Genomic DNA, 59,542 nt, shown 5'->3' on the forward strand with positions numbered 1-59,542 from the left:
ACACACACACATACACATACACACACACATACACGCACACACATACGCACAAACACACATACACAAACACACACACACGCACACACACACGCACACACACACATACACGCACACACATACACACACACATAGACAAACACACACACACATGCACACACATATGCACACACACATGCACACACACACACACATATGCACGCACACACATGTGCGCACACACACATACACACACACACGCGCACACACACGCATACACATACGCACACACACATACGCATACACACACACACATACATGCACACACATATGCGCGCACACACACACACACACACATACACATACACACACACACATACACACATTTTGCAGTATGTTTCTTTATCTAGGATTCAGCCACAGAGTGTTTCCTGCAGCACAAGAGAGCATGAAAGTGATAGTGATGGAACTGATGATGTTATTCTGTCAGCAGCAGGGCAGAGCGGTACAGAATACAGCAGACACAGCAGTTTCTGAGATACAGGACTGCATCTGTGTTGCATGCAAAAGAACAGAGACATCAGGTCAGCACATTTTTGTCCAGTATTGAGCCGAGAGCAGATGATGTCTTCATTAGATTTTGTGAAGAAAGTACTTTCAAAAAAGACCTTGAAGCATTAATCAAGGTGTTTGACACATACCATAAAGCAAGGCAAGATCTGGTGATAGAAAAAGCAAGGTTTAATTAACAGTGTTGCAGCAAGAGTTTTACAGAGTGGTAGGTTGTTTTAGGTATGTGGCCTTGAGGGAGGAATTAATATGTGTTTGCATTATTGTAGGAGTCAGGGATGAGAACTGGTCTGATTTTCTTCAATCAAAAGAGGAGATCACATGAGAACAAGTGATTTACTTAAACAGAGATCAGGCTCAGAACTGGTAGATTCTTCAATAAAATGCTAGGGATCCTTAAAGTACAGCCAGATGTGTAGGCCCAATATGGTGTTGTCTGTCTCCCTAAAACCTGTCAAAATGCCAGAAGAGCAAGAAACAATGTCATGATCCAAGTTAAACTCTCAGGAACAAAAACAAAGTTGCTGGAAAAGCTCAGCAGGTCTGGCAGCATCTGTGAAGGAAAAAAACAGAGTTAACGTTTCGGGCCCGGTGATTTTTATTTTCTTCACAGATGCTGCCAGATCTACTGAGCTTTTCCAGCAACTTTGTTTGCGTTCCTGATTCACAGCGTACTCAGTTCTTTTGGGTTTTTATTAAATTCTCACGACTTGTTTCTTGACAACACTGCAAGTGCAAGGAGTGTCCAGGAGGGGGAGCTGAGTGCCATCAATGTTGGAGAAGAGGACAGATCCAATGAATGTTGCAAAGTAGCTAAAGCATATACACCACCAGATATACAGGGGAGAGGTCTGACCGAGAGGAAATCTCCTCACAAAGGGAAATCATCTGGTAAAGAAAAAGTCCAAGAAACAAGTAAGCCAACAATCCTCGGTGAGGTTAAAGAGGACTCGCAGAAATTCTGTAGCATCACCTTAAAAGTGCAGGGTTCAAAGCAGACTTTAAACTCAATAAAGAGGTGGCTGGTTCAATATGGGCCAATTGCTTGCCACAGTTCAAATTAAGGAATGTTTACTCTGTGAGTGTCAAACTGCAAGGTTTAGGGGTCACAGATCTTAGGTGTGTGGGTAATTTGCTACCAAGCAGTCATAATGGATGGGAAGTCAGTGGAATTCTCTACATAGACATGCAAAACCCAGAGAGACATATGAATACAGACCAACAGCATATGAGACCACAGTGAAAATGCATGAAAGCACAACAACAGTGAGGCCGACATTAAAACTTTCAAATTCCAGTCGATTAACAGAGCAGGGGAAAGACCCTGAAAAACAGAAAAAGTGATACTTAGAAGCCTTCAAAGCCAACACACCATGGTGGGAAAATTTCATAGAACAACCAGTTAACTGGAGGAGTTTGAGCAACGAAAAACAATTTGAGCTCCTACCCCAGGTCAGGGTGGTGCTGTGAGAAGGTCGGGATGACGTCTCCAGTTCAGACATTGCCATTGCCTCATCAATTTGAAAAGGTTGAGGGCCCACACAATGAAGCCTAAACTGAGGGCGTCTGCAAGCAGCTGCTCCAGAGCTATGGGACTGCATCAGCATTGCATGCAAAGGAACATGAGGTGAACGTAAATTTACCAATGTCCCAGGGGATAGGGCTGCTCTCCAGCATCTTCATTTCGGAAACTCCTGGACGAAGCTTGTGGAGTTCAGCCACTGTCTAGTAGGGACCATTGCTCAGGACAATCACTTTTGCTCCCCATAACAATATGCTGTCCTTTACCATGATCTGGTCTCTCTGGGTCGGAAAATGTTTCAATTCTAGCTGTGATGGCCCTTTGGCTTCCCCCATCACCACCAGCTGGTTCAGTTTTGCCAGGACCGGATCTTTCTGCGTCCAAAGTCTGATATTGTCATCTGTGTCTGGAAGTGTGTCCAGAAAATTGAAAACCATTACAGACTTTTCCAGTGGTGGTACTACCTGGTGGTGTATCTGCCAGTGAGAGGCAGCTCAATGCATCCTCACTTGCTACTCAGCATCCCAGGCGGTGTTCCAACTTGTGATGATATGCACTTAGTATTAGAGCCCACCAAGGAATTTGGCCCAAGTTCTGGTCAGCACTGCCTTGTCCTCTTTAAGCAGACCTGGCAGGGATTTGTGGGCCATTATTATTACAAATTCACATCCGTAAAGGTATTGTTGGAACTTCCTGACTCCAAATATGACTGCCAATCCTTTTTTCTTTATCTGGGCATATTTACACTCTGCATTAACCAGAGTCCTGGATACATGCGCTACTGGGCCTCCTCTCCATTAGGTTATCTATGAATTAATGCCACCCCGATATGGTATCGTATGTCAATACCAGATCCCACTTGGGAGCATAGTGTGCCAGCACCTTAGAGGATGATAGCTGTTTCTTCACTTCCCTGAAAGTCTTGGCTTGGATACACAACCATTTCTTAGACTGACTCTGTTTGAAGAGTTGATGCAAAGGTGCCAGAATGGAGGCCAGGTTATGTATAAACTTTCCATACGAGTTCACCAGCCCAAGGAAAGACCTAAGCTCCGGTACAGACATTGGAGCTGGGACACCTTCGAACACCCTCACTTCATCTTCCAATGGGTGTAATCTGGTCTTGTCGATTCTGTAACCCAAGTAGGTCACTCGGGGGGCCTGGAATCAAGATGTTTTCCTTCTTAGGTGTAAACCCACCTTTAAAAAAATCTGAGGACTATGACCAAGTTCTCTATGTGCTCCTTACTGGTCTTCCCTGTTATTAGCATGTCATCTAGAAAAATGATGACCCAGGAGCGACCTTGTAAAATGTTCTCCATTGTCACCTGAAAAATTGCAGAGGCTGACAATAACCCCAAATGTCAGTCTTGTATATTGGTACACACCCTTATGGGTATTAGTTGTAGCATACCTCTGGGAATCCTCCTCTGAGTCCAATTGCAAGTACACATGGCTCATGTCCAGCTCTGTGAAGGACAGCCCCCCTGCCAGCTTTGTGTATAAATCCTCTATGTGAGGGATTGGGTATTTATTGCGCGAAGCAGTTTACCGTTTATTTAAAACACCCACAAGGGCAAACCGACCCGTCAGGCTTCACAATTGGTATGACCGATGCTGCCCATTCCGCAAATTGGACCGGTTTGATCATTCCCTCACTTTCTAGCCTTCTGATTTTTATCTCTACTTTAAGACAAATGGCACAGGGTGGTCCTTGCAGAATCGTGCAATTGCTTCCTGGTCAACATGCAAGGTGTCCTAGGCTCCTCTGGTAGTCCTTAGACCTTCCTGGAAGACTTCTGAGTATTTAGTTAGGATTTCACTCAAGCAGAAAAACGTTCAGCCTGCCTAGAACAAGAACAAAAGAACAAAGAAAATTACAGCACAGGAACAGGCCCTTCAGCCCTCCAAGCCTGCGCTGATCCAGATCCTCTATCTAAATCTGTCGCCTATTTTCCAAGGATCTATATCCCTCTGCTCCCTGCCCATTCATGTATCTGTCTAGATACATCTTAAATGATGCTATCGTGCCCGCTTCTACCACCTCCGCTGGCAATGCGTTCCAGGAACCCACCACCCTCTGTGTAAAGAACTTTCCACGCATATCTCCCTTCAACTTTTCCCCTCTCACCTTGAAATCGTGACCCCTAGTAATTGAGTCCCCCACTCTGGGAAAAAGCTTCTTGATATCCACCCTGTCTATACTTCTCATGATTTTGTAGACCTCAATCAGATCTCCCCTCAACCTCCGTCTTTCTAATGTAAATAATCCTAATCTACTCAACTCTCTTCATAGCTAGCGCCTTCCGTACCAGGCAACATCCTGGTGAACCTCCTCTGCACCCTCTCCAAAGCATCTGCATCCTTTTGGTAATGTGACGACCAGAACTGTACGCAGTATTCCAAATGTGGTCGAACCAAAGTCCTATACAACTGTAACATGACCTGCCAACTCTTGTACTCAATACCCCGTCCGATGAATGAAAGCATGCCGTATGCCTTCTTGACCACTCTATCCACCTGCGTTGCCACCTTCAGGGTACAATGGACCTGAACACCCAGATCTCTCTATGCATCAATTTTCCCCAGGGCTTTTCCATTTACCATATAGTTCGCTCTTGAATTGGATCTTCCAAAATGCATCACCTCGCATTTGCCTGGATTGAACTCCATCTGCCCTTTCTCCGCCCAACTCTCCAATCTATCTATATTCTGCTGCATTCTCCGACAGTCCCCTTCACTATCTGCTACTCCACCAATCTTAGTGTCATCTGCAAACTTTCTAATCAGACCATCTATACCTTCCTCCAGACCATTTATGTATATCACAAACAACAGTGGTCCCAACACGGATCCCTGTGGAACACCACTGGTCACAGTTCTCCATTTTGAGAAACTCCCTTCCACTACAACTCTGTCTCCTGTTGCCCAGCCAGTTCTCTATCCATCGAGCTAGTACACCCTGGACCCCATGCAACTTCACTTTCTCCATCAGCCTACCATGGGGAACGTTATCAAATGCCTTACTGAAGTCCATGTATATGACATCCACAGCTCTTCCCTCATCTATCAACTTTGTCACTTCCTCAAAGAATTCTATCAAGTTGGTAAGACATGACCTTCCCTGCACAAAACCATGCTGCCTATCACTAATAAGCCCATTTTCTTCCAAATGTAAATAGATCCTATCCCTCAGTATCTTCCCCAGCAGCTTCCCCACCACTGACGTCAGGCTCACCTGTCTATAATTACCTGGATTATCCTTGCTACCCTTCTTAAACAAGGGGACAACATTAGCAATTCTCCAGTCCTCCGGGACCTCACCCGTGCTCAAGGATGCTGCAAAGATATCTGTTAAGGCCCCAACTATTTCCTCTCTCGCTTCCCTCACAAACCTGGGATAGATCCATCCGGACCTGGGGACTTGTCCACCCTAATGCCTTTTAGAATACCCAACACTTCCCCCCTCCTTATGCCAACTTGACCTAGAGTAATCAAACATCTATCCCTAACCTCAACATCCGTCATGTCCCTCCCTTCGGTGAATACCGACGCAAAGTACTCATTAAGAATCTCACTCATTTTCTCTGTCTCCTCGCATAACTTCCCTCCTTTGTCCTTGAGTGGGCCAACTCTTTCTCTAGTTACCCTCTTGCTCCTTATGTATGAGTAAAAGGCTTTGGGATTTTCCTTAACCCTGTTTGCTAAAGATATTTCGTGACCCCTTTTAGCCCTCTTAATTCCTTGTTTCAGATTGGTCCTACTTTCCCGATATTCTTCCAAAGCTTTGTCGTTTTCAGTCGCCTAGACCTTATGTATGCTTCCTTTTTCCTCTTTGCTAGTCTCACAATTTCACCTGTCATCCATGGTTCCCTAATCTTGCCGTTTCTATCCCTCATTTTCACAGGGACATGTCTGTCCTGCACTCGAATCAACCTCTCTTTAAAAGGCTCCCACATATCAAATGTGGATTTACCCTCAAACTGCTGCTCCCAATCCACATTCCCCAGCTCCTGTCGAACTCTGCTATAGTTGGCCTTCACCCAGTTCAGCACTCTTCCTTTAGGACCGCTCTCGTCTTTGTCCATCAGTATTCTAAGTTGAATCTCACTCAGCCAATTTCGCCCAATCAAGCTTGGGCCCAAGACTTGTACTACAAGCAGTGGTAACTGAACCAGCTGTTTTTCATAAGGGACTGGAACTGAAGTTGTATCCTTAATCTGTAAAAGGCTCCCCAGTACAGGTTCACAGCCTAGCCAAGGTCTTACGCAAATGTAAGGGTTGGAGTCCAGAGCGAATTTTGTTTGATCACTGACACAGCTGTGCTGGAATTGACCACCATTAGAACCAGATGACCACTTAACCAAATGTTTATTTTGATTGGTTCTGACTTGGATGTTGCGAAGCAACTTAGCTGTTCCAAACTAGATGTAAGTGGACTTTCCAGAGTGTGCATTCTCCTGGTTAGCAGCCTCTTTTACTCAATTCAAGCCTAGTGAGACTCCTTCACTGTCTCAAATCCTCATACCAGCAGCAACTCTAATGGCTTGCCAGCCTGGAACCTGAAGAAATTTTAATGGTTTGGCTGAGGCTTGGCTTTGTTTTGGGCTTTTGCTGTGGGCTGACCTAGAGTCCTTCTGTTTAGGATATGTCCTATGTGAAGCGATGCAATTACCTTCACTCAAGTGGTGTTCCCCCAAGCTCAGTCTGACTGGCAAAAGTGTCTACTTCCATCGGAATACCGTGTAACTCAAATGGTCCACTTGCTGCATTTTCCAATGATAAAGCTAGTTGTAGTGCCTGTTTGACGTCCAGTTGGGCTTCAGCTAGTAGGTGCTTTTGCATGGTTACATCATCATTACTCCAACTCACGTCACCACTGAAATAACTTCACAGAGGCTGGTATCCCATCATGAAGTCACCATTTACTTACAGGTGGAAAGTCCTTGGCTCTGGCTCAGCCTCGTCAGAGTCAGCACCCAGATTAACAGCCCCAATCAGGGAACTCCTATTCTGTGATGTCCACCTAGCTGACCTCGTTACAGTCACTACAGATATCATTGGAGACAGAACAGACAGAATGGTCCTCAGGACTGATAGCAGTTTCTAATTTCAATTGAGAACTAAGATTGTGTATGAATCTTAGCCAGTTAAACAAAAGGGCTCAAGGAAAAGTTTTCCCAATTTCATGAATTAGTGACAGTTTGGCCAAACTAGCCAGAAGCAAGTTCTTTACTGAATTGGATGAAAATAGCAGATTTTGGCAGATCTACAGATAGTGAGTTAAGATTGCTGACTACATTCATGGTGCAATTTTCTGTTTTAATCTTCCACTTATTGGAATTTCACCCAAACCAGAATTCTTTCAGAGAGTAGCGTCAAAGGTTCTTGAAGGTAAATGATTGATTGATTGATTTATTGTCAGGTGTACCAAAATACAGTGAAAACCTTTGTTTACAAGCGGTACAGGCAGACCATAACAAGCCAAGGAATGTACAAACCAAAAAAACTTAGAGGCATACAGGTTACATTGCAAGTTACATTATTTGAGGCTAGAGTCCATTCAAGTCTGATAACGGCTGGAAAGAGACTATTCCTGAACCTGTTCATGCATGTGTTCAGGCTTCTGTATCTTCTGCCTGACTGAAGAGGTTGTAGGAGGTCATTACTAGGGTGTGATGGGTCTTCAATGATGTTGGCTGCCTTTACATGGCAGCAAGCCGTGTAAATGGAGTCCATGGATGGAAGGTTGGCTTCCGTGATGGTCTGGGCTATGCACATCACCTTCTGTAGTTTCTTAGGGTCCTGGGAAGAGCAGTTGCCGTACCAGGCCATTATGCACCTGGACAGTATGCTTTCAATGGTGCGTCTGTAGAAGTTGGTGAGGGTCCTTATGGACATGCCAAATTTCCTGAGCTGCCTGAGGAAGAAGAGGCGTTGTTGTGCCTTCTTTACCATCGCATCTACGTGGGAAGTCCACGACAGGTTGTCAGTTATTGTCACTCCAAGGAACTTGATGCTCTTCACTCTCTCAACCTCAGTTCCGTTGCTGTAGGTGACAGTATGTTCTCCTCCTTTCTTTTTGAAGTCGATGATCAGTTACTTAGTTTTGCCGACGTTGAGGGACAGATTGTTTTCATTGCACCATGTTACCAAGCCCTCTATCTCCCTTCTGTATTTGGACTCGTCATTGTTAGATACCCATCCCACTGCGGTGGTGTCATCAGCGAACTTGTAGATGACGTTCGTTTGGAATTTGGCAACACAGTCGCAGGTGTACAGGGAGTACAGTCGGGGCTGAAGACGTATCCTTGGGGAGCTCCAGTGTTGAGGTTATTGTGGAGGAGGTGCAGTTACCTATCTTCACTGATTGCGGCCCGTGGGTCAGAAAGCTGAGGATCCAGTTGCAGGGGGTTGGAGCTGAGACCAAGGTCTCACAGTTTTGAGATCAGTCTGGAGGGGATAATGGTGTTGAAGGCTGAGCTGTAGTCAATGAGCAGGAGTCTGATGTAGGTGTGTTTGTTTTCCAGATGCTCCAGGGATGAGTGCGGGGCTAGGGATGTGGCATCCGCTGTGGACCTGTTATGTCGGTAAGCAAACTGTAGGGGATCGAGGCAGGTTGGGAGACTGGAGTTGATGTGGGCCATGACCAAACTCTCAAAGCACTTCATGGTTATTGAAGTCAGAATTATCGAGGAACTGTTTGTCAAATTGAACATGTGCTAGTCTGTGGTCAGACAAGCAAGGAGCATGACCACAGAGTCAGAGGAACTTTAATGTGGAACTACAAAGTGCAGGCTTTACACACGATGAGAAATGCTAATTGTCAAAGACAACAGTCCTGTTTTTGGGACAAACAATACTGACCAAGATATCACTGTAGACCCTAGAAACAAAGGCCATAGGTGAATTTCCCAAGCTAAGCACATGAATGGCAGACAGTGCTTCATAGGCATGTCAAATCAAATGACAACATTTATTCTTTATTTAAACAGAGAGTCCTACTCAACCTGTAACAGAGCTATTGAGGAAAGGCCAAGGACAATACTGGAGACAAGAACAGGCAGCAGCTTTTCAGAGCAATAATGAGAAGCTTTTCTCCGCAGAAGTATTAGCTGGCTACAACCCAGGCTTATTTATCATATTGGCCATAAATGCATTGTCCACACGACTAAGTACATATTTCATTCAAGTGCAGAATGACAGAACAATGAACCCTATATACTTCACATCAACAACATTGACAGAGACTGAACAGACAAATGTTACAATTGAAAAAGGAGCATGAGTTGTTACATGCGGATAGGAATGATTTTCCAATTATGTCACTGGTTTCAGATTCAAAGTCAAAACAGATCATGAGCTATTAGTTACATTGCTAGGAAATTGCAAAAATGCTGTTGTGGATACAGAGATTCAGGCTCAAACTATTGTCATGTTGGAAATTGGGGTTCCCTTAATAACTGAATGTTTCTAGTATTTACTGTATAGCTTGAGATCTCATTAATCATTGTTACACCATTAACTGGCTTTTCAAATTTCTAGACAATAAAAACAAAAGAAAGGTATGAAAGAAAGGTAACAAGAATGACCAAGATCACTGAGGTCTTGAGGTTCCAGTAAGCTGATGTCAAAGATGTATATGGTTCATATGTTCTCTACTATGTACATACGTATTCTGTAGGACCCCAGGCCCTCTGCTTCTCCATTCTACAAAATGGCTTCAGGATCCTTAATGCGTTCTCATCTGTCATTGGTCATTTTCCCTTTTTTTGACTAATTAAAAGATGGATCATACCTAAACAGCTGCTTCTTAACAACTTAATAAACTATCTCAAAGTACAAACGGTCACCTACCTATATTAAGTTAACTGTGGTCACAAACCCTCAAAATCTAACATAATATGATTGTTTTCATCCCAGGCAGGACACAGATAATGGATGATACACTGTGCAGGGAAACAGGGGTTCAGATTGATAATGAAGACTTGAAGTGGTGGAATCATATTTACTGCTGTTCTTCATAGGCTACCAGCTACTGAAGGCAAAACAATCAGGAAAATTTGTACAGGTCAGAAAACAGTCAAAATAAAAGCATAAAGGTAAGACAACTTTGTCTTAAAGGGTGTCCAGGCAGATCAAGTTTTGAAGAAGTAACATGAACAGAGGCAACACTTAACTATTGGCAATGACCTATTTGTGTGACCCCACATATTGGTTATACCAAACTCTACAATGCAAGAAATCCTAACAAGACCTCATGGTGCACAGTTAGGAATCACAAAGTTCAGGGCTCAGCAGTGATATGGTGACCATGTGTTTTGAAGGAAATAGAAGATTTCATTTTGTCGTGTCTCACATTTGCTAAGAACAAACAGGCTGCAAAAGAGCCACTGATGTCCTCAAAACTTTCCAGAAAAGCCTTGGAAGATGCTAACAATAGATTTATTTGACTTCAAAGGGAAGACATATTTAGTCTTGGTAGATGACTTATTATTCCAAGATGGATCAGTCAGTCATTAAAGCATTGAAACAGGAATTTGCAGCATGATTTCCTGGAGGAAATTGTTTCAGATAAAGGGCATGAATTTGTGAAGAGAGAACTCATGACATTCACTTCAGAGGCAGGTGTCCACCAGGCAATGAGTTGTCCACTTCATCGTCAGCAGAGATAGGATGGTAAAAACTGTAAATTTGCTACCGTACAAGAACGCAGAGTGGGAATTAGCATTACTCAGCTACAGATTAATGCCACTAAATAATAAATATTCACTAGCACAATTATTCATGGAAAGAAGATTAAAAACAGAAATACCACTGTTGAAGATCAATCTCAAGCTTAAGGTAACATCTCAGAAACGTGAGCAGGTCAAGGAGATAAAAAAAATCACACAAGAAAGCAGCAGAAGTGGTCATTCAAGACAGTCCAAAAACATGGCTAACTTTGACAGAACATCTGGATAAGGGACAGGGAGAGGAGTGGGTCAATTAAGATAATTTTTCATCAGTATGCATGAAGGACCATTCAGAAGAAATAGGAAGGCATTCATTTCCTCAAGCTAAGGTGTGAGACTGAGGATTGAGAATGCTGATCACAGTATGTGGGACAGAGATACCAACATTACATTGAGTACCATACAAAATGGTACAGCACTTCGAGTATCGTTGGAGAACCATTGTCCTTATGTGGACATCAAGCAAATCAGATCAGAGAGTACACTCAGAGTTCCAGATAACCAAGATGTATGAAATTCACACTTTGGGTGAGGGAGAGAAGAGATGTTGATAATGATGTTAAATAAATTAGAATTAGAATTAGGTTTATTGTCACATGTACTCAAGTTACAATACAACAGGGGTTCAGTGAAAGTGTACAATGTCTCCAACACACTGCACCATCTTAGGTACAAATCACACATACAATAAATATAGAAAGTAAAGAATAAAGTTACACTACATTACAGATATACTTAGTATAAGTTTGGAAAATAGGAAATGAAGCTAAAAAGATAGTTACCACTTACTGGCGCTGAAGTTGACCTCACCCTAAAACAAACTCACCTGAATGAATCATAGAACTTGTCCAAACCCCAGGCAAGGTTCCCCAATCTGTTACTATTCTCCATAACAGATGTAAAAGTTAAACAGTATATGGACCAGCCTCTATATGTTGCTTGTGAAGAGTAGACAGTGGAACGTTGATAGTTGAGCAGCTGATTTTTGGGATTCTTGGCTTTGCGGGTTAGTTAAAATCCTTTGGGTCATGATAATAATGGCAACTAAAAAAAAATTAAAAACAAATTGCTGGAATTATATAAACCAAGGCAGCGACTTGGGGCAGGGAGATTGGGGAGAGATGACAGACTATATGATAAAGGAGCTATAACTGATGATGTTGTCCTGACATTGGCCAGGCAAGGTAGAACAGAAGAGAGACCAGAGAGAAACCTGTATAGAGAAAGGTTTAGTCACTGCACTACAAAGCTGTAATCAGTAACTTGTAAATATATAACAGTAAAAAAAACGTGTCAGAGTACTGAAGAAAGCAAGAGCCTTATTCTAGGATAAATCCAAACCAGGGATTCAGAGTGGTAACCTAGTAAGAGCGTATATGTAGACAGCTAAAATCCTGACAGATATATGAGTACGTATCTATCTATGGCACCAGCATATCAGGCCATGGAGAAATCAAATTAATGCAATTCCCTTCCCTAGACATAACAACCAGTTAAACTGTAGCACTCATCAACCACAAATAACTCAGTACAAACCAATGACTAAACCTGAAACCATTCTGATCCTTCACCTGAGTGCCACATTTGGCAATATATTTACAACTCATTAATTTGGAGCAAAATTTTATTTCTTTTTTCTGCCAGAGCATTGTATTATATACAGCAACACATTAACTCATTTCATCTCTTTTGCCAATTAATAGAGTTAGTGATGTAGGTGAGTGACCAGTAAGGTGAATTCAGATGGAGGTGACCTCCAATAGCTTCAAATAATATTTAGAAAAATGTATGTGTGGCTATAGCTGCCAGGCCATCACTGTGAAAAGGGCTCTCTGTCCTCCACAGTATGGTGTGCAATTGTAGCTGTGGCCGGCTGGGAATCTGCTCCACTCTTGGGTAGGGATTTAAAGCAGACCTCAGTGAGGTTCTGTCTGCTGCTGGGAAAATTCTACTGCCGTGGCTTTTTGTTCACATATGGGCACTTGATTGATCGTCACTAACTGTGCACTGCTGGGTTGTAGATATCTAGTGTCAGTCAGATACTACATACAGGTAGATCACTCAAAGGCAGGAATATGTCCAATAGAGGATACAACTTTCCAAAATTCAAAGCTCTCCTATCTCTAAAGCAACTTCTGTGTAACTTTTCCCCATGGTAGGGAATTCTAAAACAAGAGGGCATAGGTTTAAGGTGAGAGAGGAGAGATACGAAAGGGTCCGGAAGGACAATTTTTTCACACAGACTGTGGTGAGTGTCTGGAACAGGCTGTCAGAGATAGTGATGGAGACGAGTACAATTTTGTCATTTAAGAAACATTTGGACAGGTACATGAATGGGATAGGTATGGAGGGATATGGACCAAACACAGGCAAGTGTGACTAGCTTAAATTGTGAAAACTGGGCGGCATGATCAAGTTGGGCTGAAGGGCCTGTTTCCACACTGTAGACCTCTGTGACTCTCTGGTAAAATTACATGGATTGATATTCTACAAAAAAAATTAAACATTCTGATACTTATTTCACAAATAAATGTTAATCAGTATGGAACAAATAATGCATACATACTAGAAGCATTTAAGTTTTCACTGACTTTTTAATTGAATTTTCATATAATAACCCGAATTAGTTAATCAATATCAGGAATGTTTTCTGCTTTACATCCACATGGGCTGCGTCTTTAGTTAGCATTCATTTAACAGCCCTTCATGCGTAACACTCAGCTGTCTGTAAAAAGAAAAGGAGTCACTCATTGTATACTCAGTGCACCCTATTGCTCAGATAAATGCAACAATATAAAATGCAGTTTCAATCCATAGTATAGAAATGGGAAAATGGCAATTTTAAACAGATTTTTGCACACTAGTGTCTGGAATGTGCACTTCAGCTATCAATGATACTTCCTCTTTTCCCTGGCATTTTTGTACTTTCACTTAACTCCTAATTTAAGGATGTAAGTAGCAATGTCAAGAGTTAACATACAAATGAGATGCCCTGTCTTACAGTGTAGCAGGACAGCAAAGGAATCATGTGGCGAGACCAGCAACAAAGAATACGAGAAGCCTATGAGCGTGTCAATTAACATCCTAATATTTAGAAAGGAACTAAAACTTAACATAATGATGTCCCATATAGTAACAATATTCAAACCAAGTAGAAAAGTCATCAACATTAAACGGTGAGAGCAATTTTAATCTCAGTCTGTTGGCAAACTGATTGTATTTGACTGCAATATTATTTTTTATTTTCATATGCACTGTCCCTAAAAGGGCTTTCTGCGGTATTATTGAAAACTGTTCATATTTGAACATATATCTCCGAATGCATCATTAGTAAAATCCCACTACTCCCAATATCAGTGAGAAATTTTACCAGTGGTCCGATCTCTACTCCATTACCTTATCCACAATTATTTTCTTATCTTTAACTGTGTATTATTGTTGCCTTACAAAATCTGGCTGCCAAATCTGCAAAATGTGAAATGAAAGTATGTTCTTTTCTTTATCTCATATTTTAAACCCTTAGTGCAACTTCATTGAAATCTCTTGCTAAGGGAAGATTTATTATAGGCCATGACAGTGTCCTTCAATATTTCTTTCAAATCTTTCATCTATCATTTATCTCACCTTGGAACTTGTCATACACCCATCACCTATTCCTGTATCCTTTATTAAAATTTTTAACCTTTAGGGATGGATGGGCAAATTGCCTATGTAATACAAGTGAAATTGATTTTTTTGTCTTCTGGATTTCAACCCTGATGTCTACGAATTAATTAATTTCTTTAGTGCAGAGATTATATTCCATTAAAGTATATGTAGTTCCACGATTGGGTACATAGCAAATTCACAAATATTTTGTTGTTTTCCTATCAGACTTTATCTGTGCTTTCTTCATCGATAGCTGCTTAATAACGACGTTATTTCACTGGACAATACATCCCTGGTGATGAATTATTGATTTTGGCTATTTCACAAGGAATGGCCTCTCATTTTAAAGGTTTTAGTATGTTTTGCTGCAAGGACTTCTTTAGTATCTGAGGAGTCGTGAATGGTGCTGAACTTTGTGCAGTCACCGGTGAACATCCCCACTTCTGACTTCATGATGGAGGGAAGGTCATTGATGAAACAGCTAAAGATAGTTGGGCCTAGGACACTACCCTGAGGAACTGCTGCAGAGATGTCCTGGAGCTGAGATGACTGACCTCCAACAACCACAACCACCTTCCTGAGCCATGTATGACTCCAACCAGTAGAACATTTTCCCACTTATTTCCCTGGGCTTCAATTTTACAAGGTTTCCTTTATGCCACACTTGGTCAAATGCAGCTTTGATGTCAAGGGCTGATGTGATCGATCCAGTTTTATTTTTATTCGATTATCCCAGAGCAGAGATTTTTCTACATAATATTAGTGAGCTAAATGGGACTTTATAATAACCCAGTAATTTCATTTATTCACTAGCCCCTGGACATAGTGGATCATTTCCATACCTCCTTTTGGTTCAGACATTCATTAGCGATGAAAACCAACGTTGATTCCAATGTGCCAGTGCAGCATTCAGACACTCGAGGAACAGAGTGTTAGGAATCCCAGATCGTATATCCAGCACCAAACTCATGGTCTACAGACCAACTGTGGTCCCCACCCTTCTGTATGCATCAGAAACATGGACCATCTACAACAGGCACCTCACATCCCTGGAGAGTTATCATCAGCTGTATCTTTGCAAAGTCCTGCAAATCCATTGGCAGGATGGGCATACTAAAGTGGGAGTGCCCACTCTCAGGCCATTACCAACATGGGAGTGCCCACTCTCAGGCCATTATCAACGTGGGAGTGCCCACTCTCAGGTCATTACCAACGTGGGAGTGCCCACTCTCAGGCCATTATCACCAGTATTGAGGCTACAGTGGGAGGGTCACATTGACCGCATGCCTGACACAAGACACCCTAAAGAGTACAATGATAAGCAAGCACTTGGAGGGCAGAAGAATTGCCGTAAGGAGACCCTGAAAGTTTCGTTAACAGACGTAACATCCCATCAACATGTGGAAATCACTTCCCCTCGAACGTGCAAACTGGAAACGAAGCATCCGCAAAAAACACCAACCACTTTAAGTGGAGCATGTGGATGCCAAGCACAAACAGCAGAAAGAGCAGGTAGAACCCAGAGAGTCCCATGTACCTCGCCAGTGGCAGAGTCTGCAGCTCTGGGATTGAACTACTCAGGCACACCCCCTGACCCCCTCCACCAAACACCCCCCCACCACACACACACACAGACACACACACACACTCACACACACACACAGACACACACACACACTCAAACGCGCGCACACACACACACACAAAGTGTAAGCAAGTTATCTACTAAATAAAAGCCGAAAGAACTGCAGATGCTGTAAATCAGAAACAAAAACAGAAGTTGCTGGAAAAGCTCAGCAGGTCTGGCAGCATCTGTAAAGAAAAAAATCAGAGTTAACGTTTCTGAGGATGGGCAACCGGACCTGAAACGTTAATGCTGACTTTTTTTCTTCACAGATACTGCCAGATCTGCTGAGCTTTTCCAGCAACTTCTGTTTTTTTCGTTTTGGAAGCAAGTTATCCTCAATCTTGAGGGACTGCCAAAGAAGAAAAAGAAGTTTCATGATCATCATTATTGGGACTAGCTTTTCATTTTGACTTTCTTTTATTCATTAACATTAAGTTCCCCCAGCTGCCATAAAAACCATTAAATTTTTGTCTACATAATGTTAGCTAGCTCAAGAAATTATCACAATGCTGTTGTTCCTTTCGTTCTGATCATGTATCTGTGCCAACACCAAGCCTGGCAATCTCCATCTGTAACATAACATCAGCAGTAAACACTCCCAGACAGAAACTATCCAAAAATGACCAACAAGTGAAGTTAATAGTAATATCAGGTTAAAGGAAGAAGTTTCCAATGTTACCAGAGACAGGTGTTTAGAAGAATATTAAAATACATCATAAGTATCACCAAGAAATTGATAAGGAAAATAGGATACTGGTATAAACAAGCCAATGGCATGGAATTAAATGTTCATACTTTCTTTAAAGGATGTAAAAAGGCAGAGATTTGCCAGAGTTAATGTAAGTCCCTAAGAAGCAGAAATAGGAGAATTTTCAACATGGAAGAAGGAAATCTCAAGACTCTTGTCAAAAAGGATATAGTATGGAAATATTATGATACTCTAAGCCCAGGTGACTTTTGAAACTTCAACCTGGACTGTTGAGCTTCCAGAATGTTCTGAATTGAATCATGACAGGTGGCAGTTTCCCCCCTGAAGAGATATGCCTAAACAACACGCACAGCTGCCAGTGTTCAGTGCAAATAATCAAGGCACCCCTGGACTTGGGGAATCCCCATCAGCCTCGAACCCGTTTTCCTTAATGCAGATTTTAGGGTGAACCTCGAGTCCAGGAAAAGGCACAGCCTTTTCCCAAATAGGTCCCAAAGTCACATTGATAGTTATTGAGAGAGAGTAAATGGGTGTGTGTGCGTGTGTGTGTGTGCATGTGTATGCGTGTGTGTGTGCGCGTGTGTATGTGTGTGTGTGTGTGCGCGCGCGCGCATGTGTATGCGTGTGTGTGTATGTGCGTGTGTGTCTGTCTGCGTGTGTGATTATGTATTTATGTGTGCGCATACATGTGTGTATGTGTGTGTATGTATGCGTGTGTGCGTATGTATATGTGCACGTGTGTGTGTACGTGTGTATGTCTATGTATGTGTGTGCATATACATGTGTACATGTGTGCATGTATGTTTGCATGTGTGCATATGTGTATGTGTGTGTGTGTGGGTGTGTGTCTATGTATGTGTGTGTGCATATACATGTGTGTATGTGTGCGTGTGTGCGTATGTGTATGTGTGTGTATGTATATATGTGTATGTGTGTGTATATATATGTAAATGTGTGTGTGTATTTGTGTGTATGTATGTGTGTGTGCATATATATATGTGTATGTGTGCGTGTGTGCATATGTGTATGTGTGTGTATGTATATATGTGTATTTGTGTGTATGTGTGCGCGTGTGTATGTGTGGGTGTGTGTCTATGTATGTATGTGTGTGAATACATGTGTGTACGTGTGTGTGTCTATGTGTGTGTGTTTTTGTATGTGTGTGTGCATATACATGTGTGTATGTGTGCGTTTGTGTATGTGCGTGTATGTATATATGTGTATGTGTGTGTGTATTTGTGTGTGTGTGTGTGTGTGTATGTGTGTGTGTGTATGTGTATGTATGTGTGTATGTATGTGTATTTGTGTGTATGTGTGTGTGTGTATGTGTGTTTGGGGAATAGGTGATGATGTGGGCTACAAAGTGGATAACAGTTAAGGTTAGGGTGGATAAAGATGGCAGTTGGCTGAAGGGGTGAGAGATAGGTCCCAGGTGGCTAGAGAGGTTAGGGTGACGGTTGTATGATGCGTACAGGTGGCAGTTGAGTTAGGGGTTAGTGTTGAAGTGTTGAAGATGGATGAGGTGTAGGCTATCTGGTGGGTCAGGTGTTAGTGTGTTGAATGAAGGGGATTGGGTGCCAGTTGGATGAATGGGAGCTGGGTGGGTGGGGAGTAAAAGTGGCATATGGGTGAAGGGGGGTAAGGTTCCAGGTTGGTAGGGGATACAAAGTCTGTTGAATGAGCTTACAGGTTCCAAGTGGTGGGTACATAGGGTGGAAAGTAAGTGAGTGAGGACCTAAGATAGATGAGGGGTTGTGGGGAGTGTGTTTGGCGAATGATTTGTGGGTGGGGGAGCCACTGAGAGTCAGGGAGGATTTGGCTGCAGGTACCAGGTCCGTTGGTATCAAGTCGGCTGGGGGAGTGGATGTCTCGGTTGCCGGGTAACGGAAGCAGTGTTGTGGGTCGAGGGGGGAAGCTGACTCCAGGGTTTCAGGGTAAGTTGTTGTCAGTTCCAAAGGCTCTGAGGGGAGCTGGTGCCTGGATCAGGATGGTGGTAAGCTGGTGAAAATGACTGCCTTCCAAGCATTAGATTCCCGGTCATTTCTAGTCATGGAGATGTTTTAAATTGTTCACCTGAAATCCCAAACTTGAAATTCATATGATTGATTGTGGTAAGATTTTCAAAGGGTCTCATGGCACTGTGGTAACGTCCATACCTCTAGGCCAGGATGGCCATAGGTAATGTGATAGCAAAGGTCTTTTCCATATGGTAGGGAAGTTCAAACCTACAGGGCAGGGCAACTTTTTCACATCGAGGGTGGTTCGGTATGGGGAATGAACTGCCAGAGGAAGTGGTAGGTGCAGGTACAGTTACAACATTTAAAAGATATTTGGACAGGTACAAGAGTAGGAAATATTTAGAGGGATATGGGCCAAACGCAGGCAAATGGAACTAGTTTAGTTTGGGAAACCTGGTCAGCACGGACAAGTTGGACCGAAGGGTCTGTTTCCATTCTGTATGACTCCATGACTCATGTAAAGCAGCAGTTGGAGAGCTTCAGTTACTCAATAGGAGGAGTGTCAGGCACCATTCACACTCCTGGCAGTATTTCTGTGACACTCAGTACTCCCTATAAACTGCACAGTTACAAAAATGAAAGCCCTCACAGAGGCCACGTTTGAGTCAGTCCCATGCATGTGTAGCTGTACAAAAACATTTAAAGGGGCTGTACTTCTTCAAAATCACCCCTGACTCCCAAGAAAGGAGAAAGACAATGGTGACACATGCTAGAAAGTGGGTGTTGTTGGAAGGTACGTCTGGAGCTGGCATTTGGTTGTGCTAGGATTTTCTTTGGGTAGTTCTTCTATCACTGATTCTTCTTGTAATACTAGTCTAAGGGGCTTACTAGCATTAAGTGGTGAAGAATTAACCAATATTGTGTTTATCAGAAGAGGCATGCACTTGAGTAACAATTACTTAAATAAATATATCAAATTTACCACCATCCCTTCTCCCCTTATTCCTACAAAAGTCTCTGACTGCACATTCTTAACTTAGTGAATTTGTTGTCATTTGTTTGAGTTTGATCTATTCAAATGTTGCTCTTTATCGTTCCACACCACTGGTGGGTCTCTTATTTTTTGAACTGAAGATATTTCTTGGTGTCAGTGTTGTCCTGTCTAAGGGATCCTTATTTCCTTGAAGCATCTAATGGAAATCAATTGAATTGGCGAAAGAAATAAACATTTTCTTTTCACTTTGTTGTGAGGTGGTGTTGTGATCATAGCTGATGGCAATACTGGACAAGTCAGATCCCAGACTGGAACATGATTTGGTGGCAACAAGTTTTATTTTTCTACTTGTTTACCATGGAGAAACATATATATAAGAGCTATCAATGTCCACTTAACAAAAGAACATAAGATTTTCTTATACAAAAAGCAAACACAAACAATAATACACCATACAAGAACTTTGAATGACTTCATTGCAAATATCAGAAAGGAAGATTCATTCCTTCAGCCCTAACAATTCCCTTACAGAGACTTAAACTTCAGTGAAGAGTCAAAACTGTTTCTATTTGAAAGTCTCTTGCGCAGTTGGCATGACTGTTACCAGGTTCCTTTTGGCAATTTTATGTGTATTCAGTGGGTGCTTTTTAATAGTTAAGGTCTCTCCAAGAGACCTCTAATTAATCTGCTAACTCCATTCATTTATTTTGAACATGGGTTTCTTAAGATCATGTCTTCAGCAGCCTTGTAGAATGCCTTCCTGTCTAACAGCTCCACAGCCTTCATGGTGCAAATTCCTCATACTGACTTCTAAGCTTCTCAGGACTTATCCTCATCCCTAACTATTTGCAATCTGCTACTAACAGCATCTTTGCTGTTATGGACCCCTTCTCTCTGCATGAAATTACTTCGGGCTCCTTTCTCTCTCTGGGTTGTAAAAGTCAAATCAGCAAACACCTTGGCGATTATTCCCCCAGGTGGATGGCTGGTGATTTAGTTACAATCATGTGACCCCTGTAAGTTGCTATTTTAACTTTCTGTTCAAAATTATTTTTAAATACATATATATATCATTAAAGATCTGAGAGCTAATCCTTTTGTCTCCACTTCCAAATAAGAATAACACTTTATGAAACTTCCTTACATTAGATTTAGGTGAAGATCTTCCCACTACATCAACAGTTTCTTCTATAGTGTCATAAAATCACACAGCACAGCATAGGCCCTTCATCCTATTGTGTCTGTACTGGCCTTCCAAATCAAACCCACTAATACACAAGTCCATGTTGGCAACATGGAAGAGTTGTTTGATACCAATGTACGTTTCTTTCTGCATTCAGCCAGCATTCTTTTGAGATCAGAGATAACACAGTGTGGAGTTGGAGGAACACAGGAGGCCAGGCAGCATGAGAGGAGCAGGAAAGTTGATGTTTCAGGTCAGGACCCTTCTTCAGAAATCTCTTCTTTTGAGATCAATAGTCTTCTTGTTGCTCGACGAGTTGGTCGATGGTTGATGTGTTCTTGAATGGTTGGAATCCTTCCTCAAATTTCAAGATTTTTAGGGCAAAACACGCTTTCTTACTCGGAAGTGAAATGTTTTAGTTCTGGATGACCTAAACTTGTTCTGTGAACAGGTTCATCTTTTTGTTTTAAAGAAACATGTAACACTTAGAAGCATTTAGTCTTAGAGGTTGACATCTGCCTTATATAACATCAGATCAGTATATTGTAACTTTATGTTATTCAGCCAGAAGGTTTTGTTGAATATTACAGTGACACGTGTCCTGGTATCAGTCATGAAGTGAGCTTGATGTTCATTGACATAGATGAGCTCTGTCACAGCTGGTTCGAATAGACTACTTATTTTACCTAGGATTGGCTATGGAATTTATTTTAAGGAAAATATATTTTCGTCTACAAATACATGTTCTAATTGAAGTATATCTTTGAATCAGAATATTTTTCTAATGGTGTTTTGTATACAGTACTGACTTCTTGGTGGATGTAACCAACATATTCTCTGTTTTTAAGGATTGTTTCCTGTTTTTGCACATTGTTATTAAAATGTCCCACTTACCTGATAGAGCTGAACATTGCTTTTGTTTCTGTGGGTTTTTTGCTCTATATCTTGGACAGTGACTAGTTACGACCAGTCCCCGGCAAGATTTCCTCAATTTGTTACGGTTCAGGATCGGATACCTCAAACCAGTAAGCTCCTGGCTGCAGAAGTAAGATCGGTCTTCCTGACAGTCAACCCAAGGTAAGCAACAGGTCCAGATGGAGTACCCAGTCATGCACTTAGATCCTGTGTGGACCAGCTGGCGGAGGTATTCACTGACATCTTCGTCCTCTCCCTCCTACAATCTGAAGACCCCACCTGCTTCAAGAAGACCACCATAATCCCAGTACCCAAGAAAGCTCATGCAACATAATGACTACCACCCAATAGCTCTGACCTCAATAATCATGAAGTGCTTTGAGAGGTTGGTCATGGCCCACATCAACTCCAGTCTCCCAGTCTGCCTCGTTCCCTTACAATTTGCCTATCAATGTAGAAGGTCCACAGCGGACGCCATTTCCCGCACCCTGCACTCATCCCTGGAACATCTGGATAACAAGGACACCTACATCAGGCTCCTACTCAGCAACTACAGCTCTGCCTTCAACACCATAATCACTTCCAGACTGATCTCAAAATTCCGAGACTTAGGTTTCAGCTCCACTGTCTGCAACTGGATCCTCAGCTTCCTGACCCACAGGCCGCAATCAGTGAAGATAGACAACTGCACCTCCTCCACAATAACCTCACCACTGGAGCCCAATAAGGATGCATCCTCAGCCCCCTACTGTACTCCCTGTATGCCCACGACTATGTTCAGGAGCGTCACGTTCCTAGGAGTGACGATAACCAACAACCTCTCCTGGACTTCCCACATAGATGTGACAGTCAAGAACGCCCAACAATGCCTCTTCTTCCTTATGCAGTTTAAGAAATTCAGCAAGTCCATAAGGACCCTCACCCACTCTTACAGATGCAAAATAGAAAGTATACTATCTGGATGTATAATGGCCTGGTATGGCAACTGCTCTACCCAAGACCGTAAGAAACTACAGAAGGTTGTGGGTACAGCCCAGACCATCACAGAGCCAGATCATCACGGAAGCCAACCTCCTATCCATGGACTCCATTTACACTTCTCGTTGCTGTGGAAAGACTGCCAACATCATTGAAGACCCTTCCCATCCCGGTAATGATCTCCTACAACCTCTTCTGTCAAGCAGAAGATACAGAAGCATGAACACATGCACCAGCAGGTTCAGGAACAGCTTCTTCCCTGCCATTATTCGACTAATGAATGGACTCTGTAACTTCAAATAATGTTGATCTTGCTAATGTTGATCTTGCTTTGTGCACCTCTTGTGCAGTGTAACCCGTATGCCTTGCTCTGTCTAAGCACCCTATGATCTGTATGTCCTTGTTTGCTATGATTTGCCTGTACTGCTCACAAAACAAAGCTTTTCATTTCACTTAGGTATGCGTGACTACAATAAACCAAATCAAATCAAATCAAAAAGGAGAGAACTGGCTTCTCTTCTTTACTCACTGCCTCCTCAGTTGGTCACAACAATTTAGAAAGTATCCCTTCCCGCCCAGACTCAAATGAACTTATGTTTTAAAATGAGGTGAAACAGTCAAGGTGAAAATTAGTGGCTTTGTAGGTTGATTGAAACTCTTTTGTCCCAATTCCTTTTGGCAATGGCTGACTGGCAGCACTCAGAGTAATAGAGTCTTTTTGCTTTTTAGCTGCAGTGAAATGATGTTTAAGTGGCTGTTATCAGAGCCATGACCCTCACAGCACATCAATCAATACACCAGGGCATCAGGCCACAAACACACACAGACTAGTGCTGAAGCAGTGGTTAGTTTTTATCGCTCCTTTTTTGTATACGCCTGGAAAGCCAAAACACAAAAATTCTGCATCTGAGATGGGGATGACAGTCAGCTCTTTCATTATCGCTTCCTCTTGTGTTTCTTTGACCTTTCAAAGTTTCCCTAACACTCCGGCAACAATGCTTTCTCTAAATACATCTGGTTGTAATAGTTCATGTTCACAAGATTCAGACAATGTATTAGAATAGCGAAATTGACAACAGGTTCTGCTGGAAACTATATAATTATATTGACTAAAAGCAAACTACTCCAAATGCTGGAGATCTGAATTAAGAACAGAAAATGCTGGAGAAACTCAGAAGGTCTGGCAGCATCCATGGAGAGAAATCAGAATTAACGATTCAAGTCTAATACGTCACTTGGACACAAAATGCTAACTCTGTTCCTCTCTACATAAATGCTGCCAGACCTCCTGAGTTTCTCCAGCACTTTATGTTTTTATTTATTTTATTGAATATTGCTCATTTCATAATACAATTCATTCTTACAGTAAAATAGTTGTCAAATACTTTAAGACATCTGTTACTAACTAATTTTTACTAATTTGTTACTAATATTTTTCTAATTTATTCCTTAATGCTGGACGTTTTATTTGTTTTGCCATTTTATTTCCCTTAAGAATTTGTACTTAAGAATCCGTACCTAGGTACCTTTGTACCTAAGATGGCAACATAAGTGGCAACTTGTAAACTTTTCACTGTACTTACTTGAGTACATGTGACAATAAAGCTAATTCTAATATGGTCTGCTATTGGTCATACAGGGGAACAAAAAGGTTAAGTCGTTCTGCTTGTGAGTTGGTGTGTGGACTTGAAGCAACACTATAATCTCATGAATTGTTACTTCCATGCTGACTAATTTGATTCTGTTTGAAGTTTCTGTAACTTCAAATATGACTAGGCTCTTAAAACCTTTTAAAATCATTCACATGCACCTGTTTCTTAATTTTTCTTTTAAGCTTGAATTGTGGTTTCTATTCAATTGCTATAAAGCTTGTTGGAGAATTTCCAGCTTTACAACATTTTTTGAAATTGTAAATACGTTTTCAATTCTGACAAAGCAAGTTAAGATCATCTAATGGAGTTTTAAATTATAATTGGTTGCTGCTTTGTATTGTTTAAAAGATTATTTATTCCATTCATCTTATTTGGAATATGTTCTGTATTTTAAATCGTTAAAGCTTTTTTCAACTCTTTAAATTGTAAAGTTAATATTTTAATAAAGGTTTTTCAACATTTTTGAAGATTTTTAAGAAATCATTTTCAATATTTTAGCAAATGGAACTTTAACTTCCTGATATAAAAACTAAGGCGGTAGTTTTGTGACATTTTGGGCTTTCTCATTGGGAGGTTTTGCATTTTTTGCCAGTTTGATTTGTGCATTTTATTTTTGCCCGTTTGATCAATTTTGGGCAAACGACTCCCAGAAGTTGGTGATCCGCTTTTCATTGTTTCTGACACATACAGAACTGTGAGGATCACTGCTGATCACTACCAGACCATGAGCTTGGTGCCAGGTTTGAGGTTGTTGTCATCAAATACTCAACTGTAGGCTCAAATAGGCTGTACTGGTACAGTGGAGGCAAGGGTGAATTTTATTGTTGATGTCTGCCTTCAATGAAAGGAGAGTCCCAGATTTTGAGGATTGCCCCACATTATTCAGTGGCTTGCCATGAATCTTGATCGTTAGGGGACAGTGTTGTGCACTGGGAGAGGGCTGGTAGAGAAATTTTGTCTTCTGTATGTTTAGCCCAAGGCCCATTCTCTCACAGGCTTCCATGAATGCATCAGCAATGGTTTGGAACTCTGCCTCTGAGTGTGTGGACTTACAAGTATCACCGAGCAGCTCAATCACAGAGGCTGGGGCAGTCTTGATTCTGGATTTGAAGCATCACAGATTGAATCGCTTTCTGCTAATTCTGGAGAGAAGCTGTACTCCAGTGGGAAACTTCATGGATGTGGGGCAGAAGGTGGTAGCAAGGAAGATAGATAGGTGTGAGGAGGTGTGGACAGTAGCTCCACTTTTCCATACTTCCCTACTGTTTTTTCAATCTTATTGTTTTCTGGCCAATGACTTGCTTTAAACCTGCTGCTAGCTCTATTACCTACTGACCCACATTGGCATCTCCTGAAGTTTATTTACCTCATTGCTAATGAACACTATGAGGTAAGAATATGAGTCCATTCTAAAACCAAATCTTGTAGGAAGAGAAGGAAAGAATCTATTAAGTAAATCAAGAAAACGTTCTCAGAGGGGCATAGTTAAGTATGTTTGCAAGATCAACATCAAGTACTCTTAGTCTTGTTGTGGTAATAGTGGAGAATAATGAGCCAGACCTTTCTCTGCCAGTACCAATATTAAGAAAACTAAGAAATTGCAAAAAAGGATGTTTTCAAATGGAGACACAAATATGGGGGAAACCATCCAATTATCTTCTTAAAGATGGCAACAATCAGAAATCTATTCTATTTGAAACCACATAAATTGAGTGTTGACAGAACAGACCATTAGTGAACAAACAAGATTGTTTTATAGTATAAACATCTTTTATTTATTACTTTAGATAAAAATGTATAACTTTTAGTCAGTAACAAAACAAGTTAAAAAGATGAGTATATTTACAAGTAGAAGCTCTTATTTAGGTCTTCCATTTTCTTTATAAAGTACATGAATGCAGATTTCCATATTAATTCATCATTATTTCCTTGAAAAAGATTAAGGAGACCTGAAATAATCCATTTTAAACTTTAGCAGCATCTACGTGGTCACAACAAAGCATGGCATATAACAACCTATCATTTTTTGGTCTGTCAATGTAAGAAAATACATTAGTTTCATTCTGTACCTCGATGTGATTGTGTTGTAATATTAAATAGCACAGTTATGGCACTGGTGTAGAGGAAGGTAGCATAATTTAGTACAGTATGTTACCAGATGCAATATTGCTTCTGTATTTTAATGCATAACAGGAGGGATAGTGCCGTGCATTTGTAGCTTTATGCAACCTAAAACTTTACAGTATAAGTTGCAACTGCCATTCCCTAATTTCAGATGCAACACTGGGAGAAGCTGGATGAGAGCAGGAAATCTGAATATAAACCTATGAACTTCTGGTCAGAGGAAACCACCCACATGTAATTCTCAGCAGCAAGTAACAGAGTGATACTGGGGGAATGTCATTTGAGTATGTTGCGAACCATGGTAAAGTCTAGCAGGGGAATAACTATTAAAATATCTTGAGAAGCAGAAATAAATGAAGCCTGAAAACTACACGAGAAAACTTTGCAGATTCAGAGCTTGCAATCCTACTGTTTTATCTATTATAGCAATTTTAAGGAGCCAAAAATGAAACAAATTTGTTTCAAAAAATTTTTAAGTTAACCAAGATTTCATTCATCACCAAGCATTCTATTCCAATCATTTTTAAAGTGGACATATAAAAATACACATACAGAATTAATTCTAAATGGACTTTAGCGCATTAGTTAAAATTATGCTTACTATAAATCCAATTAATGTTTATTTCCATTCAAAATTAAATTACTAGTTACAAATCCTAAAGCAACTCATGATTCATAATGAAATAAGTATTTGCATCATATGCTTTATAAATAATGATTTCTGAAAAGCAAAATATACTTTATCACCAAATATGGCTGATAATTTCAAAAACTTGGAAAAATAATATTTTAAGTGCAAGAATGCTGTTCCTGAAATAATGTTTATATCAAAGCAGCTTATCAGCTTAATGATGGAGGCCATTGTTTCAACTGACATTATTGTGGATAATTTATACAGCAGAGAGAAAGGAACTAACTAAAACTGCAACACCTTGAAATATCATCACAAATTTATAGGACAGACCCATAAATGATACAAAGTAGCCTCAGGTAGTAGATACTTAATGGTTACGTTTCTACAAAAGAAATGCAGTTATGTACCCATCAAGTGAAAACATTTCTAATTTCTCAAGTTTTTGATCATGACCTCTGACCCCTTTTCCCTGATAGCAGCCTAGGAAATCCATGCTACATCTTTTCCAATATTATACCCATAATGGGCAAACTGAGCTCATCTCCAGCTGAACCTTACCAAATCTTAGAGATGTTTAATTTGCCACTCTATGTCTCTGAATACGGACCTAAAGATTCTATCCACGGACACACATAGCAAGGGGCTGTAGGTTTAAATGTGAAATTTAAATCTTGTCACCACTCATTTGCATCTACCTCAATTTTCTGACACTGATACTCGAAGCTCCGATTTAGGATGTATTTACCAGTGATGAAACAGTATTAGGTAATCCCTTCCTCAAACTGCACAAAGTACAAAGAGATCAAACCAGTGAATAAGAAATAGAACTGAGACGCTTGAATTTTATGGGCAGACTGACCGTCCTGATCGCTACATTACAACAGTGACGAAACTTCAAAAATATTTCACCAAATGTGAAGTACTTTGGGATATCCTTTGATCATGAAAGATGCTAGATAAATGCAAAACTTTCTTTTCTTTTAAAATAAATGGTTTGTTCATATCATCAAAGATTGGAATGCCAACAAGTTTGTATCTGACAGTAGATGTACGACAATATATTTAAAAGTATTTCCTTCTATTCTAAATGCAAGATTGGAATGTGCTATTCTGTCAACATGTATCTAACTTTCCAATTCACCATTTGTAATTTGTCAGAACTGGATGTTAGTCATTATTAATACTTTGCAGCTTTTAATGGTCAGGCAATTGCAATAACTGAAGTTTAGATTGGAAAGTGGGCTGTGTTGAGCAGATTTTAAATGTTAAAGATTAACTAAAATTTGATGTATACTTGGTTCAGAGATTGAGCCAACGCACACAAAAAGTGCTCCTTTTTTTAAAAGGTATGTTATCCTGCATGCTGTGCGGTAACTGCTCAGTGATGGTAGGTTGAGACTTTAACAGAGCCAAATCCAATCACTGAGCTCCCTGGTTACAAAACGAAGTTAATTCACTATCTTATTCAGACTTTTATTCCAAGGATAAGACAGAGGGGGCAATGCTGGGAACAATTTTAATTGTATTCACTTGGTGATAACAGTTAACATTTCCACCATCAACAATAAAAACAAAGTTGCTGGAAAAGTTCAGCAGGTCTGGCAGAATCTGTTAAGGAAAAAACACAGTTAACGTTTCAGGTCCGGTGACCCTTCCCCAGTTCCGAGGAAGGGTCATCAGACCCGAAATGTTAACTCTGTTTTTTCCTTCACAGATGCTGCCAGACCTGCTGAGTTTTTCCAGCAACTTTGTTTTTGTTCCTGATTTACAGCATCCGCAGTTCTTTTGGTTTTTATTTAACATCTCCACCATGCTTTTAAACTCTTAAATCAGCTTTGAACAGGTGTATCAAAGCCCCGATCTTATTTTTATTCAAATAAAAGACACTGCAGCTCTGTATTCTGAAGGTGAAAGAAAAATATACCCCAAATGCTAAGCTTCTTCTGTAGCATATGTGATATTTGTACAATCTATTATTTTATACAGCATATTGTAAATTTTAAATACAAACATTAACTAGTCAGGACATTAATTCTTTAGAAGTAGTAAAGTCTTCACATTACATTGTAAATTTTGGCATTCTTTCATGGATGACGATTTTAGGAAGGTTGTACTCATTAGTTGTAGACTTGTTGGTGGCGAGTAAGGCCTATTTGAGACCAACAATGTCTCCAAGTAAGTGCAAGTGAAGGCGCAGTCACTACTGGGACAATTGGATCTATGCCTCTCCTCCTTTTGCTTATTATATTGGCTCATCATTCAATCTCAAAAGCATCTGTAGCTCTACTGATGTAGCATCTCCAGACATCGTGACCTGTGGCGTGTGCATCCCAAAAAAGCAATGGTCAATGTGAGGAACTTCTCCAGGGAGTGCTTCAAATTATTACATGGGACACCACCCACCATTCGATTCAGCTTTTCGTACAACATGGTCTTTGGCAGGTGACTATCATCCACTAGCCAGCATCAATCATCCAACCCAACTGGGCTTGGTGGGAGCATGTCCTTGATGCTGGTGATGTTGGCTGGTCCCAGGACCTCAATGTTTGTGATGGGATCCTGCCAGTGATTCATGAGGATGCTATTGTGGAAGGAACACTGGTGGAATCTTTCCAGAAGGCGTAGATATCAATGGCAAAGGTCCAGGACTCAGTGCCATACAGAGGAAGGTGAGGACTATGGCTTTGGACACTGACTTTGGTGTAAATAGGTTTCAAACAATATTTAAAAAATCATCTTCCTCCTTAAAAATTGTTAAGGGACCATCAAAAGATTACCTCCTGATGTCAACTGTGGCAGCAAATTGCTTTTTTATTTTCTCAAAACACACATTAAATTTCATTAAATAATCCTTTTGGGAGGTGGATTTTTCTTCAAGTTTTCACAGTATGCACAGATTTCCATCCATTTTTTTTTAGAAATGAAGTTTTGAGGGCTGCACTAAAAAAGTAAATACAGAAATCAATTGAACTTTCAGATATTTCATTCACAGTGTTTTCTGAAATGTTTTCTTTAAAAATAGAGGCGTAACTCTGCTACAATTTCCACTTCGTTGTAGAAGCACTTTCACCCTCTCATAAACAGTTTGTTTCGACCTGTTTAAAGTATGGTCCCCTGAGAAGGTGTTAGTTTCATGAGCAGAATGATAAATTTGATCTAAGGTGCAAAGTACACAACCTGAGAGACATGCAGTCTGACACAATAGAGTTTTCCATAGCCTTGCATTCAAAATAACGTGCTGCCGAATCTGTCACTGATTCCCTTAGGTCACTTTTAGCTGAGACTTGTTTTCTGCGAAAAGGAATGAAACGTACGGAACACCAATGAAGGCCCACTTCTCGCTAGGCCAAAACTTGATGACTGGGCCTTGTTCCGGGATTTCTGAGACAGCATCAAAGTAAGCAAAACAGACACAACCCAGATAAGCAGCCAAACAGATCAGGATATGCCTTGAACAAAAAACAGAAGGAAAAGAAATCATGAGAATGCAATAATATTTTCAAAATACTGTCCCTAAAACAACTGAACAACGGGTTTTTTTTCAGGAATCAGTCTCCGTTTTACACAATCCGACAATCCAACGTTTGTCCATTCCCTATTGATTTGTGAAGCGTTTTTTTTTCCCACATAGTTGTCACTCTGCTTTGACTAAATGTAACGAGAACAATCCTGATCTATCTACAGATTTTCTGAAAAATAATCTCACTTCCAATTTTTTTGTTTACTTCAGTTACAGATGCCTAATGCTTCACAATATTGTTAACAATAACAAAGTTTGCAGGGTATAATGCAGTTCAGGGTTGAGATAACATCAACAGAACATTGAGTTTCTTTCCTGAAGTTTACAATGTTATTCCAGTCTTGAAATGAGTCATTGCCTTTGACACAAAGGCACGGTATTTGATGTGGCACATAAAACACATCCTTAGTTACTGTTGCATACAGATGTTAATTAGTTGTGCTGTGGTTAACCATAATGAACAAGTTTCTTGGTTTGAATTACTTGATTAGAACAGTAACAATACTGTAAATAACTGAGGTAACTTCTACTGATACTGGATATTGCTAACATAAGAGTATTGAATCTGTAGGTCTGTCAATTCAAATTTTCATTCCAACAATTTTCAAATATCAATCTTGATAACATTTTCAATTGTTACAGAATCCATATTCTTTTGGAGAATTGGATTCTATAGAGTTAATGCTCATTGTGTGGAGAAAAAAAGTTCCTGATTTCAATCCCAGTTTGAGGATTTGTCCTCTTGGTCTGGATTTCTCAGGAAATAGTTTCTGTTTATCTACTCTATTACTAGAAAATAATAGCAGGGTATTTAGAAAAGCTAAACATAATCAAACAGGATCAACATGATTTTGTGAAAGGGAAATCATGTTTGACAAACTTGCTCCAGTTCTTTGAGGATAGACAAACAGAGTTAATAAAGGGAGACCAGCAGAAGTAGTGCATTTGGATTTTCAGATGGCATTTGATAAGGTGCTACATAAAAGCCTATTGCATAAAATAGCAGCTCACATTACCAGGGGTAATGTATTAAAATGGATTGAGGATTGGTTAACACACAGAAATCAGGGAATTGTGATTAATGGGTCTTTTTCAGGTTGGAAAGACTTAACTAGTGGAATGCCACAAGAATCAGCCTAAGGCCTCAATTACTTACTATCTATGTTCATGAATGGGGGATGTGGTAAAGTGTAATGTATCCAAGTTTGCTAATGATACAAAAATAGATGGTAAAACCATACTGTCAATGGAAGAGATCCTTTCATTTTACTTTTTAAGACTTCAGGGTATAAGTGTTTCTGAATCATAATGGTATTGTCATCCTAGCTTGATGGAAACTTGGCAACATTTATTTATTTTCTTTTAGAGATCTTGGAGCTTTTTCATCCTCCAAACCATATTAATGTTTAATGCCTCAGTTGACAAGACCAGGATAACTTTCAGGCTTGGGCTGGATCAATAACAGGAAATTCCACACAATGACTATATTCAAGAGACAGATGACTTGCATCTCTTTGGCAATTAACGATATTACCATAACTGAATTCCCACCATCAACATCATCGAATGGAAGGAGGTTGAGAATTTTGGTACTGATTGATTCCCTAAAACATTTCCACCATCTTCAAGGCACAAGTCAGGAGTATGTGGTAGAATACTCTCTGCTTGAGGGGAGGGTTGATTAGCTCAGTTGGCTGGATGGCTGGTTTGCAATACAGTGATACCAACAGCTTGAGTTCAATTCTTGCACTGGCAGAGGTTACCATGAAGGACTCTCCATTTCAACCTCTCCCTTTGCCTGAGGTGTGTTGATTTTTCAGGTTAAACCACCACCAATCTTCTCTCTCTAATGAGAGAGCAGCCCTCTGGGTCTATGGCAAATTAACTATACTCCCCACATGGTTGGATGAGTGCCATTAGAACAAAACTCAAGGCACCATTCAGGATAAAACAATCTGTTTGATTGGCAATCCATCCCTATCTTAACATTCACTCCTCCACTACAGGTGCAAAGGAGCAGTGCTGTGTATCTTCTGCAGGATGCACTGCAACAACTTAGTAAGATTTCTTAAAAAAAACAGCGACTTGATCAAAGGCAATATTGGTTAGCAATAAATGCTGACTTTGCCTTGTATGTCCATATGACATAAATAAATAAATATAAACTCTGTTTTACCAGACTAGCTCCCAAGAACTGAACCATTAGTTCTAATGTTGCAGCAAACGCAAGAACAGAAAGAAGACCGGGAGTTCCACAGAAAAGTCTTACAGAACTCAATCCCATAACTGTGTTCCTCTCCCCACAGATGCTGCCAGATCTGCTGAGTTATTCCAGAACTTTGTGTTTCAGTGCTAATGTGCTGCTTGAAGCAAATGAACAAGATCAAAGTCAGAAGTTTCTATTTCAGGGGACTGGTCGAATGTTGGCAAATGGAAATTCTGTCAGTAAATTTGAGAGCAATTTTCTTCACCTGAAGAATTCCTCATAAGGATTCCATGTTCCCTGCTCTAAAATACTCACCAACATGAGCAACAGATTATAAGTTTAGTAGGTCCAGAATGTTAATCTAGAGGCAACAGCTAGGTGGGTGTCATTTCCTGTAGGGGAACATTAGCAAGATTCTGCTGCCCATTTTGTGTAATAAAGTACTGAAGGTCACTCTGTATTTGCCTCACTTTACAATGAGGAGGTTTACAGAGTCATTGAGGTTGCCACAAAGAAGATAAAGGTTATCATTACTTGTTAACGTGTAACTCACCAGGCACAATGTAGGTACGGAAAGTTGAATGCAGACCAGAGTTCACAGAAAAGGTTGTCACTAATCCAGCACAGTATAGCGAGAGCCCACCAAAAACCTGCCAAGAGACCCAGCTTGTAAACACGGATATTTTCACACCTGAAACAGCAGAAAACACTCAGTTCAGTATTTGAAGAAAAGTTTAAGGTTGTGGGTCCATGCGGTAGAACCATTGGCAGAATTTTCAGCTGGTGATCCTTGTTAAAACGATTGGGAGCGGAGTGAGTCAGGTATCTGTTGACAGCTTCAGTGGGCTTTATCAAGGTTCTTTCCCAGAGTTGTTACGTTCCTTGGTCAATCCAGCAGAGCTGACGGCATGTCACACTCAATCTGGCAAAGGAAGGATTTCAAATTGAAGAGACCCAAATATGGGTCACATGGGTCAACTGGCATGGATTTCTAAGGCTGTGGGAAACACAGGAATGGGGATCTGATTTGGGAAGGCTGATGCTCAGATCATTCACTCTGGTGTGGAGGTCCAGCTGCAGGATCTGAAGGATTGCATTGAGGTGAAACCCCCCCAAAAATAGGACCAATACAACAATATCTCAAACAAATGGACACGGATGAAAGTGGCCACAAAAATTGGCAATGGAGGCACCTCTAACCATGAGGCATTTCATCAATGTGGTTCAGGGACTCAGAAGGGCAGCAGGTGACAGACATGTCACTTCCAGGTACCAAACCCCATGCTCTCACGTTCCCAGTATTCCCCAGGATAGCTGTACCTTTCTCTGCAGGTGCCTCACGTCCCCGCCTCAGGAGTCAACATTCACACCGATACTCATTCTGTGAACTTATCACGCATGCACGCTTCATTGTCACCCTCGACACAAGCCACACAGGTCATGACAAACGTTTACAATTCTCTGCCCACTCCCCTTGCAGGAGAACAAAGCACACACCTCAATGGAAAGGTTGGCCCCAGGGAGGATGGCTTTGACAGCCATTGACAATGCATGTCCACCAGGCACACTGGGAAAAGTGTCAAGTTCAAGGAGGCACTGATCTCAGCAACAGCCTGCTGTAAAAACTTGAGCTTCCTGAGGTACAGATGCTCACTGGTGCCTATCGACCCTTTTTTGCGAGTCTTGTCTCTTTGGAGCTAGATTTCTGCATCCATCCCCTCTGGTTGGTGGAGTGGTCTGTACTTAAGGACAATGCTGGGGTTGCTTCTGCTATTGGTATCAGTTGCTGTTCCCGTTCCTCTTCATTACAAGTGTGAGGTGGATAAGCTGCTCCCGTGCTGTTCTAAAGGCTGACATTAGGGAAGTGTAGACTAGTGAATCACTTCCAAGAAGTTGGCAATGACCCGTCAAACAGTCAGAGTCCTCTCTGAGAAGGAGTGCAGAGAGCAGCCGCTTCTCCCCTGCTCTCTGTTACAACTGTTCAGTTTCACTCCAAAAGGCTACCCAGCCTGTCAGTTTCACTGAGCAAATACTCCTTACTGTGTACTTGCCTCAGTGAGCCTGGTGAGTTGCTCACATCTTGAGGAATAGGCTGACTGACTGTTAAATAAAAAGCGAAAGAACTGCGGATGCTGTAAATCAGGAGCAAAAGCAAAGTTGCTGGAAAGGCTCAGCAGGTCTGGCAGCATCTGTGAAGAAAAATACAGAGTTAACTTTTCGGGTCTGAGGAAGGGTCACCGGACCCAAAACATTAACTCTGTTTCTTTCTTCACAGATGCTGCCAGACCTGCTGAGCTTTTCCAGCAACTTTGTTTTTGTTTCTGACTGTCAAAGTCTGAATCTTTGGTGAGCCAAATCAGATATGAATCCCAACCCAACTTTCATATTTCAGGGATTTAAAACCCCACGCACATCAAAACCTGTCCCTCCTCTTACATGAAAACTACCCCCCCCCCCCCACACACTACCCCAACCTTTTCTCCAGGGTGGGTAGATTTGCAAGGATGACAATTCAATAAAACATTATAGTCACATTTGTACTTTGACACTGGCAATGAGTTGCACATTTCTTCTAACCTGATTCTCCCTCCCTTCTGTTAGCATAGCTTCCTCTGCATGATGGCTCAGTGGTTAGCACTACTGCTTCACAGCACTAGGGACCTGGGTTCAATTCCACCCTTGGAAGACTGTCTGTGTGGAGTTTGCACGTTCTCCCTGTGTCTGCATGGGTTTCTGCCAAATGCTCCGGTTTCCTCACACAGTCCAAAGATGTGCAGGTTAGGTGGATTGGCCACGCTAAATTGCCCTGTAGTGTCTACGTATGTGCAGTGTTACAGATAGGGTGGGGTGCTGGGTCTGGGTGGGATGCTCTTCAGAGAGTCAGTGCAGACTCAATGGGCCAAATAGCCTCTTTCCTCACTGCAGGGATTCTATGAAGCTATCAAAAAATAATCCAGAGCACAACTGTGCTGACTGGAACGTGGGTATTGCTAGTTAACCTTGAGAGGTAGATGATGAGCTACCCTCATGGTAAACAAGTGGTTTGCTGGGCCATTACTAGGGTCAGTTCAGAGTTAAATTCTTCAGAGTCTGGAGTCACATACAGGTCAGCTTGGACAAGGGTGGTAGATATCGTTCCCTTCAAGATATTAGTGAACCAGGTCAGATAACAATCAGCAGGCTTGCTGTCACCATTGCTGATTTGTTATTCCAGATCTATTCAGTTAACTGAGTTTTAATTTTCCAGCCTGTGGGTTGATGTGATCTCATGTTCTGATTGTTTCAGAACTGCTATTCCAGTAACATAGGCACTATGCCACTGTGCCCTAGCAGACACTTTACTCTGCGTAATATTCATTAACATTAGCAATTGGGAAAAAACAGTCGAAGGGTGGTTTTCAGAATGGAGATTGGTAACTAGTGGTGTTCCATAGGGATCAGTCTTGGGTCCTCTGTTGTTTGTAGTATATATAAATCAGCTGGAGGCAAATGTAGGTGGTCTGATTAGTAAGTTTGCAGATGACACGAAGATTGTGGAGTTGCTGATAGTGCCAACGATTGTGAAAAGATACAACAGGATATAGATAGATTGGTGACTTGGGCACAGAAACAGCAGTTGGAGTTTAATGCAAGGTGATACATTTTCGAGAATCAAATGTAGGTGTGCATTATACTGTTAATGGCAGAAGCCTTAGGAACATTAACGTACAGATAGATCTGGGTGTGCAGGTCCACAGTTCCCCAAAAGTGGCTACACAGGTGGCCAAAGTGATAAAGAAGGCATATGGCATGCTTGCCTTCATTGGCCGGGGCATGGAGTACAAGAGTTGGCAAATCATGTTGCAGCTATATAAAACCCTTGTTAGGTCGCATTTGGAGTATTGTGCGCAGTTCTGGTCACCACATTACCAGGAGGACGTGGAAGCTTTGGACAGAGTGCAGAGAAAGTTCACCAGGATGTTGCCTGGTTTCGAGGGAATTGGCAACGAGGAAAGGTTAAAAAGACCAGGATTGTTTTCACTGGAAAGACAGCAGCTGAGAGGAGGCCTGATAGAGGACTACAAAATTATGAGAGGCATAGAAAGGATGGATAGTCAGAAGCTTTTTCTCAGAGTTGAAGTTTCAAGCACAAGAGGGCACAGGTTCAAGGTGAGAGGGGGAAAGTTTAACGGAAATGTGGAGGGAAGATTTTCACGCAGAGAGTAGTAGGAGCCTGGAACACACTGCCAGAAGAGGTGGTGGAAACAGGCATTTAATTGGTGACATTTAAGAGGCACCTGGATGTTACATGAATAGGGAGGGAATAGAGGGATACAGACTGAATAAGGGCAAAAGGTTTGTTTTTTAGTTTAGTCAGGGCATGATGATCAGCGCAGGCACGGACAGCTGAAGGGCCTGTTCCTGTGCCATAGTTCCCTTTTGTTCTTTTGTTCTTTGTTCAATTCGTATAACTACTAGCTGCAAAGAAAAAAGCCTACAGAAATCTGTCGCATTAAGCTGAGGAGCAACTGGGTGAAGCAGTGTGATAAAGGAAGTATGGCTGACTCCATGCTAACCCATGCATCTCACACAATGGCTTGCTTGTTCTCTGCCTATTAACTCCAACTGCTATGGTTGAATTGCAGTAACATACATACTCAAAGGCAATCAATGACAACTACATACGTGTCGCGCATTCCCATTTATTTGCTAAAAAACAGCTGTTCGCTATTGGATGCCACACAGTTCCAAACATGGCTGAAACGCCCTATTCCCTGCAGGTACGTTTTCAAGCTAGGCTAGTGCCACAAGCTGCCTACGACAATTTTGAGACAAGCTGTTATCATTGCTCTCTTTTCCTACATAAATTGTACTCCTAACCAGAGCCTCGAGTTAGAAAAGCAGCTATTTTTATTAGCAAATGCCAGTTGCATTGATTACAGTCCTTTAACCGTAGACTTACCTATTGTCACTTACGCATTAAAGATTAATTTCTATGTCTAACATGCGAAAAGATACTAAGCTGATTCTGTGCAGGACATCCTGAGCCTTATTATTGCTGCTGAGGGAAATGACCTTTCCATTCCTGCAATTTCCTCTTGTAGAGGTCATTCAATGCTAGCTAAAACTCTGACAAAACTTTGCAAAAATTACAAAAATAACTGGTTGAAAACAAAGGTAGAGCAAGTGGGTTCAAACATCACAATTATGATCCAAATTCCCTCTTCTATTCCCACCAATATCTGTATTAAATCCTGTGAAACTGCTGCACTTTACAGTTGGGAAGCACTAACATGAGATTACAGATATTAGAAGGGATTACACACTTGCTTCTCACTTTGACTGAAAGCTGCTTTAATTAAAGGCAGAGTTAACTATATGTGAAGAATTAGCTATAAATATGCCAAATCAAGATATAAAGCTTTTGCAGACCTACTGATAAACAAGTCTTCTCCCTCACTTTACACAAAAGCATTTAATCCTAAAATCATTAGTAAAAACACAATTCATTCAAGGTCATATTTATACAAACCATATTCGAATTTCAAGTGTAACATTTTGTGCAAGGTTAATTAAATCGTAGTAAAACACCACGATCTAGGCATGGAGTAACTGGGAAAATTATGTTAAAAATAGAAAGTAAATTTTGTACAGGATACTTAGGTCTGTTCATTCTGTAACAGATATAAGTGTAAAATCTTTCATTTCAATATTGTGTGTAAAATTGGTCAAAACCAAAATACATATATATGATGATGCAATGTTTAACACGTACTCCAATGAGGCTTTTTAAAATGCATTTATTATTAATTGAAAAGTGTATGTGTTTGCTACAGTTGAATTATATTGGACTTACTTTGTGCACTACTTTGTAGAGGCATGTATCTACATTTGGTTCTTCAGATACTTCTGCATACTTAGATATCACACAATGAAGGGCAGTCTTGCCATCATTTGCCATGAGGCTTCAATCATGGAAATAATACTATGCAAGTGATGGCTATTTTCATATCAGCATAGAAGGGCATTATTATGTGGGTCACTGCTGTCGTGGGCGTTTGAGATTTCGTGCAAGGTTACATTTGCTGATCTGGTAACGTGGCATCAGCCAGCACCAAGGAAAGCCCATTACAGCTCAAAGCATTTCTTGTCTTGAGAGGGTGAAGGAAACAGAAGTGGCTTGTTAGTGAAAATAAAGCAGAGCTTGCTACTGCAGCTATAAACTGTGGCAAAGTTTATGAATGTTTAAGTCAGTCTTGAAAGTTAATGGGAATTCAAATGATAACTAAAGAAACAGAGAATGGAGCACATTGTTAAAATCAGGCCCCAAATTATAAAGACCTAGGCTCTCATAATAATCCAATGATAGGCTCTCCAAGCAGGAGAGTGTCACAGGTTGTTTACAATCACAGAACTCGGAAGCAAAATTCACAGGCCAAATTCACTGACTTTAACTTCATTACATCAGTTTCTTTTTTCTTGCCAGCTTTCACATTGCCAGGCTATGCAAAGGAATCAGGGCTATGAAACTGACTAGCTGCTCCTGCTAGCTATTGTCTGAGGATGTTGGTATAAATCGGTATCCTGACAATGCAATTCATCAGTGATGATCTGCTTTATGTGTAACTGACAGTGAGACCCTTGGGATGTCACTGGGGGCACACTGGAAGGATCACAGGATAATATATTGATTTGAAAACAGTGGACAATGCACGGCCACCAGATCCAGGAGGGAGCTGTTCCTGAAAGAGGCTGCAGATGTGTTTGCAAGCATCTGCCCTGTTGGTTTAAACGCTCTCTTCAAATAGATCGAGAAAGCTAAGCTTCTTTTGGTAGGACGTCACAGGTGGATATTTCCTCCTGGTACCACAGGTCCTCTGTGGCCCCCCTCCCTGCTATTTTCACCCTCTCTCCTGTGCATCTGCTGAACCTATCAAAGAATGTTGTCGTTGTTGCAATGGCTGGAAAACATCCACGTTTCTTCCATTCCACTAGTACGAGCTTGAAAGACTCCAACCCGTCTCCAAATCCTACACGCCAACAACACATCCTCCGACACTTCCGCCATCTGCAATCCGACCCCACCACCAAAGACATCTTTCCCTCCCCACCCTTATCTGCTTTCCGGAGGGACAACTCTCTCCGTGACTCCCTTGTCCGCTCCACACTCCCCTCCAGCTCCACCACACCCGGCACTTTTCCCTGCAACCGCAGGAAGTGCTACACCTGCCCCCATACCTCCTCCCTCACCCCCATCCCAGGCCCCAAGAAGACTTTCCACATCAAGCAGATGTTCACCTGCACATCTGCCAATGTGGTATACTGCATCCGCTGTACCCGGTGTGGCTTCCTCTACATCGGGGAAACCAAGCGGAGACTCGGGGACCGCTTTGCAGAACACTTACGCTCGGTTCGCAACAAACAACTGCACCTCCCAGTCGCGAACCATTTCAACTCCCCCTCCCATTCCTCAGACGACATGTCCATCCTGGGCCTCCTGCAGTGCCACAACGATGCCACCCGAAGGTTGCAGGAACAGCAACTCATATTCCGCTTGGGAACCCTGCAGCCCAATGGTATCAATGTGGATTTCACAAGTTTCAAAATCTCCCCTCCCCCCACCGCATCCCAAAACCAGTCCAACTCGTCCCTGCCTCCCTAACCTGTTCTTCCTCCCACCTATCCCCTCCTCCCACCTCAAGCCGCACCTCCATCTCCTACCGACCAACCTCATCCCGCCCCCTTGACCTGTCCGTCCTCCCTGGACTGACCTATCCCCTTCCTAACTCCCTACCTACACTCACCTTTCCTGGCCCCATCCCCGCCTCTTCGACCTGTTTGTTTCCTCTCCACCTATCCTCTCCTCTATCCCTCTTCTATCCGCCTCCCACTCTCTGCCTATTTATTTCAAAACCCCCTTCCCCTCCCCCTTTTCTGATGAAGGGTCTAGGCCCGAAACGTCAGCCTCTCTGCTCCTATGATGCTGCTTGGCCTGCTGTGTTCATCCAGCCCTGCACCTTGTTGTCTCGGATTCTCCAGCATCTGCAGTTCCTACTATCTCTGTTTGCCAGAGTGGCTGTCAAAACCGCTGTATGAAGTGAACTGTTGTCGAGTTCAGACAATCCAGAAGTGACATGAACACTGCTTCTTTTTCATTGCGTTGCCTAAGCCTTGAAACCACGGAGACATTAAACTCAATTAAATGTTTGATTAAATTGAAGATCTCCTCATTAACACGTGTTGATGATTTTAACATCTGCGGTAATTACCAACCAGTCTGTTCCTAATGATCATAAGGAGTCAATGAGCAGGTATTTTGCATTCAGCCAAACGGAGCTCCATTCCTGACCAGATTAGAGCCTGTTTGTTCTGCTTTTAAGTTTTTTCAAATTTTACTGATCCCTATGTCCATTCTTGAAAGGTAAAAGAATATGTAGACATTCCATATTCCAATGATGCTCTATAATATGACTGTTTTCCCTGGCAGAGTGTTCTGAAATCATAATGGGCTACTCCCATAAACTCCTGAGAGGAAAAGCAGATAAGCAGATGCTGGAAAAGGAGGCAAACGTTGAAGCTCAACCTTTTTCCTCTAATTGCACTTGAGTTGCACACGATGTGCCAAGAAAAATGAAGGGGTGAAACTCTTCATACGCAATGCCTGGGAATCACAAGATTGTTAAAAGCATTTCGAGTGCCTGTGAGCGAACAAGTCTCATAAAACTTTCTCCAAGGATCTCCTTCACTTTGCAGAATCTTGATGAAATTGGCATCAACTGCCCATACAATATTATCCTGCAGAAAAGTTTATTTTTATCATTCAGACTGTACAGGTAGAAATACCTTTGTGCCACTTCACCAACTTTCAATAAGATGTAAAGAAATGCATGTAGCTTTTTTGCACATCACATAAAACGCCAAGAAGTGTCTTAATAAATTGTCTGCGACCCTGAAATATTATGGCGCTCAACAAAACAAACAGATTTTGCAATGCAAGGACAGGGTAAATATTGTGGATAATTTTGACATTGTGCAATATTCAATGGCAATGAATATTGGTAGAGATATAAAATGGGCTACAATTCTGTGCAAATGACAAAGTTAAAAATATCCTGTTTGTGTCGTTAAAGATACAGTAACACAAAAGGATAACGATTTTTATCAATAGTCATACCACATATACATTTACATAGATCTTATGTCACATAAAATCCATCGCATAAAGGAATCAGAAATAGAAGTTGTCTTCCAGACTTCTATTGCTTCATTGGCAGCTGTCTAGACTCGCCTTTCCTCTGCACTTTCTGCAGCAGTGTCTCTTTTCGTCTCTACACGTAGTGATTTCATTGTGTGAGGGTTGTTAATCGTGGGTCAAAGTTGTCATGATATCACAATGGAGCAAGTACAGGAGCATAACATAAAAACCAAAAGGACTGCAGATGCTGTAAATCAAAGACAAAAATAGAAATTGCTTGAAAAGCTCAGCAGATCTGGGGGCATCTGTGGAGAGAAATCAGAGTTAACGGTTTGGGTTGAGTGACCCTCCTTCAGAATGGGAAGAGTCTGAGGAAGGGTCACTCGAACCGAAACATTAACTCTGATTTCTCTCCACAGATGCTGCTAGACTTACTGAGTTTTTCGAGCAAGTTCTGTTTTGTACATGGGTACAACACCCACCTTAGGCACTACAGGGATTAAATCTTCACTGTCAGTATTCTCAAGCACTACATTCTAACCAACTCCACATCAGTAGGTTACTTTAGGCACAGACCTCTATCCTATCACTGTAGCAAGTAAGAGAGCAATGTTTCTTGGCTCTCTCACTCGAAGTCACTGTATATTCTGCCAGTAATTTTGTACATTATTATGGTCACACATGCACAAACTGTGCTCCAGGGAAAACCAAGCTTTGAAAGAAGTATGTTTAGCTTCAATCATTCACACCTCCATAAGGCCATATGTTATAGGAGCAGAATTAGGCCATTTGGCCGTTTGAATTTATTCCACCATTCAATTATAGCTGATATTTTTCTCAACCCCATTCTTCTCCCTGCTCCCCATAACCCTTGATCCCCTTATTAATCAAGAACCTATATAGATCTGTCTTAAATACACCCAATGACTCTCATTGAGAGGACGGGAAAAAAATCTCCTGGGTACACCTAAGTCATTCAATAATTACCTGGACGTACTACGGGCAATGACTATCAACATTTTCATCCCCAGGAAGGCAGAAGAGTGCTGCAAACAATGTCCTTAGCCACACAAGGAAGATCAACCAACTGCACGTTTTTCCCTCTTCTCCTTGGTCACTCTTCGTGCCAACACACTGTACACCATCTTTCTAATGCAACACACTTCCAATTCACAGGGCTTCCTGGTTAAGGGGCAGGGTCCAACTCAATACCGCCAGAAGGTTACCCTCCAAATAATTACTTTCATGCACAACTTTAAAATGAACTTAATTTACTGTCTTCACATCCCTACACTGTTTACTGCACATCTCCAACGTCACCCAGCACACACTCAACTGCTAGCACTGCCCTCATTCACTCTAATTTCCTACAGGACAAGTTGCTGCACACTATCTAACACAGTAGTGTATTGGAGGGTAAGTACCCAAACTTAATCACCTTCCCTCGTTCGACAAGATAGCTACAGCGAATGTAAGGAAGCTGTCTGCTCTTGCTGTGGGAGAGGTTGAATTTTGTGGCATCTCTCGGTTATTAACTGAGCACTGACACTTTCTCTGGGCATCACCGTGACTCATCATACAGTCAACTTTCCGCTTAGAGTCATAGTCATACAGCATGGAAACAGACCCAACACGTCCATGCCAACCATGATCCCAAACTAAATTAGTCCCACCTGCCTGTGTTTGGCTCATATCCCTCGAAACCTTTCCTAGTCACGTACTTATCAAAATGTTTTTTAAATGTACCCGCATCCACTCCTTCCTCTGGCAGTTCATTCCGCTCGTGGACCATCCTCTGTGTAAAATAGTTGCCCCGTATGTCCTTTTAAACCTTTCTCCTCTCACCTGAAAAATATGCCCTCTGGTTTTGAACCACCCCTCTAGGGAAAAGACTTTTGCTATTCACCGTATCTGTGCCCCTCATGATTTTACAGACCTCTATAAGGTCAGCCCTCAATCTCCTACACACCAGTGAAAACGTCCAAGCCTACCCAGCCTCTCCTTATAACTCAAACCTTCCATTCCCAGCAACCTGGTAAATCCTATCTGAAAATTCTCCAATTTTTTAATATTCTTCCTATAACAGGGCAACCAGAACTGCACACAGTACTCCAGAAGAGGCCTCACCAATGTCCTGTATAACCTCAACATGACATCCCAACTCCTATACTCAAAGGCCTGAGCAATGAAGGCAAGCATGCCAAACGCCTTCTTAACCACCCAGTCTGCCTATGATTCTTTTCCTGTCTCCTGAATTCCAAGAATATAATGCTCATCCACTTTTGAATTCTGACCTTACACCTTGTAGATCTACCACAGCAATAGATGGTATGGAGCAAGAAAGCAATGATGAAGAGATGGACAGGGCAACAGTCTTGGGGAGAATATATTAGTATGGATAGAGATTGGTTAGCAGGCAGGAAGCAGAGAATGGGCAGAAACAAGCCATTTTTAAGTTGGCTGGCAGAGAAAAGTGGACTGACATAAGGGTCAGCGCTGTGAGGTCAGTTAATTATGATCTACATTAACTTGCAATTGATCTTAGATAATAAGCAAATTAGCAATGGTGATTTGGTAGCTCAGAGAACTTCAAAGCATAAGAAAATAGTGCAGCATGTCAAAACAGCTGCTATTTTGCTAATGCCAAGTCTAAATCCACAGTTATACAGCACAATTTTGTTTTTTCTGGATAATGTATGAACCAGAGTAGCGTAATTCATATCTGTCAGATACACATCACACCCCATAGGTAAGGTCTAACCATCACAGCATTTTGCTCACTTTCCTCTAGTCCATAAGTCCATTATCATATTTACCATATATTGGATTAATTTTCCAGTCATTTCTCAATGCTACTCTGGTATCTGTTACTAGAAATCACTGGTTTTGCATTAACTGTGCAGAAATTGTTTCTCATTGTTTATTGGATGGCACAACTAAGGCTAAGAATTTAACAATGTTTATATTTAGTAATATAAGAAAAAGTCACTCTGCATTTCATAGCCGGTTGTTCTCATCACTGAGTCAGACATTTCTGGATTCAAGTTCTACTGCAGAATTTAAATACAAGAATTAAGATTGACACGCAAGTACAGTACTGAGGCTTTGCTGCACTGCTGAAGGTGCTATCTTTTCAATGAGGCATTCAGCCAGGACCCTATCTGACTTCAAATTCTCATGCTTGTCACCAAACCTCTCCCTGGCCTGTCCTTCAACATTTCTGTAACATCCACCAGACCTACAACCCATTAAGGTCTGTATTCATCTAATTCTGGCCTCTTGTTCATCCTCAATTATAATTACAATTGCTCCCCCAATTGGTGGTTGTGTCTTTAGTTGCCTAAGCCCCAAATTCCTACACCCTTCTGCCTCTCCATGTCACTTTCCTCTTTTCAGATACTCTTTAAAACCTTTGTCTCTGATCAAGCCTTTAGTCATCTCACCTGAACACCTCCCTATCTGGTTCAGAGTCATAATTCATTCTATCATGCTTCTGTGAAGCGTCTTGGGATGATTCACTGTGTTAAAGGCACAAAATAATACACTTCGTTGTTATCTGGTGTTGGGGTGGGTAGAGGACATGGGAAGGCACACCTTTCAGGTGAAGCAGTGATTTACCTGCACTTCACTCAATCTTGTCCACTGTAATTATTGTCCACAGTGTGGTCTCCTCTGTACTGGGGAGGTGAAAAGTAGACTGGGTGACTGCTTTGCGAAACACCTACATTCTGTCCACAAACATTGACCTTGAGCTTTTGTTCTGAGGAAGGGTCACTGGACCCAAAGTGTTAACTCTGATTTCTCTCCACAGATGCTGCCAGACCTGCTGAGCTTTACCAGCAACTTCTGTTTTTGTTTCTGATTTACAGCATCCACATTTCTTTTGGTTTTTACTGAGCTTTCAGTTGCCTGCCACAACACCACCATGTTCCCCCGCCAACATCTCTGTCTGACGTCTGCTGCAGTGTTCCAGTTCAAGCTTGAAGAAAAGCATCTCATCTTCCGTTTGGGGACACTGCAGCCTGCAAGACTCAATATCAAGTTCAATCATTTTCGGGCCTATACACCTCCTTTTACCCACTCCTACATCCCAGGTCCTGTTATCACTTGGACTGCTTTCAGCACAGCCAACTCATTTTCAACTACTTATTGTCCAATTATTAGCTTTTCTCTTTCCCTAGCTTACAATCAACCATCCCTTTGTCTGTCTGACTTTCTATATCTCTGGGGGCTCCTTCTCTACCTATCAATTAACTCTGTTTCTCTCTCCACTGATGCAGCCAGGCTTGTTGAGTTTTGCCAGCGTTCTCGACATTTGCTCCAGATTTCCTGCATCTGCAGTATTTTGTCTTTATATATGTAGACTCTCATCTGATTCTACTGTGATTGAGGCTATAGGCTGTGAGGTTGGGAATGGAGGTGGAAAGGAACATGAAAACAAGTCTAGGACTAGCCAGTGTGCCTGTTTTCCAACCCAGTTGGCAGTTCGGGCCACTTCTGCCAAAGACTGGCAGGGCCCCTGTGTTACATTTAGCCAATTAGGCTCATTAAGAACACAGGAACAGGAGTCAGCCAGTCAGCATGTTGACCATGTTCTGTCACCCAATGAAATCACAGCTGATCTGTGACTTATTAACTTTGCTTAAAGAACCCAATGTGGGTTTTCCAGTCCATCTCCAGTTTCCCAATATTAATGGTGGCAGTATAATTGCCCTGTATATTTAATTGGGGGCAACACGGTGGATCAGTGGTTAGCACTGCTGCCTCACAGCGCCAGGGACGTGGGCTCGATTCCACCCTCGGGCGACTGTCTGTGTGGAGTTCACACATTCTCCCTGTGTCTGCATGGGTTTCCTCCAGGTGTTCCGGTTTTCTCCCACAGTCCAAAGATGTGCAGGCCAGGAGGATTGGCCATGCTAAATTGCCCCAAAGTGTCCAGGGATGTGCAGGCTAGATGGGTTAGCCATAGGAAATGTGGGGTTACAGAGATGGGGGGGTGGCTGGGTCTGGGTGGGATGCTCTTCAGATGATCGGTGTGGATTTGATGGGCCAAATGGCCTCTTTCAGCCCTGTATGGATTATCTGATTCTAAGATGCAGGCCACCAGTGGTAGGCAGAGCGGCTGACCCTGCAGGCCCTCTCTACCTATATGGGTATAGTTGCAGCAGAAGACGGATTTTCCTGTGGACGGAAATCTCTAGAATGCTCCTCATAGTGACTGCTGCATGTGATTTTTATTTAATGTTTCATAAAGCGTGTTCAGAGGGTATTTTCATTATGAAGCACTCTCTCAACTTCTTGTCCTCTATTGTCGCCTGCTCCTCTCAAGCTCCATTCCATTTAAAATAAAAATCCTGAACTGTTTTACCCAATCATAAAACATCCTGACCCCTGCTTCCTGCCCAACACAAAAATTCAGTTCCACATATAGGATTATAGAATTGATATTACCGGAATAAGAAAAACTTTCTTCCTTACAAGCATCCATTGGACACAAGTACTGTATCAGTACATATGAACACATGATGACAGATCAACCATTTCAAAAACAATTAAATGAAAGACGTCACTTGCTGTGAAGCAGAGTAGTTATATTTGCATTGTGGCAGCTTGTAATGGCTTACCTTCTTAACTCAGCCACAAGAAGAGCTATACAGGGAACTCCTAATGTCATCAATGAGATGTTGTTGATTGCTGGTTTCACAAACGCAAGACATGTGGCAACACCAGACAGAATGCCAACAGCAGCCTTAAATCGACTCCTAGGGCAAGAACCAGATATTACTCTTGGACTCATCTCCAATTCAGAGCAAAATAATCTGTGCACAGAGTTTTCCCTCTTCCCAATCTTTGCCATTAGGCTCTCGATAGTGTGACTAGCTTTTGCTGACCACAAATATTTGCCAGTCACGTAATGCCACATTTTGGGGCAGCATCGTGGCTCAGTGGTTAGCACCACTGCCTCACAGCACCAGGGACCCAGGTTCGATTCCACCCTCGGGCAACTGTCTGTGTGGAGTTTGGACATTCTCCCCGTGTCTGTGTGGGTTTCCTCTGGGTGCTCTGGTTTCCTCCCACGGTCCAAAGATGTGCAGGTTAGGTGGATTGGCCATGCTAAATTGCCCATGGTGTTCAGGGATGTGTAGTTTAGGTGGGTTATATGGGGATGGGTCTGAGTGGGATGCTCTGAGGGTCAGTGTGGACTTGTTGGGCTGAAGGGCCTGTTTCCACACTGTAGGGATTCTATCCCTCTTCATTATAATTGTGTACTGTAGCCCTCACCATTATCCTGATATTATTAAACCATTTATATACAGACGCCTCAAAGGTAGGCTTGTTAACAGCAATAATAGGAGTAATAATAGATCTATCCAAATAGAATATACATATAGTCAAACAAAGTGCTTATGTAAAATTAAAGACCCATTCCCAAAGATACGAAATGAGGCATTCTGTGAACTGAAAGCAAAATTAACTCTGGCCACATATAAATTAAATCAGGTATTAAGAAAATTTGGCACAATTATTCACTTTGCATGTGCTTTTAATTCACTTCCTGGAACAGGTAAATACAGGAAGAAACTGAATAATAGTGCACGTTCCTTTAGGCATCAACATTATGAATTTATATTAGTCCCAATTCAGTTCCTACACGTATTCTTGAAGTGACAAGCTTGACCTGTACACAAACCAGCTATTATATGACTCAGGTTATTGCTAAAACTACATTAAGAGTTTGCTTTCTGTGGCATATTATCATTGTTCTTGAAAACAAATTCGTTTTGGGTGCCTTTTTTAGGATTAGCTTTTATTGTCACATGTACTCACTCACAACATACACTAAAAAGTTTACAAGCTGCCACTTACGGCACCATCTTAGGTACAAATGCACCTAGGCACAGAATCTTGGTACAAAGCAGAAAAATAAAGAAAGCAAGTTAGGAGTTCAATTTCACAGTCTATAAGCACCTGGCCATGCTGGGCTTGCACTCTCACAAGGGCATGACCTTGCCCTCACTGGCACCTCGGGGCTGCCTGTTCCCACTCTCACCGCCTCAGTGCTGCCTGTTCCCACTCTCACCGCCTCGGGGGCTGCCTGTTCCCACTCTCACCCCCTCGGGGCTGCCTGTTCCCACTCTCACCTCCTCAGGGCTGCCTGTTCCCACTCTCACCCCCTCGGGGCTGCCTGTTCCCACTCTCACCGCCTCGGGTCTGCCTGTTCCCACTGTCACCGCCTCGGGGCTGCCTGTTCCTGCTTTCACCGCCTCAGTGCTGCCTGTTCCCACTCTCACCGCCTCGGGGCTGCCTGTTCCCACTCTCACCGCCTCGGGGGCTGCCTGTTCCCACTCTCACTGCCTCGGGGCTGCCTGTTCCCACTCTCACCGCCTCGGGGGCTGCCTGTTCCCACTCTCACCGCCTCAGGTCTGCCTGTTCCCACTCTCACCGCCTCAGGGGCTGCCTGTTCCCACTCTCATCGCCTCGGGGCTGCCTGTTCCCACTCTCACCGCCTCAGGGGCTGCCTGTTCCCACTCTCACCGCCTCCGGGCTGCCTGTTCAAACTCTCATCACCTCGGTGCTGCCTGTTCCCACTCTCACCGCCTCGGGTCTGCCTGTTCCCACTCTCACCGCCTCAGGGGCTGCCTGTTCCCACTCTCATCGCCTCGGGGCTGCCTGTTCCCACTCTCACTGCCTCAGGGGCTGCCTGTTCCCACTCTCACCGCCTCCGAGCTGCCTGTTCAAACTCTCATCACCTCGGTGCTGCCTGCTCCCACTCTCACCGCCTGTTCCCACTCTCACCGCCTGCTCCCACTCTCACCGCCTGTTCCCGCTCTCACCGCCTCGGGGCTGCCTGTTCCCACTCACCGCCTGTTCCCGCTCTCACCACCTCGGGGCTGCCTGTTCCCACTCTCACCGCCTCGGGGCTGCCTGTTCCCACTCTCACCGCCTTGGGGCTGCCTGTTCCCACTCTCATCGCCTCGGGGCTGCCTGTTCTGACTCTCACCGCCTCGGGGCTGCCTGTTCCCACTCTCACCGCCTGTTCCCCTCTCACCGCCTGTTCCGACTCACACCGCCTCGGGGCTGTCTGCTGCCACCCTCACCGCCTGTTCCCACTCTCACCGCCTGTTCTCACTCTCACCGCCTGTTCCCACTCTCACCGCCTGTTCCCATTCTCACCGCCTCAGAGCTGTCTGCTGCCACTCTCACCGCCTGTTCCCACTCTCACTGCCTGTTCCCACTCTCACTGCTTCACGGCTGCCTGTTCCCTCTCTCACCACCTCGGGGCTGCCTGTTCCCACTCTCACCACCTCGGGGCTGCCTGTTCCGACTCTCACCGCCTCGGGGCTGCCTGTTCCCACTCTCACCGCCTGTTCCCCTCTCACCGCCTCGGGGCTGTCTGCTCCCACTCTCACCGCCTGCTCCCTCTCTCACCGCCTCAGGGGCTGCCTGTTCCCTCTCTCACCGCCTCAGGGCTACCCGTTCCCTCTCTCACCGCCTCGGGGCTACCTGTTCCCACTCTCACCACCTCGGGGCTGCCTGTTTTCACTCTCACCACCTCGGGGCTGCCTGTTCCGACTCTCACCACCCTGGGGCTGCCTGTTCCCACTGTCACCACCCCAGGGCTGCTTGTTCCCACTATCGCAGTCTCCGCCCGGGACTCGCTGCATGTGCAATGCTCTGGGGCTGCTTCCTCACATTTTGCTGCGGGGATCTTCCCCATGTTGCTCTGGGGCTCGCAGCCCATGCACTGCTTCAGGGCTCACTGAGTCCTGAGTCCTCACAGAGTCCATCTGATTAACAGATAAACCATGCAAACCAGAAAGCTGATGGATTGGAGAGAATACTGTCCTAGATTCCTATCTCACAATCTCTCACAATATTGAGCTAGCAGAGAATAATCATTATCCAGAACCCTACCCAGAAAGCAGATAAATAGCTCTCAGACAAAGAGAGGAAAACTGGCAGGATTAAATGCAATTTTAAAAAAAATATTCTCAACGTTTTTCACCAAAAATAATATGTTGAAATAAAAGTATTCACGGCATAATTATAGGTTATTGTATTTTCAATCATTCCATTCTTACTAATATCTGATTGTGAAACAAGCTGTAAAAGTTGAAAGATGAATTGTTGGGGAAAATACAAACCATATGTAATCAGCTCTATTGAGGTCTCTTTTCCAGCACTCAAATCTCTTAGCAAATGTTCCAAAATAACTCAAAATAGCTCCAATGTTGGTGTAACAAATTCCCAGAATGTTTATCCATTTTTGCACATCCTCCATTTGGCCTCATAGAAACAGAAGGATTTTCGCTGATACCAATATCTATCCAAATTACGAAATCTAAAAATAATGTTGCTCATTTAGCAATAATATAAAGCTAAGGACTGCGGATGCCAGAGATCTGAAACTAAAACAGAAATTTCTGGAGAAACTCAGCAGGTCTGGTAGCATCTGTGGAGAGAAAGCAGAGTTAATGTTTCCAGTCCAGTGACTCTTCTTCAGAGCTGGTAGCAGGTAGGAAAAGGTGGTATTTATGCTGATAGCAGGGATTGAAGGAGAAAGGAGTGAGCAGTGGGTGGAGACGGAGCCTAGAGGGAGAGAAAGTAAGTTTGACAGACAAAGGGATGGTTGATAGTAACCCAGGGAAGGTGAAAAGCTGATATGGGGTATCATAAATGGGTTGGCTGTTCTGAAAGCAGCCCATGTAATGATAGAGCCAGGGAGTGGGGTTGGGTAAAGTACTCGAAGGGAGGTGTTCAGCCTCTATAAATAACTCAGAACATTAGTTGATTTATATCCATGGATTGGTTACATACCCACATAATCGTACAGCATAATTAGCATCAACAATAACTGCTAATGAGGAAGATTAGGACTGCTGTCCTTTAGAAAGGAGCAAAAAATCTGGGTGCACATATTGCGTCCAGGACACCATTGAATTTCAACAACAGACACTACCAACAGCCCTTGCTGGTGTTTTGCACGGTGGTGAAAGGTTAAAAACCTTTTCAAATACTTGATACTCACATCAACACTCAACGCACAGAGGAATGGCAGGAGAACTCACCCTCAAAAAGCTTCCAAAATGCCAAGGAAAATTTAATCACGGGTCTCAAATTGGAGAAAAGCAGTCCTGGTAAACAGGGTGGGTGGAATTGTTAAGGAATTCATAACGAACTTATCTGCAGCACACAGACAGTTTGTGATTGAAGCAGCTTTGAGGTGAGTGCATGGCTGAAGGAAATAGATCTATCAAGGTCTGGTGGTACCTGAAGGAATGGGAGTGGGAAGAGATGCTGATGACACTGGGCACTGGGAAGGGTGTGTTCTCAACAGCTTCCAATCTTCAGGCTTACTTCTTATTCTGGCATCCTTCAAGCCACTTCCTTTGACCTAATGCAATCTTTAAATTATTTTGTTAAGCACAGTTGATTTAGATTTTTAAATCACAAACCCTAATAACAGGGAAGGTATTTCTGTTAGAGACAATGCAGTATTTTTGAAAATACTAGATTTTGCTTGCCTACCATCAAATCTTTTACTGTATTTCCCAATAAATGTGTTTCATACCTTCATAACTTTCCTTCTTCAATGTTAAGATCCGAGTTTAGAAAAGAATTATACGCATTTATCTATTCACAACAAGGTTATTAGTTAGAGATAGTAGGAACTGCCGATCCTGGAGTCAGAGATAACACAATGTAGAGCTGGATGAACATAGCAGGCCAGGCAGCATCAGAGGAGCAGGAAAGCTGACATTTCGGGTCTGGACCCTTCTTCAGAAATGGGGGAGGGGAAGGGGGCTCTGAAATAAATAGAGAGAGGGGGAGGCGGTGATAGAAGGTGGATAGTGGAGCAGATAGGTAGAGAGAAGAAGGACAGGTCAAGGAGGCGGGGATGAAGCTAGTAAAGGTGAGTGTAGGTACGGAAGCTCTTTCTCATTATCTAACACCGAATCCAAAAGATACCAATTTCTAGTTGACTCCAACAGACACCCATCTTGTACACATTCCAGGAATTCCTCCTCCACATCATTATTTCTGATTTGGTTCAACCAGTCTCCATGTAAATTGTAGCCATCCCATTATTACTGTATTACTGTGGTTAGCTCAGTTGGTTGGATGGCTGATTTGCAATGCAGAGTGATCCCAACAGCCTCAGATCAATCTTGTACCAGCTGAAGTTTTTTTATTGATTCATTCATGGGATGAGGACATCACTGGCTAGGCCAGGATTTATTGCCCAAGCTTAATTACCCAGAGGGCAGTTCAGAGTCAACCACATTGCTGTGCGGCTGAAGTCACATGCAGGCCAGACCAGGTAAGGGTGGCAGTTTCCTTCCCTAAGGGACATGAGTGAACCAGATGGGTTTTTCCAACAATTGACAATGGTCATCATTAGACGCTTAATTCCAGATTTTTATAAATTGAATTCAAATTCCACCATCTGCCACGGTGAGGGTCGAACCCAGGGCCCCAGAACATTACCTGGCTCTCTGGATTAACAGTCCAGCAATAGTACCTACTAGGCCATCGCCTCCTCTTTTCAACCTCTCCCCTCACCTGAGGCATGGTGACACTCAGATTAAACCACCACTAGTCTCTCTCTAGGGCTATGGTGACTTTATCTCTTTTCTTTATTACTGTGTTGCATGCATCTCTGATTTCCTTATCTACATCATGTCCAGTATTACCACTATAGACTGGTGACCTATAGACAACATCCACCAATGTGTTCTGCCGTTACAGTTTCTTGGCTCCACCCAGACTGATTCTATATCTGATGAAGGGTCACAGGACTTGAAACATTAACTCTGCTTTCCTGCTGAGTTTCACCAGCAAATTCTGTTTTTGTTTTAGATCTCCAGCATCTGCACTTCTTTGTTTCATTTCATGTTTGATTCTTTATCTTGATTCTTTGATCAAAGATCCTTTCTTATTAAGATACTGAACCTATCTCTTATTAAGAATGCTACTCCAACTCTTAACTTTTTGCTAATCCCTCAAAATTGCCAAACACCCTTGGATATTCAGTTCCTGATCTCAGTCACACTATAGCCACTTGTACATAAGGCAATTAAATCACTCCCAATTATCTCGATTTTTGCATTCAACCCAATCTTTTTGTGAATGCTACGATGCATTCAGATTGAGTGACTTGAATTCTGCCTTTCTAACATTATTCTCTATTCTGATCCTGTCGATATTTGTCTGTATTTTGTTCATTTTTTTTGCTTTCTAGTCATCTATTTGCTTTTAGTAGTCTAGCTTTCTTCAAATCTGAGCTCCTCTCAGGTTTCTTTCCCTGTACCAATATGGTTTAAACCCTTCACAACACCACCAGCAAATCTCTCAGTCCCAGTCCTGCTAAAATAAAACCCACCACAGCTGCCCCTGAAATCTAACGGCATCCATTCTATACCAGTTCTCCAGCCACATGCTAAAATGTTCAATTTTCTTATTTCTATGGAAGTAATCCTGAGATGACTGTAGTTAGGCCACTTTTGGAACACTGCATTCAATTCTGGTCTGCCTACTGTAGGAAAGATGTTGTTAAATTTGAAAGGGATGCAGAAAAGATTTACAAGGATGTTGCCAGGGTTGCAGGGTTTGAGTTATAGGGAGAGGCTAAATAGGTTGGGCTATTTTCCCTGGAGCGTTGGAGGCTGAGGAGTGACCATATAGAGGTTTATAAAATCATGAAGGGAATGGATACCATGAATAGTCCAGGTCTTTTCCCCAGGGTATAGGAGTCCAAAACTAGACGGCATAGGTTTAAGGTGAGAGGGGAAAGATTTAAAAGGGACCTAAGGGGCAACTTTTTCACACAGAAGGTGGTGCATGTATGGAATATAGAATGGAGGCTGGTACAATTACAACATTTAAAAGGCATCTGGATGGGTACATGAATAGGAAGGGTTTAGAGGGATATGGGCCAAATGCTGACAAATGGGACTAGGTTAATTTAAGATATCTGGATGCCATGGTCAAGTTGGACTGAAGTTCTGTTTCCGTGCTGTATATCTCAATGACTCCGTGACTGTTTTAGGGCTCCTGCTTTTCAGCCTCCTTCCTAGCTCTCTGAAATCCGCTTTCAGGACATCATTCCCCTTCTGACCTAGATTAGTGGCATCAATATGGACCACTTCCTCCTTTGCCTGTTCACTGCCCTCCCAGAAGAATGTCTTGCAGATGCTTCATGTTATCCCTTTTTTCCTGATACCAGTGAGATAACCAACCATCCTGAGGTCAGATAAAAGCCATCTGTTCTCCCCCGATAATAAATCCTGATTCAAAAAACACAGTCCTTCTCCGTTTCTTCCTTTCATTGGTACAGCCTCTGTGCCTTGGGCATGACTCTGCACTCCTCCAAGGAATCAACCCCTTCACCAGCATCCAAAATGGAAATCAATCCATGAGCAAGACCCAATGAGATTCATGCACTACCTGCCTGAGTCTCCTAGACTTCCTGGTGGTCACCCATTCTTGACTCCATTCCCCTCACATGGAGTGCAGCCACCTCTGAACATACTCTCCACATAAACCACAACCTTACAAATGACTCCAGCTCTGAAATCCAAAGCTCAATTTTCTGCAGCTGGTGACATCTAGCATTACTTTTATTATATTTATGCTGCAGTTTAACGTGACTGAATGGCTTGTTTGGCCATTTCAGAGGGCAGTTAAAAGTCAACCACATTGTTGTGAATCTGGACTCACATGTGGAAAAGGACATGGTAAAGACACTAATATTTCCTTCCTTGTAGGGTATTAATGAGCTCAATTTCTTTCAAAGCAACAATCTGGTAGCTTCATAGTCATTATTACTAAAACTAGTTTCATTTTTTATTCAAGATTTATTTAGATAAATTCATCTAAATTTACAGTTACTGTACTTGGATCTGAACTCAAGTTTCCCAATTATTAGTCAAGGCATCCCGATTACTAGCTTAATAACATGCCACTGTGCTAACTTATCTGTTAGTAACATGGAAATGTATATATTTATAAATTATAAATGATATTTACGAGGGGGAATACTATTGCATTACATTTAATTTAAGGAAAGCTAAAATTTATCCAGGAAGTACACTTTATTAAGCTTATGGAGATTTTAAAAAGTATATCTGAAATGGAAAAAGGAAGAGCGAATATCTGATGCTTGGCTTATCTGAAACAGCAATAATATAATAACCGTAAATTGTTTTCCAAAGTCATTACTATTTTGGAACATTCTTTGCTGTTTGATACATTAATGTGGCTTCCCTTCCTCAGTTAAGGCTTGTGTACACTCGCATTTGCTGCTGATAATTTGGGTTCTGTAACTTCCCGTACCGTCCCATTTATTATTTTGTCGACAGCATTGTTTTGTATAACTGTGTTTATCATTTCTCTGCAAATGTTGAAAATAGAATAAATATAATTTGGTTAAAGATTCTATCGGGCTACAAATGTGCAGCAAAAGTCACATTGGTTTAACGTCAGTCTATTACAAAGAAAATAGTTGTCTACATATTTTCCAAGTGTGACTTTTACTGAATGACTGTCATTTAAAATACTTCTAGCTAAAGGCACCATGAAGGAGCGTGAACCAAATGATTTGAGAATCTAACAGTGTTTACTTCATTTACAGTGTTCAAATTGTTTATTATACTTATATATCAAAACACTCCTCCTGAACCAACATTGCTTCTGCAATATTACTTTACTAGAACACTGAAAAATTAGACAGTTTAATTGGGTCTGTAGTGATTGCAATGAGGTCAGCCTGGCTAAACTCATAGAATATGAGTTCCCTGATTGGAGCTGTTAATCTGGCCCAGTCAGGAAGCCCTGGCTGACAGTTAAAAACAGGAGTGTCAGAGGTTCTGTTCACTCTTAAGTGTTGGCTCTGAGGGAGCTGGATCAGTGTCAAGGACTCTCCCCGTGTAAATAATGGGTGACTCGGAGACGGGGTACTGTATGGAGCCTGTGTGGAGCTACTTCAGGCCACATAATGTAACCACTTCCTAGACATTTACGCAGCCAAAAATGGAGTCCGAGATCCACTCTGTCACAACAGACCGAGAGAATTCAGCGCACCATCTTATTACAGGAAGTAGTGGAGATAATCAGGTCAGTCAGTTAACAACACTGATGTTAGGGCACCATTTTGAATGGGTGGCCCAGTAGAACTGTCTCTAGCAAGAGATTGGGACAGCAAGGAAAGAAATTACAGAGCAAGACAAGCTGTCAGCTGGAGGAAGAGATGCAGGGCACTTGGTAGAGGACCATATCTGCAAAAGGTTCAGAGACCACCTCTCCTGCACCAACTTCAGTGAGCAACAATATTAGTGACAGGTCATCAACTGCAGACATTACTCAGAATTTAAACTAGGACATGGTCAGCAGTTTCCCTGGCTGTGAAGCTCACCTGTATTTTCAAAGCTTTTGTCACGGGGTTGTTTCAGGCTACAAAAGCTGTCAGCATTCACTTGTCAATGAGTATGATTGTCCACCAAACAACTTCCATGTCACCGGTCATGGGTCACAGGCCTGATCCTAGAACCACATCAATGGGCCAGGGGCAGGAAGGTGGGACTCATTTAGTTTGGGATTATGTTTGGTGATGTATGACTCTATGACTGGAGAAGGTTGTGCCCTATTGCAGGCTTCCCCATGAGGCAAATGTATTGACTGCACGCTAATCTATTCTACTTATCTACAGGGATACCACTATTCATCTAAAGGCAGTCCACTTCTTCGATATACAGCTGACTCGTCACAACAGGCAGTGTATTCTGCAGTTAAGTGCTCAATATCCTTAAAGAACTGACAATCCATTCATTCTGTGGCCTCTTATATTCCAACCTCTGATTTAAAGGTTGGGTACAGTGCATATCCCCCACTGACATAACTCATGATTTGAACAAGAAATCTACAGACAATGTGAGCTTTACCGCTACCAGGATCACAGTCAAGTAGACAATTTGCATGCTCAAATAACAGCTGTCTGGGCCATTCAGGAGATAGCCTGCAGGATGCAAAGGTTCAGCATAAGGGATCTCAAGACAGAATTTCCTCTCTTGGAGAGTCACTGTTACCTGGAATTCACACCTCAGTGACCAATGAAGGTTGGATCATTGAATTTATTTAAGGTTGAGTTAGAAAATGTTTAATCTATGAGAAAGTAAAGGCTTATGGGGAGAGGCAGGAAAATGGAGTTAAGGCCAAAATCAGATCAACAATGACTTTTTTTGTAATGGCAGAGTAGACTTGATGGACTGAATGGTCTATTCCAATTCTTATGATCATACATCATTCTCCTAATTTTCAATACTTATTCCTATTTCCCAAACTTGACTTCACACGCAAAAAGCAACATTTAATGTTAATCCAAGTCAACATTTATCAAATGAGTAATGGCATTCTGCACATAAATTAAACAAATCACTTTTGTGCATTCCCTGAGCACCCATTTTCCATGTTCTTCTGATTTGCTTGCCCAGTGGCTGGAACTTGGGAGGTGTAAAGCAGCTAAGCTTCCATTTGACACAACAGCAGGACCCTTGGAGGATAACCTCAAGCAGCTTTGGCACAGACACCATGACTGCAACAGTCAGAATCAGCTGTAACAGTAAGAGTACTGGTGAAATGTCAAAACTGGGAAATATTAGGGGAGCACCAGTGTTGGTGTATTTGGTACAAAAACAAAGTTGCAGAGATTCCAACTGCTGTAGGCATATTGCTCCAAATAGCAACATTTTCACAATGACAACCAGGTCTTAAATCTCTACCCATTCATTCAGACAAGGAATTGACGATAGAAAACAAACGTCCTTTTAAAGATATGATGTGGTTTACAATGAACAGGTTAAACATAGCATGTCGACTGAACATCCAGTACAAGGCCATAGTAACATTCATGTTTTAAACAAAATAGCTCAACTTTTTAACAAAGAAGATTTTGCCTTGATCTTGTCTAATCATGCAATCTGGTATCATTAAATAATATTGCTTTGCCCGTTTTTGATAAACCAATATTAACAAAATAAAGTTATGTAAAAATTTTCAGGGAAAATTAATATCATTAGTTTAATGTCTGAGTTGTCAGAAGACAGGTCCCCACCTTAAATTCTATGCCCTACAATGCACCCTTTCCCAAACAGTTAACCAAACCCATAACCATAACCCAACCAAGGAGAAACTTTGGCCAAATGTGATAAACTCCATGCGCTGTATAGAACTATCAGTGATATGGAACTGAAGTCTGATGGCAACTAATCTACAAAGTTGTGTATATTTTAAAGTTTCATATAACTGCAGATCACAGGTTCTAAGTCGATCTTTTAAAGCTGACAAAAGTCTTTCCAAAGACAGTAGTTGATTTGTAAGCTGAGTATAAAATGTGAACCACCAGTGTTGGTGTATTTGG

At 42.1% G+C, this 59,542-nt stretch overlaps 1 protein-coding gene across 1 annotated transcript; it reads right to left on the bottom strand.

Moving 5' to 3' along the window:
* Positions 1 to 26,213: 26,213 nt before the first annotated feature.
* LOC109923650 (alkaline ceramidase 2-like) lies at positions 26,214 to 48,141 on the bottom strand. The gene is made up of 3 exons (XM_020523700.2): positions 47,751 to 48,141; positions 33,505 to 33,642; positions 26,214 to 30,674 (listed from the first exon to the last, which is right to left on the bottom strand). Exons 1-3 carry the CDS (start codon positions 48,047 to 48,049, stop codon positions 30,488 to 30,490), a joined length of 624 nt encoding a protein of 207 aa, XP_020379289.2. The 5' UTR covers positions 48,050 to 48,141; the 3' UTR covers positions 26,214 to 30,487.
* Positions 48,142 to 59,542: the final 11,401 nt, after the last annotated feature.

Source organism: Rhincodon typus, chromosome 3 (genome assembly GCF_021869965.1).
Source record: "Rhincodon typus isolate 14 chromosome 3, sRhiTyp1.1, whole genome shotgun sequence".
Lineage (NCBI taxonomy): Eukaryota > Metazoa > Chordata > Chondrichthyes > Orectolobiformes > Rhincodontidae > Rhincodon > Rhincodon typus.

Excerpts from the sequence above, each read along its gene's own strand:
- LOC109923650 (XM_020523700.2), bottom strand. The coding sequence starts at position 48,049 with ATGTGGCATTACGTGACTGGCAAATATTTGTGGTCAGCAAAAGCTAGT. Across the intron at positions 33,643-47,750 it reads CTTGTGGCTGAGTTAAGAAG|GTGTGAAAATATCCGTGTTT; the intron begins GTAAGCCATTAC and ends CTGCTGTTTCAG. Across the intron at positions 30,675-33,504 it reads CCGTACCTACATTGTGCCTG|GCATATCCTGATCTGTTTGG; the intron begins GTGAGTTACACG and ends TTTTTGTTCAAG.